The sequence below is a fragment of the Rhincodon typus genome, chromosome 9 (genome assembly GCF_021869965.1).
Source record: "Rhincodon typus isolate 14 chromosome 9, sRhiTyp1.1, whole genome shotgun sequence".
Lineage (NCBI taxonomy): Eukaryota > Metazoa > Chordata > Chondrichthyes > Orectolobiformes > Rhincodontidae > Rhincodon > Rhincodon typus.
Window position 1 is genome coordinate 45,853,187 of NC_063340.1, and position 72,089 is coordinate 45,925,275.

The following is a 72,089-nucleotide window of genomic DNA, read 5'->3' on the forward strand; positions in this document are numbered from 1 at the left end:
GAGAGTGGAGTGGGAGAAATGAGTATCAGTTCACCGTGCACTGGGGAAAGTGGGAGCTCTACTGTTGAGATGTACTTCATTTGAACTATGCTAGCTAGGACCAGCATTCTTGTGAATCTTATAACTAAGTAATTGAGAGGATTTTAAATTAAATTTTGTGAAACAAAGGGGTCATATAAGAGGTGATGTGATAATTCAAAGGAAAACAATGAGGTAATAGAACAGGATAGTAAGTTGGGAAATGGAAACCAGAGTGTGACTGCGAGATGCAGAATGTACAGACTTAAAAGTGCTCCAGCAGATAAGGCTAGAGATTTCAAAAATGGTGAACAGACAGAATTAAAGATTCGATCCCTGAATACATCTAGCATTCAAACTAGATGGATGTTGTCATCAGTATACAGGCTGCAAGGACCTTCAATTTGTTTGAAAATCAAAGAAACTTACAGGACTGAGAAGAATGAGAGAGCCTTACTTGAGAATAAGGATGATAAGACTTGCTTCCCCTAGCAGAGTGGTCAATTACTGGAGAGGTGCAGGTTTGTGATGATTGCTAGAAAGATTAGAGGAAAAACCTTTTTTACTCAGAGAGTGATGGACATCTGGGATTCACTGTCCAGTTTGGAGGTTGAAGCATGAACCCTCAACTCAGTTGAAAGGAACCTGGATCTGAACAACTGTCCTAATTTCATTTTTTACAACAATTTTAAGATGTCAGTTGAATTCATACTTCACTCGAACATTAAAATATGTTACAGTTCTTACATAACATGAATAATTCATTTGTTGTGATCATTCCCTTAGAGCAATCATTTATGGCAGTTCTTCTGATAATAATTGTTCCGAAGTAATGGATATAAAGAAATATATCAATTCATCCAATTGCATGTACTTTTGATAAACACAATAACTTCTTGTTTTTTTATTTGAATTACTATATGGTGTTTCCATTCTCCAAGTAAAGATGTCATGCAAATAAAACAAGGCAGTATGGATAAGAAACGTGATCATTGGTCACCTTTTGGTTCCCTGACTCCATTTTCCATTAGACCCCAGGATGGGCAGTTGGTACTCCAACCTGAAGCAGGAGGGAGCCTTGCTTACATGTTTGTATTGGTGCCCAATTACACAGTGACAAGTATGTTTAAAACTCTGGCAACAGTGAGCTTTTTGAAGCTCAGTGTAGCATGAATACACCTTCAGCCTCTCAAATGTCATTGGGTGGGTGGAGTGATTACTCTATCCATTGGAAACCAATGCTCACCACAGTATAAAATTGACCCACTTATATATATATATTCTTTGTTTAAGATACTTAGCTCTCTGTCATTGAATTTAGAACAATTACCAGGCAATAGCACAATGAAGCATTATGCAGTTGGCGGATGCAGCAAGCATGTTAATTTGAAATAAATGACTGCAGCCTTACCTTAGCATGACATTAATTGAGCGTGTAACTCTTCCTCCACAGTGCTTTGCGAGTAAGATGCATCATGACAAGCAGAGGGGGCAGATAAGCTAAAATATGTTGTCATGCAAATAAATTGGTGCTACAAACCAAGCCTAATAAAAACGTAAGAGTAGAATATCTAAATAATTCTTTTCTTTGGAAAAGCCCATGTGGCTGACTTGTGGGAACAAGTTCCACAGTCAACACTACCATGACAAATATTCCATTAACTGTGTTTAAAGTGGAATAAGACTTTAGTTCTTCTTCCTTTCCTTCTTCTCACTTCTCCTCCTCCTCCACCTCCTCCTGTTACATTTATTTCATAGCTAAAGATTTTTAAAAATTGCTTACGCAGATTGCTGCAGAGATTCTCCCACAATTGCCTGCTACAGTAGATTAAAAGATAATGAAACTTCCAGTTGATTGCAGAGAAAATGACACAATAATTCATGTTTTAACACTTTTACTGTAACAAACAGACAAAAGCACAGTTTACAAAACAAATTTGTTGTAAGTAAACTATACTCTAAACTGCAGAACAGACATTTTCTTTGACTTTTCACTCAACTGATAAACCCATTTCATGGAAATATTTCATATTATCCTTTAAGTACTGTAGTCATTAAAGTTTTCATGGACCCAGTTGAAAGTGATTATTAGCTCTTGGGGGAGTACTTCCATTATTTTCTGCTTCCATTCTCATAGCTTTTAACCTGAGAACTGTCTCTCAATGTGAGCGCTGCCATTTTCTCTATGTGTAAACAACCTACATTGTCTTCCCAGCAAATAATCTGTACCTTCTTTTAATCTTTAATGGCTACAATACCCAGTCCATTTGTTAGGTAGATGCCTTGTACAATTTTTGAAATTTTTTGTCTTATATTGCAAGCACAGCCATCTTGTAAACCTCATATTTGTAATGTTATATTACACAGATCTTCCAGTCAACAATAGAAGTGGAAACAAGCATGGTTGACAATATGCATTCATCTTTTTTGAGCTTCTTGCACTTGGAACATCCCCCCTGTAATATGGTTTAAATTGTTTTCAAATGGTCACAGATGGTCTCATATGTTTTTATTTAAGGCTTAACAGTGCTCACAAGTGTTTGCACTAACCTTTAAGAGTTTTGCAGTGAGATCAAACTGGACAGGAGGTACACCATAAGGGTTAGGTAGGTAGTTAATGAGACACATTTAGTAAGATGTGATGAATAATCCCGCTGGGCCTCATGGCAGGCATCCCCACCCAAAAGCGTTAATGTAACTCACACTTAGCCAAAAATATGTAAGATTCAGCTTCTAGTCTCTGGCAACCTTCATTCATGTGCAACTCCTGATTGGAATGCAAGCTATTAAATGTATCTCATATTCCAAAATAAACGTACTGAAAATTTCAGAAAGACAAAAAAGTCAATTAAAAAAATTGCAATTCTAAAATGTGTCACCTTTTTCTATTATGACAATGCATCACAGCAACGGGATTGAATTCCCTCCAGCATCATGCAACATGTTTGGTTAATTAAACTTTCCTGTGCACCCTTCTACTTAAAAATTGCTTTGCTTACAAAGTTATTGAAACACTGTTCAGAACAATGAGTGCACCAGGATATGCTATTCAGAGCAATGGTCAGCAATGCAGATAGAAAGTCAATAAACTGCTCCATTCTGCCGAGATAAGAACCACACTCTTCTCTGTGGTCCTCCATTCTAACAGCATCTCTGCTATGGTATCCATCTCCCACCAAGACGCATGCACTGCGATGCTCACCACTGAATGTGTGTTATTAACACAGCAGCTTCCTCAATCTTTCAATGTATCTTAATGCTTCCCCCAGTATATGCTAGCACTAACAATTGTGCCACCCACTGGAAACTCATGCAATTCCCCACCTTTTGCTCATTGTAGCAGAACACAGCCGATAACAGGGCAGAGAGAATCCAAATGGATTGAAGAGTTCCCAACGTCTATTTCCTCACCGTCAATAAGAAAGGAATTCTGGTCCCAATGAGAAGACCAGGATCATTCCCATGGGGATGCCGAAGAGTCCATGTCCCACCAAACAACCACATTTTATTCCACTGCAATTCTCTCATTAACTGTGTTGTCACTCTTAATAATTGCACACCATTTCTAACCATTGGCTGTGAGGCTTTTCCTCTTTGGACTTGCGGTTTCCATTAGTCTGCTCTCGGTCTCTGTAGAGAAACACCCAGCTCCAATATCCTCAACCCCGACCTCTGAGTATGGTAGCTTGGAGGCCTCGAAGGAAACATTGACAAGGCTGAAATTCCACACACCTCACCAGCTCAGATGCAGGCACCTCAGTATGTGGGAGGCAATAGTCCTCATTAAGTAGAGGCTGTAGCAGCGCAGCAAATCCTGTGACTGTCTGGCAGTCTCCATGGACAGGTTAGCGGCTGCCATGGAGAGTCAGGTCCAGTGCACTTAGGACCTGTTGGAGACAGGCACACACCTGCACTCCAAGACCCCATCCATTTGACCTCAGGACCAAAGACATGGTGGAAGGAAATCTTGACACCAGTACAGCTGAACCCCTTCACGAGGAGACAGGGCAGTGCCAGGAGCCACCAGTTGGACATAGAATCTCACACAGACTCTTCCACACTTTCCATTCAGGACACTGCTTATGTGGCCACGCCCTCCATCTCCATCCTGCCTGACCCCTCTGGCCCTTGGTAGTTTAAGCTGAGGAGGGTTGGCTTGCCTGTAGCCAGAAGACCCTCAGCATGTCCGGCACATCCTGACACATACACTGCTGGGGTCTCCCTACCAAACGTACAGGGTCAATGAGCTCCACTGTTGAGCTGGCTCCCTCCAACCCAGCTGTGGAACCAGGGAGTACACTAATATGCAGTGGGAGGGAGAGAAAGAGGAAAACATATTGAGCCACTTTGATGATACGGGTGGATAAAGCTTGTATTTGACTATTGTTTTTTGCATAAATGTTGCTGGTGTTAACTGTCGCGAGGTTGTGAACCATGAAGCGGCACTTCATGGCCCTAGACGATGTTCATTGGAGGGAGGTCTGATCTGAGAGCTTATTTCACCTTCTGAAAGCAGGGGAGCAATGTATACACATGTCATTGGGTCATAATGTCAGATTTATCCCTTCTTGTTCAACATCTCTAGTACTTGGATCCCTCTGTGCACAAGGGGGTGGCCGTCAATGAGTTGTCCAGCAGTGGCTTTGCCAAGGAGGTGCCACATACAGAGCGGGTCAACGCTGTCGGATGCCCAGGCAGTCTGAAGCCCATGTGTCAATGTGCTGTACATTGCATGGGCCTGTGGCCAATGTTCTTAACCCTTAAAAGGCCTATGGTCAGCGTGTGCTGCAGTCTACTGTCTCACAACTTGCTCACCCTGCCCACTCTGAATGTAGATGTGACCATAGAAGGTGAAAGTAAGCGCTCCTCTGTCAGTAGCTTCTAGCCTCAGCCTGGACATACCAGTGAACTCCCAGATATCAACATTCTCTTCCTAGTAGCCCATTCTGTCAACCCCTACAAGGTTCCCACTTCCTCAAGTCCCTACCCAATTGGTCTACAAGTGCCGAAACTTGTCCACCTTTCCCACTAAGCCCTTGGCATATGAGGTGGTCATACCTCGTGCGGTCATTTACTAACCTGTCCATGCCCTCCTCCTTTAAAACCAGGTGCTGCTGACCATTGACAAACTCCCCTCCCACGATATCCCCTTCCCAACAGTGTTTAAATGTCTCCCTCCCTTGCAAATTCTACCTTTCCCTTTACAATTATACTGTGCCTTGCCCATAGCCCCCAAGAGTCAAAGACTAACCTGCTGAGAGTTAGTCCCATGGCAGCAGCTGAGATGGTGCAACCTTCCCTATCAGTTTCTGTTGACAGAGCTCACAGATGGACCATGGCTCAACCCGTCAACCAACATGACTGCACAGCCCTATACAAGACATATCCAGACCCCTGACTGGTATATATATTTCCTCAACTACATTAGCCCTACCTCTTGGATTTTGTGTTACAGAGCCAATAGATTTACTATGGTTCACTCCCTGAACAGCAGAAGCATGGACTTCTTGACTGATTAAAACACCAACCAGATGCCTGAACGTGGCCAATTCCCTTGACATACTGTGCTGGGACCCCTGACCAATAGGTGCCTCCATGGACTGCAGTAATGACTACTCCCCTCAAACTTTAAGACTCAGCTTCTTGCTTGCTGAACTCTCAGAGTGCCTGTAACGTAAGCTGCTGGCACGTTGTTCAGATGTGAGATTGATGTACGGCACTGCCATATTGCAAGATTTTCACCCTCTAGTCTGAGGCATGCTGACCAGCGAGGCAAGCTGCCTGTTCCTGTCACTGTACCAACTGGCACTGCATGGCAAAGCATGGCTGCTGCTAGCATACAGGCAAGTACTAAAGTGGTCAAGTACTAAGACAGGAAGCAAGTATCCCTGAGATGCAGCCTGGTTCTGTCTGTGAGCTGGGCGCCTGATCCTGTGTGCAAAGTTCCCTTGCTGCTTTCAGTGCCAGTTGCTGGAGTGCCCTGCAATGCCAGTGAATGCTACACGTGCCAGCATGGTTTGATGAGTTGGCTGATTTCAGATGCTAATGTCCATGGAGATGGTGAGTGTGTGCCCAGTGTCAATTGACCATGTCCTGGACTGCAGAGTTGTTGTGGCTGACATAAATCTTTATTGGAGCAAACAGCATGTAGAATTGGTCTGGTACCCACTTTGGTTTCCTTACTGGGTAACTAGTATGTCCAGAGAATTCGGTGAGATAGGAGGATAAATATTAATGAGACAAGTTGTGGCATTTAATACGTGTTATTCCCTGTCAATTTGCACCTCGCCACCGCCTAACAATAATCATACTATCGCTACTTGCAAACAACATAAAAGTGGAATGAAATGAATTTGATACTGATGTGGATTTCTTGTCCAATTCTGCAAGACATCTCACCATGGCCCACCTTGCTCTTACCCTTATAACATACCAACCTCTTGTGCCAGCTTAAAGACAACATGAGCTTTTGTTATAAAACATGTAACATTTGAGTTATACATTTGTGACGTTAATTTTTGTGAGATTTCTCACAATCCAGTGTTGTGATGTCAGAAGTCAATCATTGATGTTGAATTCTGAATCCGAATAACTCAGAATTTGGCCACACTTATTTTTACAACAGACCCTAGTCGGTCAAAGTCCAAGTTTGAACAGGCTGCCCATTAACAAAGCAAAACTGGCTCAACTCACCGAGTGGGTTTGCTTGAAACATCAGTCACGCACATAGTTGTCCGTTTGAGCTGGGCAGTTTGGGAAAGATGCCTATTCAATGTGAACCACTTCTTCAGAACAGGAAAGAGAAATAAACAACAAGCTGGTCCAATGCTTCTGTACACCACTTCCTGATTGGCTTAAGTCAGCACTGGCAAAGGGTTGGGAGCAGGTTGCTTGCTCTTCCTCTTTGCCAGGAGCTCTGCATGGTACTGCAGAAAGGTGGATGGAAAGTCAAAAATATACAATCTTAAAAGAAAATGTGTATAAGAAAGGGACAATACTGTGCTACATGACAACACTGAAGTATGCTTGGTTCAAGTTCCTGCATTCACTTGGTCAATGTCAATATTAATATGTTAATGTCAAATGGATTGTCACCTCTGATAAAATAGCAACACATGGAATCTGATAAGAACCCATTAAACTGTCTCATATCACTCAATGCAATATTAAATCTCATAACTTGAAAGTGGGTAAGTGTTTGAAACATAGCTCGCCAGTACCGATGAAAGGTCACCGGACCCAAAACATTAAATCTGCTTTCCCTCCACAGATGCTGCCAGATCTGCTGTGAATCTCTAACAATTTCTGTTCTTGTTTTATTCTGTTCACCACCTGTAATGCGTGTTGTAACATTTCTCAATTCCTACCAATGAGGTCCAGTGGGAGATGTTTGAGGATTGTCCATAATTACTTTGCTGGAACAAGCATGCCACACCCACCCATTCATGTCAGGATCACCATGATCTGTGGTGGTAATTCACCAATGATGGGAATTTGTAAGATTGGCTGGCTCTCACACTCAGCTGGGCTCCATGTTGGGCTTGGAGGAACAAGGCAGTTGCAGGATAATGTTGAACTGATCAGTAGCAGTCGTCTATTTTACAATTTCGATGAAGCCACAAAACAAATGGAAAGTGCCTTTTTCTCAACAACGTCCAATAATCACCTTATAGAACTCTGGTTTGACCATGCAGATTCTTGGAGAATTGGGTGAATTGTGTCCACAGCCACTTTGCCCAGTTCGAGTCAAATATTGTGACTTTATTCTACAACCCCTGCTTGATATGGGAGAGCTGCTTGGCCTTTAAAGCCATGTGTGAAAACTGCTCCAGGCATGCAGCATCAATGGTGATTCTAACTAGAATTAGACCATGAGACTATAAGATATAGGAGGAGAATTATCCATTTGACCTAACGACTCTGCTCTGCCTTTCAACCATGGCTAATATATTTCTCAATTCCATCCTCCTGCCTTCTCCCCAAACCTTGATTCCCTTACAGATCAAGAACCTATCTATCTCTTGATGATTCATGTTGCACATCACACAATGTTCAAGCAAGACTCAGGTGGCTGGATTATGCAGTCTTTTATCAGTTGGGTTAAAGGCCGTCACTTATATAGAAATTTTAATATTCAGCATATCTTATCTTTAACAGTAGTTCAGAGAAGTTGAAATAAAACAAGGAACTGCAGGTGTTGGAGATCTGAAAGACACAAAAGCATATTGCTAGAGAAACTCAGCACATCTGGCAGCATCTGTGAAGAGAAAGCAGAGTTAAAGTTTCATGTCCAGTCAGACAGACACTGCCAGACCTTTTGAGTTTCACCAGAAAATTTCAGTTTTCATGTGTTTAAAAGAAGTTGGGAATGTCTTCACCCAGAGACTCTGTACAGAGCTGTTTCCTTCGTTGTTTTCAGTCTTTTCAGCTAAGTGCTTGAGAAACTTAACTAACAATTCAAAATCAGTCAAACTCCCCAAGTTTCAATAAATTCAATGGTTTCCAAAATATGCCCAGTTCTAATTAAATGGGTCACACTGCATGAAACAAAACAATCAATTTTATTAATTTGTATGAGAACCACACAATTAATGAAGGGCTACAGAATTGGAATGATTCTGTTGCAACACTGTGAAGATGTTTCTTTGAATTTTATTGAGTGTTTTCCCGAACTAATGAGGTGAATCTATTAAAACATGCATCTTTATAGATTTCTGGAAATTCACCCTTACTTATTTCCTCAATTCAATTAACTGATACAATTGTTTCATTGGAGTCACATCTTGATATTTCTGGTGCTGACATTTTGAAAGTTGGTAAAACAATGTTAAAAATAACCATTTGAAGGGGAATAGTTTCAGACATTTGAATCATCGTTCTAAGGCCTAAATATGAAATCGACAAGATTGGATTTGGACAAAGCCTGATCTTATAGAGATTGCTGCCAATAAACCTCTCCAGAGCCTTTTCCCTTCCAGCACCTCCTGATTGTGGCCACTGGGCAATGACTTTGCAGGAGTGAGCAAGAAAGCATTTAAGATCAGTAATAGGGGTTCATTATGAGTGACAGGTATAAGGTATAAAATTGTAATCTTTCTTGAAATCTTTGTGTGCAGAGAGTTCCTACAAAAGCTGGTAACTTGCAATTTAAGGTGGCATGAATATCAATGTTGATCTTTGGGCAAACGTACTTAATGATGGATGGAAGGACTGGACGAATGGCTGAACATGACAGTTCGGGGTAAAAGTATCATTCCTGAGGCAGTTTACCACCGCCTTTTCAAGGGCAATTAGGGATGGACAATAAGTACTGGCCCAGCCAGTGACACCCACATCCATGAGTGAACTTTTTAAAAAATAATTAAATTGTCTACAACTGTTACACCTCCCATGTCCCATTGCCATGTGTGCTCTTACCCATATCATGACAAGGATCCTTATCCAATTAGGCTTTACAGTTGTTTCCATTCCAGGGCAAAACTATACAGTAAACAGCAAACCACGATCGTGTTATATTCTTGTTGTGGATTGTATTGTACAAAATCACCAGGCTTGACAAGGTACTTAAGCAAAATGGATATTGGAAATCTGAAATATAAACAGAAAGTGCTAGAAATACTCAGCAGGTCAATCAACACATAAACTGGAAAAAGTTAATGATGTAACAAATTTTAAGCAACTTCAGAGGCAGTGAAAGGGGGAGTAGGTAAGGCATGAAAGGAAGGCATGTGATAGGGAACATGGCAGGGAAAATTGAATGATCAACAGGATAGAGATATGAGGGAAAAGGAGATGGGAATGTGACAAGTAAAGAAACAAACGATAAGTCCAGATGATGTCTAAAAAGGAATCATCACCACCAGTAGCTGACTGATAAAATGGAAACTGAGTTTCTAATCTGAACTGATTGAACTCAGATCCAGATGTATTTGCCGCATTGTAAAGCCTCTGAAAACTGGAATGTATGGTGAAAGTGGCACAAAATCACAAATCCTGCTACTGAACATGACATTGCCCATTTCTGCAAGAGAGGGGGTGGCTTTGGCTTAGGTTATACACTTGTACATATTCCAGAAGCAGATGGCCATGTCAATTTTTTGGAGGGTGTTCAGGAACAGAATAGTGAGGTGACAGATATCTTAAGGGAAGGGATAATCAGGAATTCTGTGGAATTGTTAACTGTGGAGGAGATTGTGCATAAACGATGAATCTTTGAACACACAATCTTCTCTACAGTTAAGTTAATACTGTTAACCCTGCAAAAGACCTATCAATTTCTGTCAGAAAGTGTCAAAACTGTCAAGAACTGTTTGTTTCTAAATCTGACAAGAAGTGCCTAACCTATCAAGACTAATCAAGAAGTCTCAATATCATTAAGATTTGTCAAATTATGCTTTTATGAATTTGTGTTGTTTTTGTCCCCAATTTGATGTACTCTGAAAATACAACCTTTCAGTGATTGAACTTTGTAGTTTCTCCTATATACTGTGGTAGTTGTAAATATTAAGTACGTTGGCATTTTATGAAAAGGGGGAAAGGGTACTCGGTGGAAATGGGCACTAAATTGACATAGGAATCATGGGATACAGGTAGAGGGACATGACAAAGTATGTGGGCCTTGGGGATGGGTCGGATATAGACAGGGTGAAGGGTCAGAGGAATGGGTAGAGAGCATGATATTGTAGGGGCTTAGCATGGATGGGAGGCGGGGAATGTATGATAGTGAGAAGATGTGTGGCTGGTGAGAGTGGTGAGAGCTGTAGGAATGGTTTATATCTTAGTTTTTAATTTTAATGCTGGAAGCCAGAGACAGGCTTTCCACCCAGTCAGCTTCAGGAACAGGCAGCTTCCTCAGCTTTTCCTGGATCAGCTGACCCGATTTCCTATTCGACCTATCCCCGTGACCAAGGATAGGGAGAGCAGGCGAACATTTTCAGAAGTCAGGTTTACGAAGCCAGAAACTCTCCCACCTCAGCATACCCAACCTGTGAATTAAAATAGGGGCCTCAATGTGGGGTCCAGCAGGCTGTGAAGTTCTTCACCAGAAGATCAAGTACCATTTCTCAATTTTAGTTTTGAGTGTCATTGAAATAGAGAGGAGCCTGACGACAAACAAATCAGAGTGGAAATGGTGCATAGAATCAAAATGAGAATTAACCGGAATTGTACGACCATGCTTATTGATTGTTTCACAAAGTGGTCTTGTTGGGGATGTCATGTTAAGGTTGGACAGCATGTTGGTGAGGCCTCTTCTGGAGTACTGTGTCCAATTCTGGTCTCCCTGTTATAGGAAGGATATTATTATGATAAAAAGGGTTCAAAAAGATTTAGCAGGAAGTTGCCGGGAATGGAGGGTTTGCATTATAATGAGAGGCTGGACAGGCCAGGACTTTTTTCACTGGAGCATAGTAGGCTGAAGAGTGACCTTATAGAGGTTTATAAAATAATGAAGGGTATAGATAAGTTGAATGACAGGTGTCTTTTCCCTAGGTTGTGGTGTTTCAAGATTAGGGGGCATATTTTTAAGGTGAGAAGAGAAAGATTTAAAAAAGACGCGAGAGACAATTTTTTTACACAGGCAGTCGGTCATGCGTGGAATGGACATCCAGAAGAAGTGGTTGTTGTGGATAGAGTTATAACATTTAAAAGACATTTGGATAAATACATGAATAAGAAATGTTTGGAGGGATATGGGCCAAGCGCAGGCAGGTAGAACTATTTTAGTTTGGAATTATGGTCAGCATGGATTGGTTAGACCAAAGGGTCTGTTCTGTGCTGAATGACTGTATGGTCCATCAAAAATACAGATAACGTCATCAGACTTCAACTTGTACCTATGCATTGGGACCCTCCGATTTTCAATAGGAGATCTGACCCTTAACTCAAGATTTGGACAGAAATTACAAAGTTGCTGGAAAAGCTCAGCAGGTCTGACAGCATCTGTGAAGGAAAAACAGAGTTAACGTTTCGGGTCCGGTGACCCTTCCTCAGAACTGAGGAGTGGTCACCAGATATGAAATGTTAACTCTGTTTTTTCCTTGACAGATGCTGCCAGACCTGCTGAGCTTTGCCAGCAACTTTGTTTTTGCTTTTGATTTGCAGTATCCACAGTTCTTTCGGTTTTTATTTGGTCAGAAATTACAATGGATTGAAAACAGAATTCAATTTTCACTTCCAATCCTCTTTTTGTTTTGGTCCTGCTTCTCACCTGATTTTGGGCACAGATATTTGTATTTGTTTGTAGCTCAGGAGGTGGTATATTCATGTTCCTTTGTGTATGGTGTTGATCTGATTTCTATGTTGAAAAGACTTGATGAAGCTCAAAAATTTAAATTGCAAATATACCAAGTACAAAACATAAAGAGTTTTAGGTATTGAATTATTTTTGTGATTTTTATACTCCACAAAAAAAAACAGAAACACTGCTTGCTTACTAATGTGTAGTTTCAACAGGTATGGTGGTACAGTTTTGCCAATTCTGAAGGAAGATGCACACTGATAAATAGAACGATTTCAGCAACGACTCAGGCACCTGGACCCAGTCAGGTTGACGTCTGTAATGATCTTTAGCTGTTGCTCCTTCATCCTGCTGATCCAGACATTCATATCACGAGTGGGTAGTTTTACAAATTTATAGAGCGACTGTCAAAAGCATGACTGCACCATCAATTGGGTATTAGTTGAAGTCACCGAAGGTAAATCCAAAACCGGTTTATATGCAGCTTTGGTAGGGGTAAGACTTTTCTGCTGTTATTAAATGAGTATTCAAGACAGCATGAAGATTAAATTGTGTTTTGATCTCTAGTATATTGAAAAGGACCTTAGTAGTAAGTAATTTAATAGCAGAAAAAAATGCCTGCATAAAGAAAAATGTTAGAATGGCTATAGAATAGGGTAAGAAAACATTTGAAAAAGATGCAATCTAAATACATGGCACTCTTTCAATAGCTATCAATAAACACAGGAAAATATAAAGGCATACAAGTAGTGTCTTAGGTCTTCTGAGAAATGATTACCCATGACTGCAAGGAAAAAGTACATTTAGTGATATAACTGGGAGCCTGAAGAATAACTATTCCTGTTAAGCTAACCAAACAGAGGCTGTAAAAGAGAAACTTGCATTGCTGTTACTTTCTGAGTAGCCTTTGAGAGGGAACTGACATTCTCAGGCTGCATTCCAAAAGAAGTGCTTTGGCAGCTAAGCTTTTGTCATCAAGAGAAGGAAAATATTCCTGATGGTGAACAAATCACCTCAAAATCTGACCCCTAATAAACTATACCAAGGAATCTTTTTGGTTAAATATCTTGGAGACTGATATCAATTGCAGAAATATTTTATCTTTAGGCCTAGGGAGAGTGACCGGAACATGAAAAGGTTAAAGAGTCATAAATAAAAATCAAACAATGTGATGTAGAAGTAAGTTTTTTGGTTCATTGTACCTCAGTCAAATTTTTGAACAGATATCCGATGAATCCCGTTTCCTGTACTTTCTCCAGAACTCTGCATTTTTTTTTCCTTTCAAGTATTTGTTCAACTCCTTTTTCAATGTCATAACAGAATCTGTTTCTGCTCTTCTTTTGTTACTGCATTCCAGTGCATCACAACTCATTGCTTAGAAAAATCTTTCCTCATGTCACTTCTGGTGCTTTGTTAATAACCTTTAAATCTATTGCCACTATTCTCCATCACATCTACCAAAGGAAGCATTATTTTCACCACTTTACACTATTTTGAACACTTCTAACAGAAATAATTCTTTTCCTTAAAACTCTTTACATTTTGTACATAGTATATTTACAATTTAGATCTTTAAGCTTCATCAAGTCTGTCCTACATAAAAATCAGAGTCAAAGCAGCCTACAATTAATTGTTTTTTTTTCTGGAAATGTTTTCCTTTCTGAAATGTCTGTTAGACTCATTACATAGTTTTTGCTCCCATTCCCGGACAGAATTCATTGTAATGTATCTTTAAACTAAAGCATGTAATTTTCTTCATGTAATTAATTTGAAAGCTAGTAATTCTCAATCAAGGGTTGCTGTTATACTAATGAATACCTGTCTGTTTTGAAATTTCTCTCGCAGGGTGTTAAGTTAAGCATAGAGAGACAGATCACATAGTTCAGTGAAAATGCAAAATTAGTCGATAGCAGAGCTGAGACTGGCTACAGTCCATTTACTAGCACATAACCAATAAAGCATTAACCAACTGAGACACTGAAGGCTCTCATGAATTTGTTCCACAAGACTCATTGGAACAGATTATGGATGTTGACAGTGTTTAGCTTTCAGAGACAGCTCACTCATTTTAGACCTTCAATTTCAAGCCAGATTAACTGTTGGTGACGTTAAGGTGAATTCTAAGTTTTGGAGAGTAGGGGAATCTGCACACAGGCTCACCATGGTCATCACAAGGGCTATGGAGCTGGGAGATGCACTCCTGCTTCTTCTGGCACCACAAGCCCATTACAAAAAAAAACATCAACCTTGCTAACAGCTCCTGCTTAGGTATACGGGAACATGAATAACCACTTAGCTTATAAAGCAGAGCTCATAACTGGAGAAACAAGGTTTGTTCTCTTCTCTGACCAACGGTCACCCACACTTGACAAACATGTTTGAAAAAGAACGTTAAGCATGTTGAAGTCCCTAATAATTGTGCACAGTCTTTAGTAGATTAAAATCAGTCTTTTATGCTGTTTGTTTCTAATGCTAACTCTGGAAATTTTCAATGTGATGAGAACTCCATTTAATTCTTCATCGTGCATTTACTTTAAAGGTAGTACATTCCTCTACAGTGTTGGAAACATAAGCGTTTTGACATCACATTAGTTTGCAATTAGACTAAGGATCCAAACATCTGAACTGGTGATACGGAGCCATGAGTTCGAATTTCACCACAGCAACTGGGGAATTTGAAATCAGTTAATTGTACAAAAATTTGGAATAAAAGCTCATAACAGTAATACTGACCATGGAATGTATATGATTGTCATAAAAATTCCATCCGCTTCACCAATGTACTTGGGGGAAGGTATCCTTACTTAAATTGATCTTAGTCAAAAATGACATGACACCAATTTATAGCCTAACAGATTTATTTGAAATCACAAGCTTTTGGAGTGCAGCCTCTTCATCAGGTGCAGTGAGAGGAGAGCTCACAGACACAGAGTTTACAGGCAGAGAGATGAAGGGCAGAGAGATCAAAGGATCATATATCTGGTGTGACTGGAGTGAACAAACCTAAAATGGCTGACTGACTGCCTACCTCCTGTTGAATCTTTAATCATTCATACATTTCTGCTTCTAGAAATTGCAGAAACAGGGTATGGAGAATTCTGTTAGAAAGGAATGCAAGTTTCAATTGATTAAGATGCAAATTCCAGAATCTGTTTCAAGTCACTGTGCTGAGATAATTAAAGGTTTCATCAGTGTCTGCCTAACTTTCCAAACTTCAAACAGGCAGAGTGATAGAAGTATACAAAAGGTGACATATCAGGTCAGACACTGAATTTTAGGTGTAAGGCCTTTCCAGTATCTGTCTCAGAGTTTTAATCTGGAATCAGGCTGGTTTTATTCTGAAAGTAGGAATTTATAAAATGTCACACTGACTGACTGTGACTACAAATTGTGTGCTTCTTGAACAAAATAGAATGTATCTGCAAATAAACAAACAACTTGGATGAAATAGTTTATGTGTGCGTGTGTGAGAGAGAGAGAGATGTGTGTGTCTGTGTGTATGTGTGTGTGTGTGTATTTGTGTGAGTGAGTGTGCGTGTGAGAGAGAGAGAGAGAGCATGTGTGTGCATGTGTGTCTGTGTGTCTGTGAGAGAGAAAGTGTGTGTGTGTGTCTGTGTGTGTGTGAGAGAGAGAAAATGCCTATAAACTCTGTGTCTATGAGCTCTCCTCTCACTGCACTTTATGAAGTGGTGGTGTTCTGAAAGCTTGTGATTTCAAATACTCTGTTGGACTAAAACCTGGTGTCGTGTCATTTGTGACTTTGCCCTCCCCAGTCCAACACTGGCACCTTTACATCATGGCTGCCAATTTCACCTTACATTATAAAGGCCAACACCAATGAGATTAACTCTTACCAGTCCTCTGAAATTGTTTAGTAGGATACTCATTTGTATTCACGCAGCTCATTACCACATTTTCAAGGACATTCAGAGTTGAATAGTCACTGCTGGGCTTGCCAGTGACACCATGACACTATGAACGAATAAAAGAATGACCATGTGAGTGCAAGAAGCACCAATGTTTATCCCAAACAGACATTTCCAGCCAATAAAGCATCAGAAGCACTTGACAATTGGGGATTGCACAATGGTACTTGACATATTTATAGTTTTATATTTTTGTCTGAAATAGAGAACACTATCATCCTTACAGCAGCTTAACTGTGAGGAACTGTAGTCTTGCAGAAATCCTGACGAGTCGATTTGAAGGCATTTTATATGGTCTTTGAAGCTTTAAAATAATCAGTGATTTCCAGTTGTTCAGAAATACTCTTTGTATTTCAATAAGAAAACAAAGCATATTCAAATACTTTATAATAGGAATTTCCAACTCCAATGATTGCTAAATGAATTTCAGTCTCTTGTGCATTGATTTCTGGGGCTAACTCTGATCCTTTTCAATATGAAGATAGCGCAATTTCTTCCTTCAAGACTATTTCATGGTTCAGTTATTTTAAAGGTGCTACAGTGCCCATCAATGTTGACAATGATGACCATGCATTGTGTGTTGCTCAGTGTACTGTAACAGATTACTCAAAAATGGATGGATTCTGATGTTGTTTGAAACTACAAACTGTAGGGTTAGGTCTTGCAAATGTGTGTTTGCAATGCAGAACAGTACATTTTTGAATGAATCATCAGAAATTTGAATTTGGTCTATGGCATTATCTGCAAGATGTTATGTACATTAAATTTAATGAAATATTATGATGGTATCGTGCCCCACAGATACTGACTCTGTGCAAACACATCTATAAAACCTGAACTCACATAGTACTAGTCAGCAACAGCTGCAATAGTGGAATAGGACCATGTAGAAATGTAATGCCAATATACGCTGGACATCAAGGAGAGTTTCACAGGCCATTATCTTAAACATTTGCCCTTTACTAGTTATCTAACCCAGGGCATTGAATGTATGGAGCAACGTCCATGAGTAATGGAAGGACAAATTAAATAGTGCATGTAAAATTATTTTGTGTAAGCAAGTGACTTTTTTCTCATTCCTTACTTTCTTCTGTTTCTGATTTCTCATTAGATGGCACTTTGAACACATATTTTCTCACAGTCTTTCTGTCCTTGCACTATTGAGTTTCAAACGAATCGGTTTTATTCTCTTCAATCTGGTTGGCATTTCACAGTAAGAGTGCTGTGTGATGGTACTGTGCCTTTAAGAGAGATGCATTCTGTGCTGTTTCTTTTGCAGACAGTGATTGCCACTATGGTACTGGGTATCTGCTTCAAACACAGGGAGTTTGTAAACAGTTTGGAGGTATCCCAGGGTGTTTTTTTTTTAAATTAGACAAAGGTAGCATGGGTAGGCAGGGTCACAGCTTGCACAGACCCAGGAAGGTTTTGATTTTGTCACAGTTGGTGAGTAAGTTTTTGCTGCTGCTGAGTTAACAGCTTGCGTTCCCTGCTGCACAGTCATAAACAAGAGGCTTTCTCTTTGAAATAAAAAAGAAGCAGTTTGTTTCTTTCAGTATTCCATCCTGCTGGACTGGAGAAAGACAGCACGTGAGAACATTAGAGATAACAAAGTGTAGAGCTGGATGAACACAGCAGGCCAAGCAGCATCAGAGGAGCAGGAAAGCTGACGTTTTGGAAACATTAACTGTTTTACTAAATTGCCTTGCCAAGATCGTGTTTATGGGATGCTGCCTGTATTGGAACAATTGATGGTTAATGGTTAAGTCATATATTATCTTGTTTAGTATTTCAATAGAGTTAAAGCTACACCAATTGTTCTTTTTTCTTTGAATTTTAACTATATTGTAAGAATAAAGTGTGTTTTCATAAATATTATAGTTAGGGTCGAGGCTATCTCCTAAATCTTTTGGGAGTGTTGGGGGCCTGGTCTCATCCATAACAGTTGCTCCTTCTACTTATTTTATCAGTGAAAAGAAATGAGTAGGATCCAAATCAGCTCCGTTCCTCTACGACCTAAGCAATTTAGATAGGCTTACCTATACTTGAGCTGCTGTTATTAGGTTTAGTGTTTTATCTCATTTGATTTATGAAACAAAACATCAACAGGAAATAATTCCTTTACACTACAGGGTAAAATGTTATGCCTCGCACTCTCAGCGCAGAATTTCATGATTTACATTCCCATCATGTGAAACTTTGCATTTCAATCCAGGAAGGGGGAGAAGCTGCCTTGAATCAATTGGTGAAATTTTCCCCTCCCTAGCGTGGAGTCAGCAATGGTGAGAAGGTTGAGAAAATATCGAGTGAATAAAGAAATCAGAGTTTTGACATCAAGAAATTTTTTTTGTGATTTTCTCCTCAAGCCTAAATGGTGATTTCAGAATCTTGTCTTTGTTTGGTGATTTACTTGATTCCATGTATTTGCATCTCATTAAAATATCAACTTTCCTTATTTTACAAATCACAACCAATTTTCCTCTCCTGACCTAATAAGTACAACACCGTAAATTCCCAACATCTAAATCAGAGTAGGCAGGCACCTGTTGGCTGCAACTCATCGAATGCTTGCCACTGCCATCATCTAACTATTTCTTCACAACAACGTCTCCACACGTTCCATGGCTATCATCCTCCTCAATCCTTTGTCCATGCAAGCCAGCTTCAGCAAGCCAGCAACCTCACTACAACATCACAAGTGATCTTAGGCCAACTCACAGGCCACTTTCTCTCCTGAGCACTGTACTTTGGAGCTTAGGGACACCTGGGGGCATACATGTTTCTTCCAGAGTGCTTTGCGTGCAGGGATAGACATGCATGTAGCTGTAAACCTTCACATGCTTCCTCAGAGGATTGAGTGGCTTCCTCCTCTGAGGTGAAAGTAAAGCTAAGGTTCTCTAGCACTGGTGTTTTCTTAGCAGAGGCATATCGGGTGCTGTTTATAGTCTGCATAACAGAGGAGAGGGAGTTAGTTTGGCAAGAAGGATAAACACTTATGTAGATTAAGCATGAGCTTTTGCCGATGGTAATGAGAGAGAACAGAATTGGCATAATGCTTGGTTGATCATTGTCATCCCCTTGTCCCCACATGAACAGTCAAGCCTTTCTCTAGCTATGTCCATTAACATCTCCTCATTTATAGTTAAGAGCTGAATACACCGCTCTACTGACTTCTCAGCCCAGCTGTGGACCAATGTACCCCCTCACTCTCAGCCTGTTTGTGGACCAGTATCCTCCCTCATATCTCAGTGTGGCTGTGGACCACTGTTTGCTTCAATGAGACAGATAGCAGGAAACCACAGTTGGTTCTGTCTTTGGGAAAATGCTAGAGTCCATTTAAAAAAAATAAGAGGACTTGTAGAAAAGCTTAGCATAATCATAGTTAGAGTCAACATAGAGTCATAGAGTCATAGAGACGTGCAGCAAGGAAACAGGCCTTTTGGTCCAACTCATCCATGCTGACCAGATATCTGAAGTTAATGTAGTCCCATTTGCCAGCACTTGGCCCATATCACTCTAAACCCCTGCTATTCATGTACCCATCCAGATGCCTCTTAAATGTTTAATTGTACCAGCCTCCACCACTTCCTCTGGCAGTCCATTCCATACACACATCACCCTCTGCATGAAAAGGTTGCCCCTGAGATCCCTTTTAAATCTCTCCTCTCTCACTTTAAACTCATGTCCTCTAGTTTTGGACTCCCCTACCCCAGGGAAAAGACCTTGAATATTCGCCCTATCGATGCACCTCATGAATTTACAAACCTCTATAAAGTCAGCCCTCAGCCTCCGATGCTCCAGGGAAAATTGGCCCAGCCTATTTAGCCTCTCCCTTTGGTTAAACCTTCCAACCCCGGCAACATCCTTGTAAACATTTTCTGAACCTTTTCAAGTTTAATGACAACTTTCCTATGGCAGGGTGATCAGAATTGCATGCAGTATTCCAAAAGTGGCCTAACTCATGTCCTGCACAGCTGCAACATGAGCTCCCAACTCCTACACTCAATGCATTGATGAATAAAGGCAAGCATACCAAATGCTTCTTTACTATCCTGTCTACCTGCAACACCACTTTCAAGGAACTACGAACCTGCACAGCAAGGTCTCTTTGTTCAGCAACACGCCCCAGGACCTCACCATTAAATGCATTTTGTGAAAGGGAAATTATGTTGGGCAAAATTGCGAGAGTTCTTTAATGACACAACAAGCAGAGATAATGAAAGAGAGCTGCTAGACATAATGTCTTTGGATTTCCAGAAGGCATTCGAAAAACTGCGATATAATAGATTATTGCACAAATTAGGAGTTAATGGAATTGGGGTGTGTATTAGTATAGATTGAGGATTGGTTAAAACACAGAAAACAGAGAGTTGGGGTTAATAACTAATTTTTCAGTTTGGAAAGTCTTAACGAGTGGCCACAAGTTTTAGGAATTAGGTTATCTACTATCTATCATAATGATTTGGAGGAATGGGTAGAATGTAACATATCCAAATTTGCTGGCGGTACAAGATAGGTGGGAGAGCATGTTTTGAGAAGACATCAACAATTTGCACAGAGATATAGATAGGTTCAGTGAGTGGGAACAAAAGCTAGGCAGGTAGAGTTTGATGTATGAAAGTGTGATATCACACACTTTGGTAGGAAGAATCAAAAGGCAACCTATAATTTAAATGGAGAGGGACTCCAAGCAAAATGCCACACACAGCAATCTGAAGTTCTTGCACATGAAACACGAGAAGCACCTACACCAAATGAATTGCAATGGTTGAAAAAGGCAGCTCAGTGCCATCTTCTCAATAGCAACAAGGAAGGGACAATAAATGATGGCCCAGTCAGGGACTTCATAACCCGTGAGTGAATAAAATAAATAAAACTTCTAAAAGGTTATCATGCAGGTTCAGCAAGTAATCAAGAAGACAAATGGATTTGGCTTTTATCACTAAGAGATTGGAGTTTAAAAAGAGCGAAGTCTTCTTACCATGGTATAGGGTCATGGTGAGGCTGAATCTGAAGTACTATGCACAGTTTTTGTTCCTGCATTTAAGAAAAGACTGTGTTGGCATTGCAGGCAGTTCAAATAAGATGCATAGGCTGATTCATGGAATGAATGACTTATCAAGAATGGCTAAACCAGTTACGCCTTCAATCGTTAGTTTAGAGAATGTTGGGTAAACTTATTGAAACATATAATGTTCTGAGGAACCTTGACAGAGTAGATATTTAATGGATGTTTACACTTGTGGAGAAATCTTGAACGAGAGGACATAAATACAGAATACGGGGATATTTATTTAAAACTGAGATGCAAAAGAATTTTTTTCTCCCAGAGAGTACTGAATGTCAAGAATTCACTACCCCAGAGAGTTGCAGAAGTCAAATCACTGACACATTAAAGAGGTAGATACATTGTTGAAATATTGGAGAATTGAGGCTGTGATGACCTGGTATGAAGGAGGAATTGAAACCTGGGACAGTTCATCCACACTCTTATTTAATCGTGGGGCAAACTTGAGGAGCTGAATGCCTACTTCTGCTCCTATTTAGGATCATAGAGTCATAGAGATGTACCGCATGGAAACAGGCTCTTCGATCCAACTCGTCCATGCCAACCAGATACCTTAATTAATCTACTCCTATTTGCCAGCAGTTGGCCCATATCCCTCTAAACCCTTCCTATTCATATACCCATCGAGGTGCCTTTTAAATGTTGCAATTGTACCAGTCTCCACCACTTTCTCTGGCAGTGCATTCCAAGCATGCACCACCCTCTGCATGAAAATGTTGCTCCTTTGGTCCCTTTTATATCTTGTCCTTCTCACCTTAAATGTTTGCCCTCTAGTTTTGGAGTCGCCTATCAGGCTATTCACCCTATCCATGCCCTGCATGATTTTATAAACCCTCTATAAGGTCACCTGTCAATCTCCAATGCTCCAGGGAAAAGAAGGCTCCAGGCTATTTAGCCTCTCCCTATAGCTGAAACCCTCCAACCCCAGCAAAACCTTGTAAATCTTTTCTGCACCCTTTCAAGTTTAACAATATCTTTCCAATAGCAGGAAGACTAGAATTGAACACAGTATTCCAAAAGTGACCTAACCACTGTCCTGTACAGCTGCAACATGACCTCCCAGCTCCTATGCCCAAAGCACTGACCAATAATGGCAAGAGTACCAAACATCTTCTTCACTACACTGTCTACCTGCGACTCCACCTTCCAGGAAATATGAACCTGTACCCCAAGGTCTTTATGTGGCAACGCTCCCCATGACCTTACTTTTAATGTATAAGTCCTGCCCTGATTTGTCTTACCAAAATGCAATTTATCTAAATTAAACTCCATTTGTCATTCTGCAGCCTATCAGCCCCCACCTGATCAATGTCCTGCTGTAGTCTGAGATAACATTCTCTACTGTCAACTATAGCATCAATTTTGGTGTCATCTGCAGACTTACGAAGCATTGCTTGTATATTCACATCCAAATCATTTATATAAATGACAAACTCTTTGGTTTTTAAGTTCTTATATCCTGGCCAAACTTGGCAGGATCAAAACAGCATGGGACCAAACATTCTGCAGATTTATTGATATTGAACATGAACAGAAGATAAAATATGTCATCAGTTTCCATCAGAGGTAGCTCGTTTGCCGCCACAATTTTGTGTTATTGTTCTGTGGGCTTGTGAATTGCTGGTTCGCAACTCATACGGAGTACAAATTGCCAAGGAAAATAGTAATTCTGGCCCCCTGCATGGTTATACCGATAATTTTACAGTGTGCCAGCAGAAGGCAATTTTATTGTGTGCAACTAGAAGAAGTTACAAATCAACCTGCTGCCTCAATCTAATCAGGGATGATGCTCACCAATTTGAGTTGCAAGTCTCAAATAACGAAGACTGAGTCTACAAGATCAACAGAGCACTATCTGATACTGTGGCCCACAGATTCTATGGGGAGTAGGGATGGCAGAGTTCCTGTATATTCTGTCAATGCGGTTGAATAGAATGAGTTACAGTTCAGGTTGCCCTCAGCCTTGCACCTCCCTCCTAGAAACAGATCCTGCAAACGGAACATTTATATCTTCGCATAAGCCTTTAGCCTGTACCCATTATTTCATAAGCGAGCTCATTCTGTGTGCTGAAGCTAACTTATTATGTTGTCAGAGCCACTGACTGAACTTTAATCAATGTCAATGTAAGAGATAACAGTAAGGTCTCTGAATGGTGGTTTGGCCTTGTGATTTATATTTGGTCATTTCTCCTTGCAGTTTGCATTGTTAAACGTTGTTCCTTTGAACTAGCAGGCAATATGTAGTACATTAAGTTATAGGGCAGAATCTTAATGCGGAGGAAAACAGGTAATGAGGTAATCAAATCCAAAGGACCCCAGAATTTAAAACCCAGGCAGGAAAACACAACAGCACTTCATCTGAGGCTGCACTGATAATGTTATCCAGCAGGGTAATGAAACGTCTGCGAACTAACGCACCAGCTTGTCGAGCGAACCAACCACAGCATCCACAACCCAAGCTGCGAATCTACTCAAGAACCTTAGAGACCTACGGGCGAAGTACGCTCAACTTGGCCCGTAAATGGGAAACCTATGCCAAATGATGAAGCGTTACCCGCGAGCAACTTGACTTCCTGCATGGATACCTCAGGAGCCAGATATTACAGTGCAGTGTGAGATACAGACCCCTCATTCACAACCCACATGCACATAGGACAGCAGAACACAATGGCAGCAGGATGGTGAAGGTAATGATCAATGACACACAAAACCAACTCCATAGATATGGCAGAGAAATTGCATGCCAAAAGACTCTATTCCTAGACGCTACCAACCTCGACTGGACAACAGACTTAGAATAAGCCATTAACGTCAGTCAACCGATAACAAGATCCAAGAAAAGACAGATCCTACAAGAAAAACTGGCCAAACTAACCCACCAAAAAGACCCACCATAGGTCAGACACCTGGGTAAGAAACTTTTCAGACAGGAAACTAACAGACACTGAGAAAGCTGCTGTGGACTCAACTACAACCTCAGAGACTTTAACAAGACAGAATTTCTAGCCACAGTAGAATCCACACCGAAGACCAACAGCATCAATGAAGAAACACAACAAGCCATAACTCGGAGAATGGTGCCGACACTGACCAGAAGGAGCCAACTTGACACTTTCAACACATCAGAAAGGAAAGCCCTAGAAGGACTGAAAAAAGACAGAAACATCATAATACGACCAACAGACAAAGAGCGCATGATAGTAATACTAAACAAGTGGGACTACCTCTCCCAAAGCACAGACACTACTAGCAGACACAGATAGACACCGGTAAGTGCATACAGACCCGACACCACAACTGGATAATAAAATAATCAACACACTAAAGGGACTCAAACAGACCGGACAAATCAACAAAACGGACTACCTAAAATGAAACCAGAAGGAACTAACACCCCCCGATTCTACGGCCTCCCAAAAGTACACAAACTGGAAGTACCCCTCAAGCCCAAAGTCTCTCTCCCAGGCACACCAACACATAGATTACCCAAGGAGCTACAACAAAGACTAAAGCACCTCGTCAGCAAGTCACCCCACTCAATCCACTCAGCCTGGGAGTTCCTCAAATCCCTCAAGGACATAAGAATAGACGATGACAAGATCATGGTGTCACTTGACGTTACTGATCTATTCACATCAATCGACATACCACTAGCAAGAGAAACACGAGCAACACTACTAAAACAAGAACAAGACCCCAGTGACACCATCTCCACAGACAACATGTTGAAACAACTGGACCTATGCCTCACAACCCACTTTACCTTTAATGGCCAAATCTACTAACAGATCAACGGGACACCCATGGGATCACCTATCTCTGGACTAATAGCAGAAGCAGTGATACTGAAACTCAAAAACATGGCCCTTCCACTAATTCAACCGAAATCATGGATCCGATACATGGATGACACTTTCGTCATCATCAAACAGACCAAACTAGAGGAGACAGACCAACGTATAAACAACACTCTCACTGGCATCAAATTCACCAGGGAAGAAGAAAAGAACGAACAGCTCCCATTCCTGGACATCATGGTAGAACGCAGGGCTAATGGGGAATTTCTGACAAAGAAAAGAAAAGCCACACACACTGACCAAGCACTGAATTTCAACAGTAACCACCCTGTTGGAGAGGGTTGGAGAGGTTGGAGAGTCAAGATTTTTCAAGGGAGTGAGTTGGAAGCAGAGGCATTTTATAGATTGAAACAAGGATGGAGATGGGGGTACGTCTGAAGTTGCATTGGAGGTAGGTGGAACAGCAGCACAGAGCATAGTTGGCTATAAGAGGGTAGCTTGTTGCCAGCGAGCACCACCATAGCTTCCCCAGAGGAGAGTAGAGGACCAGGATAAGCACCATGAAGATGTAATGTCAACATTCAGGGAGCGGGGATGACACAGTTTGAGGCAAATGCAATGGAATCTATATGGTGGGAATGGATGAAAATGGGCTGTTGGCATAGAGAGAGGTAAAGGGTACAGAAATCATCTGGGTCAGGCGTTTGGGGAGCTGGTAACCAGCAGGAACCCAATGCTGACAATGTCCCCCACAAGCAGCTTCCTCTTCCATCACTTACTGTTGCCTACATCCAAAATGCAACTAGAAAATGAATGTGACAATACCCAGGATGGGCAAAGTCAGTGTCAGCTTGATGGACAAAATCCATGCCTGCTGGGCACTGAGACATTGAAGGGCTAATACATGATACATTTTTTTTGCAAATTCCAGCTACATTTCAGTTGCAATTATTTCTTTGCCCATGTGGAATGCCTGCACAGTGAACATGTTGATTACCGGTCAAAGACAGATTGCTTCATGCCATTGGGATGGCACTGTGGCTCAGTGATTAGCACCACTGCCTCCAGCGGCAGGGTCCCAGGTTCAATTCCAGCTTTGTGGAACTGTCTGTGTCTGCATGAGTTTCCTCTGGGTGCTCTGATTTTTCTCCCACACTCCAAAGCTATGCAGTTTAGGTGGATTGGCATGGGAAATGTATGGTTACAGGGATGAGGGAGGGGCATGGGTCTGGGAGGAGTGCTCTTTGGAGGATCAGTGTAGAAGCGATGGGCCAAATGGCCTGCTTCCACACTGTAGAGATTTTATGATTCTATGAAAAGCGCCTCATCACTTGTGAAACTTCCAACAGTGCTGTGGGAGGGGGATGTAATTGCCTCATCATCTGTCGTGTAAGAATGATGATGGGCTCCACTGAATGAAATGAAAAGTTGAAAGATTGATGTGGATCTGGGATGAGAAGGTGATCGAGCGCAGCATGTCCTCCCTTTTCAATGTATTGCTCACTCAGCTGTCATGGTACCTTCAGCAAGCTGACGCACAGGCTGTGACTGGGACAGTCGTGGATCAGACTGTTGGCCTGCTTCCACTGCTCACACCAATCTGGGAAGTTTTCTCTAGTTTAGTCTAGACAGAAGATGCTTCATCATTCTGGCACTGCACATCATTCTGCTGTACACTGCACAATTAGATCAGGCAAAGTGGCAATGTGTTGGATGCTATAGAACTGGGGAATGAGTGCAGTCTTTGAAGAGGAAGATAAGAACACGGGGAAGAGAGAGTTCTCTTTGCGCTATGTTGGCTGCAACAAATCAGACAGGACCTGACTGACATTGCTTCAAATAGACAAGAGCTGCATGTGGCAAATCATCGTGGAGCATCATCTAATTGTTGCTCATTATGCCCGCATTTGGTTTGTATCGTGGGGCTGAACTGCAGTCTCTATTTTTGAGATAACAAGGTGTAGAGCTGGATGAACACAGCAGGCCAAGCAGCGTCAGAGGAGCAGGAAAGCTGACGTTTAGGGCCTAGACCCTTCTTCAGAAAGCCTAGACCCTTTTCTGAAGAAGGGTCTCAGCCCGAAACGTCAGCCTTCCTGCTCCTCTGATGTTGCTTGGCCTGCTGTGTTCATGCACCTCTACACCTTGTTATCTCAGATTCTCAGCATCTGCAGTTCCTACTATCTCTGAAACAGCCTCGATTTTTGTTTAGGTTTGCTTTTGCTAGCTGTAAATAAAAGTTCATGCTTGGAATTGCCTAGTTGCTTGCCTGTGTGCGTGACTTTTCCCTACTGGACAATGATAAGATGCGGTGCCCAGTAACCTAGAGCAGGCGTGCAGATGGGAAGTTAAGGACAGGGACACTGGTGTTTCAGCAATGACGAGGGTGAGAGAATGGGGTTGTATGTGTGAGGCAGTGTCAGCCATGCTCGGTCTGTGTTGTGAGCAGTGTGGCCTTTTGGTTGCTGTGCCATTACACTGCTGGGCAGGGGAATTGCCAGATTGCAATTACTAATCTGGGTGCACAATGGCCTTTTAAAAATAGCATGAGCACTAAGGATGATTGCTTTTTGAAAGACAGCCACAAAGTGGCACGGTGGCTCTGTGATCAGCACCGCTGCCTCACAGCGCCAGGAAACCCGGGTTCGATTTCACCCTTGGGCGACTATCTGTGTGGAGTTTGCACATTCTCCCCGCCTCTGTGTGGGTTTCCTCCAGGTGCTCCGGTTTCCCCACCGCAGTCCAAAGATGTACAGGCTAGCTGGATTGGCCATGCTAAATTGCCTGTAGTTTTCAGGGATATGTAGATTATGTGGGTTATAGGGGAATGGGTCTGGGTGGGATGTTCTGAGGGTCAGTGTGGATTTGTTGGGCCAAAGGGGCTCTTTCCACACAGTAGGGATTCTATGGGGAAAAAAACAGTGGCCAATTGTGGTACCAACAGTGTGTGGGAAGATGGGGCTAGAACCAGCCATAAGATAAGCCATAAGGGTGGGGTGGTTAGTTAATGAGAAGAGCTTGGTAAGATAGGGTAAGAAATCTCACTGGGCCTTCCCAGTGAAAAAACACCTCCAAGAAATTTAATGCAACTGAAATTGATCCAAATAAAGTGAGATTCAGCCCAAAGGATTTTTCTGTGTTTCAGGTTTTATTCACCTTAATCATTTCACAATTACAAACCTAAATAAATTATCATTTTCTTTCCAGCCAAACATGGGGCATAAAGAATGTTTAAATTAGTTCTCCAGCATCAGTGAAATATTAGTTACACTGTGAACCATCATTTCCAGATGTTTTGATTCCACAGCTTGGTCAAATAACAGAGTATACTGGCAACAGTGTACACTTTATTTGGTTGAATTTTCCCTCGACAGCATGCAACATATTTTAGTTTATCTCAGCTATGGACATTTCAGATTATGTTGAATGTTTTGGGTTAATTAATTTGAGTCCTACATCTTGGTTCATGGATCAATGAAATGCAATGATACAGTTATACATGAGCAAAATGTCGTACAAGTGCACAATTGGGTGAATTTCAGTGGCTGAAAATCAGGAATTTATATTACAAATCAAAGCCCAGAAAAAAGGGTTTAATCACTGTATATTTCACAATGCTAAAATCTACATCAACAATGTCAAGAAGAATTCCAGACAGCATGCCCTGGACACCTCTTAGAAATATATTTTCACTTCAAAAGATGCGAAAGCAACATTGCAAAGATGACATTTAGTATAACTTATCCTTTTTTCAAAAAAAACATCTGATGGAGCATTAGGAACTGTTGCACAATTTCATATGCAGCTGCTCATTTTTGTATTTCCTACTTAATGCCATAATTTTCAACTAAGATGTGCAGTGCAGATGTTTCCTAATCTGTCTCATGGAAAATGTGACGAAACAACATACTGTGGATTTTCAGTTCCTAAGCATTAACTGCACTCTTTACCATTTTCCTCCTGGTTTCCTGAAGAAGGTATGCCAGAAGTTCACACAAACCTCCACCGAAATTTGACCCATTTGCTCAATCTATGCCATTATTTTTGATGCAAGAGAATTAGCGACATCAACTATCCCCAAGGGAAGATAAAGCAATAGTTTTAATGCTAAAAACCTGAAAATCCACAGTAATCTCCTCAATTCTTTATTCAATCGGTCATTCTCATGTCACTGTTCCATAAGAACAGTGAATCTTGAGATACACTTTCATTACCTACCCTGCAATGACATTACACCACTGACAAGCACTTATTGTTTCCTACCCTTCTGTCAGTTTCTAATCCATTCTAAGAGTTTACCTGAATGCCAGGAGCTTTAAGTTTATATTAGCTTTCAATCTGAAACTTTCTCAAAAGCCTTTTGAAAGTTCAAGCACAGCATGTCTATGGTCTCATCAGAGTCCCCCAGGATTGACACTTTGCAAAACATTCAAGGCAATTGGTGCGACAGCTTTCAAAGCCTTCAAATATGAATCTTTGCTGACTGCTGTTGACTAGACTGTTGTCGAATATGAATCAAGCTTACTCCTAATTTTCAAATCTAAAAGACAGGATATTTAGCAGTGAACATGGCGTACTTGTCAGTCATTTCCCTCATAATTTTGGTAGGCTTTTGTGTAGAATGTTACAATTATAGAGAAGCATTTCAACATGGCAGCCTCCATAGGGTATTGTTTAATAGACTGAAGATGGCTTAGAATGCAAGCAGGATCCAAAGTAGAAAATTAACAAATTCCTACATTTAACAAGGGGGACAGCACATGCCCAGGAATGATAGACCAGTCAAGTGTGGAAAGAAAATTAATGCAATCCCTATTGAAGGACTGAATCGAAGAACATCTAGAAAAGAAACAAAAGAAAGGAAAGAACAATCAGTCCGGACTTCAAAAAGGAAAACCTTACTCAGCTAACTGTATTGAATTTTTAGACAATGGAAATGCAGCAAATGCAATTTATGGGATTTTCAAAGGCTTTAATTATATGTCCTATAATAAGCTAATGAATGAGGACAGAGAATGCAGAGCATAGGGTAGGTAGAAACATGGATTGTTCGCCAGCTGAACAACAGAAAGCAGAGCGGCAGATTAAAGAGTAGTTATTCAGAGTGGTGAAAGGTGGGAAGTAGTCTACAAGGATAAATGCTGGAACCACGTGCCTATTCATAACATACATTAACGATTTGCACTTTCGAATCAAAAACTCAGCAGAGAATTTTGCTGAGGTGGCAGGGATTCCAACACTAGTGCCAGTGTGAAGAGGCTACATTTCACTGGTGACAGTCAATTAAATGGCTGCTGCTGCAGTTACTATCCTCCTAAGAATGGTAGCCCATCCCCAGTAGCTGTCAGCCCAATCGGAGATTCAGCAACTCAGCATCACCAACACATTCCCATATGCCAGCAGTGCCACTGCTAAGCATCAGCTACCTCACACACAACTTTCCACACCATTTTGCCAGCCTTCCTGCCTCTTGACACTTGTTCCATACATTTCTAGCCATGATTTCTAAGTTTGTGAATGACACCAAATTGGTCAACTTACTGAGGAGTTCTGCAGCTATGTCAGAAGGACCTTACTGATCTTAGAGAATAGAAAAGTAATTAGGAATATGATGTGAGGCCATATAAGAATATAAAAGAACATAGAACAGTACAGCACAGTGTGGGCCCTTCGGCCCATGATGTTGTGCTGACCTATTATCCTACTCTAAGATCAAACTACCCTGCATACCTTACATTTTACTATCATCCACGTGCCTATCCAAGATTCGCTTAAATGTCCCTAATGTATCTGACTCCACTACCACTGCCGGCAGCGCATTCCACGCACCCATCACTCTCTGTGTAAAGAACCTACCTGTGACATCTCCCCTATATCTTCCTCCAATCACCGTTAAATTATGCCCCCTCGTAATACTCATTTCTGCCCTGGGAAAAAGTCTCTGACTATCCACTCTATCTATGCCTCGCAACCTTCTTTGGTCCAATGAAAAAAGCCCTAGCTCCCTCAATCTTTACTCATAAGACCTGCACTCCAGTCCATGCAGCATCCTGGTAAATCTCCTCTGCACCCTCTCTAAAGTTTCCCATCTTTCCTATAATGAGGTGACCACAACTCAACACAATATTCCAAGCGTGGTCTAACCAGAGTTTTATAGAGCTCACGGCTCTTAAACTCAATTCCCCTGACAATGAAAGCCAACACACCATACACCTTCCTTACAACCCTATCAACTTGGGTAGCAACTTTGAGGGATCTATGGACGTGGACCCCAAGATCCCACTGTTCCTCCATACTGCCGAGAATCCTGCCATTAACCCTATATTCTGCATTCGAATTTGACCTTCCAAAATGAATCACTTCACACTTTTCTGCGTTGAATTCCATCTGCCACTTCTTTGCCCAGCGCTACATCCTGTCAATGTCCCGTTGCAACCTACAACAGCCCTCCACACTATCCACAACTCCACCAACCTTTGTGTCATCAGTAAATTTACTAACCCACCCTTCCACTTCCTCATCCAAGTCATTTATAAACATCACAAACAGCAGAGGTCCCAGAATAGATCCCTGTGGAACACCACTGGTCACCGAGCTCCAGGCTGAATACTTTCCATCTACTACCACCCTCTTTTTTCTAATGGACAGCCAATTCTGTATCCAAACAGCCAAATTTCCCTGATCCCATGCCTCCTTACTATCTGAATGAGCCCTCCATGTGGAATATTATCAAATACCTTGCTAAAATCCATACACACCACATCCACTGCTCGACCTTCATCGATGTGTTTTGTCACATCCCCAAAGAATTCAAAAAGGCTTGTGAGGCATGACCTGTCCCTCACAAAGCCATGCTGACTATTTCTAATCAAACTATGCTTTTCCAAATAATCATATTCTATCTCTCAGAATACACTCCAATAATTTGCCCACCGCAGAAGTAAGACTGACTGGTCTGTAATTCCCAGGATTACCCCTATTCCCTTTCTTGAACAATGGAATAACATTTACCACCTTCCAATCGTCTGATACTACTCCAGTGGACAGTGAGGATCCAAAGATCATTGCTAAAGGCGCAGCAATCTCTTCCCTCGCTTTCCGTATGTTTTGGTGGAAAGAATAAAGTCACATGACTTGATGGATGCGTGCCTGTATGGGGGTCGAGGAAGAAAGGGATCTTGGTGAACAAATACATCAATCACTAAAAGTTGCACCACAAGTTAGCAAAGCCCTAAACATTGCAAACTATATTCTAGATTTCATTTCTAGAACCATTGATCCGAAAAGTAGGGAAATTATGAAAAGCCTGCGTGGCTACATCATGCTTGGATTTCTCTGTGCAGTAGAGTTCGTTATTACATTATAGTTGACCACAGCTGGCATTTTATACATATGATTACATTTATAAAACTCAAAATTGTCTCACAAATATATCAACATGTTGGATTTATTTGAATTGCTTAACCAGTTGACTTAGAAATGTGATTGATTCAAATTAAGGCCAAGAACCAGACTGAATTTTTAGAAGGTTTTCAGAAGAAAATGCACTTATCCAGAAACTCAATATTGTGTTGTCAGTTCCCCATTTTATGCTTGATGGGAGCTTTCTAGTTTCATTGATGTGATAACATGCAGGACTGCAGAGGTTGCTTTGAAACGGGTACATTGCATGAACTTTCTGATAACTGACTGGGATTTTATGCAGATTCAGCACATGGTGATCAGGGTACTTCAGATACCTGGTCCAGTCAATTTGATTTATTGATATATTTATTGTCACACGTGCCTTGCTACAAAATACAGTGAAATGTGTTGCATAGTGCCGCTACTCTCCTGGACCATCTTGAAAAAAGGAAAAATAAACCAAAACATAGAATATTAGGCAGAAAAATGAAGAAATAAAGTTCAAACTGTAATCATTGAGGTACGACATATTAAGATGTCTGTATAATTCCTGGTGAATCTGGAGTGGAAGAGAGGGGAACAGAATCCAGCTTCTGAAATAGGCCTTCTAAGGGTGGGGCATCATCGTGGTGGTGAGCTCTTGGCAGAGGTCACAGAGAAACAATAGCACTAGCTCAACAGGGCAACAAGGAGACCATATCAGCAGAGATAACATCTAAAGGCAACACACAAGAGAAGTCAGGGGTAATGGCCATGAGGCCCAGCCATTCTATAACCCACTTGTGGAGGAGGAGAATCACAGAGAGGGGGATGACCAGGCTCCAGAGACACTGCTGCAGGTGCAGTAGCAGCAAGATTGCCAGCCTCTGGCTACAGAAATGGGAGGGGGATGTATAGAGGTGGCAGCAGATCCCCACACCAGGGAGGGTGAACCATGGTGGAGAATGTAACATTCTCAAATAAATTACCCACAGAGCAAAAGTAACAATAAAGGATGCTGCTATCAAGAGATGCCGTCACTAACCATACTGGAGGATGAGCTGTAAACCATGGGTCTAGGCATTGGCCCTGAAGATAACATTATACCGGATTTATATACTTCTGACTCTTGCAGGGTATCCATATGGGGTCTCCAAGGCAGAAGTTCCTTGTTGTTTCTAGGAGGTGACCAATGCCTGGTTTAAGACAGCTGGCGATTATGCACTACTAGAACAATCATGACAGACAGAGAGGTCCACCAGCCTTGGCACCATTGTAGGATTACCCCAGATTCAATGATTACACGTGTGTCTTCAAGTGACTCCACATGACCAGCCAGTGGACATCATAAACAAGGAGGGAGTCTGTTCCATCAATGTTGAACTGGTTTGTAAGCATCATAAAAGAACCCTGTAAGTACATTTCCGATTCCTTAGTTGCTGACATGATGTCTACATACTTCAACAACCTAAGGCTTCACAGCAGGCCCAATCATTCATACACCTTCATGGACAGATCCTTGTGGTTACAGGTTACCGACTGGAGACACAGCTGTTAATACTGATGAGGAATCCATGCATTTTATTTGAACAAATTGCAATGCCTGTATATATGGCACAACGAGAGACTTTCGACAGGTCTTGACATCCCCAAGGCAAGATTCAGATGCTCGCATCATTCCACCAATATTTTCCATATGCCCCAACAAGTGTTTATTGTATTGTGGCCTATTGTGCTATGCTTAACCCGACTCTAGAGAGGTTGGGGTGTGAGCGTTGGAGGTGGAACATAGCATAAACAGTACATGAATGATTGGCATGCTTCATGTGTTGAGGTTGTGGAGGAGGCTACTGAGCCCCAGAGTCAAGAAGGTATGAATCTCATTTACACCTGTTTCCTGTAGGCAGAGGCCTTTTCAAAATCAGTGCCATAACAATTGACTGCTGCATACCATCATCTCGGACACAGCCTGTCCAAGTGTATTGACATGTCCGAGGTGATGACTGAACTCAGACAATGCCAACACTGGGAGTCCATTGAGGGAGCAAGGGTGTGAGTGAATCTGACAAAGCAGCAATAACTCCAGAAATATTTTACATTCGGAGGAAGAAATAGATTTATTGGGACCACACTAGGATAACCTAACAAGTGAATAGTTTATGCATCAGGTAATCTCTTTGAAGTATTTCCAAATGCTTTTAGCAGTTCCTATTGACAGCTGGAATTGAAGCAGCTTCTGCTTGGAATGATTTGGCAGCTGTTCTCTAGCTGTCTGAGACAGAGAGAGCCTGGCCCCAGATAGGTTAAGGGCACTGATCAATCATTGTGACTACTGGAGCTGCTGGGCACATTAGCAGAGAGGCTGAGGAGCTGCTATCATCACCAACAGTACCCTGAGAAGAACTCCTAGTTACAGAAGGCAGTGGCTTACCCTCCCTTGAAAGGCAAAGTGCAAAATGAATAGCAATGTGCCACACAATGCATTGCACTCGATATTCCCTGCAATATTTTTCAAGTGCAAGATTCCTTGAAAGGTTTTGTGCATCACACAGGTAATTCAAATCACCTGATATGTGCATAACCTGCATTGAAATGCCTGGCACCATGGCCATGAAGCCTAGAATGGACCCAGAAATTGGATATTGGGCAATCAATTGAAATCAGGTCAGATATTTTTCTTTAGAATTAGAAACATACTCAGTTTTGAAATTAGTCTTCAGCAACAAAACTGGTTGACGCTGAGTCAGCATCTCAGTTTATACACTGCCTGTTTAGTTTTCTGTGGAAGGCATTTTAAAGCTACTGCCAATGACTTGCACCATACTTGTACAGTTAACAGTGTCTATAGTACAGACGCAATTCCTATTTTGGCTATTTCGTTCAGCATAGAGTTGAATTATTCGTGCAATCATACTGATATTTGTTATACAGAGAAAATTTCATACATTGTTTTTGCAATTTCACTACTATGTGACAATCTCATTTTGACAAATAGCACAGTTACTACCATCAGCATCTGCAACAGCTGCTGACTTTGCTTCCAATCTGCGCGACACTAATACAGTCAGCAATTTTCAGTAACATTTTTGAAATATCATTAGGTAGAAGAATGAGCAATTAAATCTCTCTTCCCCTCATACCTAATACTTTTGGTTCCTTTCTTGTGAAGAATCGTCACAATTTGCAAACATTTGGATAAGGGAAGTCAAATGAAAATGGAAATACCCTCACAGATTTGTCATTATAAAGGCATTCTGTCCAGCAACAATTTATTACAACTGAAAAACGTTTAGCAATTAGAAAAAAAAGGTTAGTAAGAAACTACTCATTATATTCTCATTACGTTAATTTTGAAAACAACTAACAGCTGTCGTAAATATTGTGTTGATATTAAACTGCTGGATTCAGTACAGCTGAGCTAAATATAGCACCAGTGTTCCAATGACGTGCAATAAATAAGACATTATGCAAAACAGTACAAGGGCTCTCATTGTGCATCGGTGATTTTATTTGGCAAGAGATACCTGAAGGGCAGTTGTGGGGGTGGTGTTGTACTAACTGGTATGTTTAGGCTGGGCGGGGAATTCAATATATTTGTGATGCATCATTAGGGCAAGTTTTTTTTTGGCGTGGAAAATCAAACGACATTTCTGCGACAAGAATATTCCAGGAAAATTCCTTATTTATTTTGACTTTTCCAACAACTGCATTCCATGTATCCTCAGCTATTGATGTTATAATGACGGTCAGTGGCACTGCAGTTTTCAACTTCCAGGAAGGATGTTTTTCCAAGCAAGTTGAAGCTTTATTGAATGATGGCAGAGAGTAACATTCCCATTCTGACACTACCCAATTCTTTTCTCATTTTCCCAGGTACAACATGAAAGGTACATGGGGAACTCATTTGATGTGTGAAGACCTTATTCAACAATCAACGAGCAACTGTTTATTTTTAACACTTATATCTTCATTTCTTCATCAGGAAATTTGATTTTTGACTTGTCATAAACTCACGAGGGTCACAGAGCCATGTACACAATAGCCTCTTCACTGAAACAAACATGCAGGGAGGAGGGCTATGTATGGCCAAAAGAGAAGGGCAAAATTTTTGCAGGGTCCTAAGTGAGGCATGGGAAATAGGAGGAGTGTGATAGTTATTGTTACTGCTCAGAGGGGCCACAGGGGCGTCTGGAAAGAGACAAATGAGTGGAGCTGCAAGATATGTTGCCCTGAGGTGTGCTATGCAGGAACAAGTCAGGATGTTGGATTTGACACCTTAAGAAGTCTTATGTCACTCAGCTGTCAAGCACCATCTCCAAGTTGGAGGCACCATACTGCTATTTCTGACTCAACCATTTGCAATCACATCTGCTGGTTTAGAGAGATTGACTTGTTCCTCTTGACCTTACATCTCACTGCAAGACCTCACATGCTCCGGCGGAATGCACATTTGAAAGGGAAGGAATCCAGGGAGCTACGTAGATGAGAGATAGTGGGAACCGCAGATGCTGGAGAATCTGAGATAACAAGGTGTAGAGCTGGATGAACACAGCAGGTCAAGCAGCATCATAGGAGCAGGGTGATGAAGGGTCTAGGCCTGAAACGTCAGCCTTCCTGCTCCTATAATGCTGCTTGACCTGCTGTGTTCATCCAGCTCTACACCTTGTTATCTCAGCTACATAGATGATTTTGAGTTGGGGACCAAGCCTAGTGTGTCAAAGTTTGCAGACAACTTTAAGACGAGTGATAGAGAAAAGTGTGCAGAGGACACTGAAAGTCTGCAAAGGGATATAGATAGGTTAAGTGAGATAGACAAGGGTCTGGCAGATGGAGTACAATGTGAGTAAATGTGAGGTCATCCATTTTGGTGGGGATAACAGTAAAATTGATTGTTATTTAAATAGTAAAAAAAATTGCAGTATGCTGCTGTGCAGAGGGGCCTGGGTATCCTTGTGCATGAATCACAAGAAGTTGGTCTGTAGGTGCTGCGGATGATTAAGGCGGCAAATGGAATATTGCTGTTCATTATTAGAGCAATGGAGTTTAAAAACAGGGAGGTTATGCTGCAGATGTATAGGGTGCTGGTGTATACAGTTCATGTCTCTTTACTTGAGAAAGGATGTGCTGGCACTGGAGGGGCTGTAAAGGAGGTTCACTTGTTTGATTCCAGAGTTGAAAGGGTTTGCTTATGAGGACAGATTGAAAGACTGGAACCATACTTTTTGGAATTTAGAAGAATTGGTGGGAGAGGGGTTATGGTTTAATACAAGATATAAAATTATGATGGGAATAGATAAGATTGAAGCAAGGAGATTGTTTCCACTGGTGGTGAAACTAGACATAGGGGACATAGCTTCAAAATAAGAGGGAGCAGATTTAAGACTGAGTTGAGGAAGAACCTCTTTACCCAAAGGTTTGTGAATCTGAGGAATTCCTTGCCCAGTGAAGCAGTGGATGTTTTTAAGGCAAAGTTAGATAGATTTTTTAACAATAATGGAATTAAGCGTTATGGTGAGCGGGCAGGTAAGTGGAGCTGAGTCCATGAAAAGATCAGCCATGATCTTATTGAATGGTGAAGCAGGCTCAATGGGCCAGATGCCCTACTCCTGCTCCTATTTCTTATGTTCTTATGGACACAAGATTATAAGCATATGGAATCCAAGGGGAAGTGAGAAGCTTGAACCAAAGTTGGCTCCATGACAGGAAGCAAAGGTTAATGGTCAATGGGTGCTTTTGATATTAGAAGGCCATTCTTGGGCACTGCTGACTAAAATGCACACTCTGTTCAAGTTGCTTTGTCTTGCACTTACTGGAACAATTTGTAATTATACCTAGGTGAAGGGGAATAATATTTTCATGAAAAAAGCATCCCGACTGGTTTACGGGTTGAAATCTGATCATTTAAGTTGTTGTCATAGAAAATGCCACAATTAGATGATGGCTGATAGTTCATGGCCAATCTTTCTTTAGTTTAAACCAGGTAGGTCGACTCCAATTGGTCAAGACATTGTCCCAAGGAATAAAACAGATAATGGTTGTCAACTATTTTGTTCAGTTCAAGCAAACACATTCTGTACATATGTTTGGAGCATACCTGGTTAGTTTAAACTTAAGCAAAGCTTGACAGTTAACTGTCAGTCAACATCTAATCAGTGCATTCTCCTAGATAATGCCTTCACCAATCAGACTCCACTTGACAACCAATCAGCACACTCTTCTCAAGCAGTATTAAACATGTTAGCCTAGATATTGAAATGGCCAAAGAGTTGCTTCCGTAGCACAGACTTAACGTGTGTGTTGGGACAATGATGAAAACCAGATGTAGCTGAGTCTGTATAATTATACAGGAAATTAAAAATTCAATAATTCAAAGTTGAAGATGCAAATACCATGCTTCCGTAACCATCCAAAATAATCCATTGATGTTGGAAATTCAAAATTTATTCTGTTAAGCCAATAGACATCCAGGGAACATTAGAAAGATTAGATCCTGCTCCTGCATAACTTTTATAGCTAGACTCACTATTTATTGCTCCACTGACATGGCTTTCCCTTTACCCATACATTCCATGGACCTCTGATCACCACTCCTCCCAAACAAAACTGCCCACTCAAAATAATTCCACCTTTTCCACCTTCCCAGGACCCGACATCCCATGGGCTGAACACCATCACCACCCAATTCAGGACCAACATCCTCTAGCAACTAGCTTGACTCCCCCAGACCCAATAAACCCTGACTGTTGGCCTGACCCTCCAGACCTGACATCCCCACAGACAGAAAACCCATCTGTCACTTGGACCTAACACCTCAAGGTCCCAACATGCTACCTCACACTCCTCTATCAGCAGATCTGACAACCCCCACATCCAGTATTCCCTCTATACATGACAGAACATTGCACATTGTCTACTGCAAAAGGGAATACAACTTCCAAGCTGATTCCCTTTGTTGCTAGATTCTTGGTTTCCTAGACAGGGAACTGCTATGAACCAAACATTAATATTTTTTGGTGGACCATACTTGGAGTACTCTGCATAATTCTGATTTACATATGAGAAAAAAGGATATAGAAGCATGGAAAATGTATATAAGCATATATAAGAAAATGTAGAAATTATTTTACAAGGATGTTAACATAACTGAGAACATCTAGTTGTTAATAAAGTTGAACACAGTGAAATTCGATTCTCTAGAGATCTGAAAGGTGACTTATTAGAGCTAATTATAAAAAGCTTTAGAAGGGTAGAGGTGAAGGAGGTGTTTCCACTTATAGAATCCCTCCAGCATGGAAGCAGGCCATTCGACCCATAGCGTCCTCACCAATCCTCCAAAGAGCATCCCACCCAGAGCCACCTGCCTACCCTATCGCTGTAACCCTGCATTTCCCACGGCTTACTCACCTGACCTACAGATCTCTGGGCGCCATAGGCAATTTAGCATGGCCAATCCACCTAACCTGCACATCTTAGGACTGTGGGAGGAAATGGGAGCACCCGAAGGAAAGCCACACAGACACAGGGAGAGTATATAAACTCCACAAGGACAGTCATGCAAGGGTGAAATCGAACCTAGGTCCCTGGCACTATGAGGTGCTTTGCTAACCATTGAGCAACCATGTCATTTTTTTGGATCATCATATATTAGCAGCTATTAGTATAAGGTAGTCATAAATAAGTCTAACAAGAAATTCATGAAAAGTTACTTTCCTTAGAGAGTGATGAGCTTTTTTATCTTATGGAGTGTCTGAGGCAAATAGTGTATTTTAGAGGAAGTCAGAGAAATGTATGAGGCAGAAAAAATAATTTATGTTCATACGATGGGAAGAGGTAAGGTGGGAGAGTGCTCGTGCAGCACAGACACTGTTATTCACCTGTACTATAAACATCTGTGGAAATCTATATGATTACTATCACAGGAGACAAGAAGCAAAGTTCAAGATTCTGGGTAAGATTCATGTCCTTTAACCAGGGTGCATTATGACCAACTATGACAAGTGACATTCGAAAAGGTTAAAAGTGTGCTGGTGGGCAGGAAGAACAATTTTAGTGGGTTACCTTGCCTGTCCCAGTGAAATGATTGAACTTTTATGTAATTTCTGGCAATTTCACTACCACAGACACCAGCAATCGATATCTCTTCTTGACATCTCGCTTGCAGGTTAGACTGAACAAAATTGTGCCATGTTCTTCGATGCCAGTGCTCCATGCTCTGCCACCTTGTTTATCTGCCTGTGCCAGTTGCTTCTGTAGTAGTCTTTCTGGAAAATTATTTGAAAAAAGTCATAGATGTGCGTTAAAATTAACCCACAGTTCAGTGAGCCAAGCACCGGCCCTTACTTACCTACTTCATTCCCAGTCTGTTGCGATCATGTTCAACCCGAATTGCTGTTTTAAAAGATGGACTGCCCAGCTATAATTAAATTTATATCAGTCTATAGATATCTGTTAGCATCATGATTCCCATATTCAAGAGATCAACTACGTGTATCAGGCAAGAGCCATGCACATTTGCAAGTCCTATTTGGCAGGTTGGTAGACATCAACACTCAAATTAGCTCACAAAACCCGAGAACTCATATGCAGTAATACCTAATTTCTCATCCTTTTTATAGTCAGTCAAATATGTCCAGGAGACAATTGGCAAATAAAGCACATATCAAACCTTATTTTAGAATTTCAAATAGATTCTCTGGAATTTTTGCCCTGCGGTACTTTAGAAGATTTAACTCCACTCATCTCAATTAACAAAGTACAAAACTCTCCAATTGGTTTTGATTTAGAGGTATGACATGTTACAAGATAAAGTCAAATTAACTGCTATGTTATACAGTATAAATTAAATGGTTTGAGCTACAATTAATCTGTTACAACATAGTTAATTGATGTAAAAGTCCATAATTATCATTTTATTCAGAGAAGCCAGCAAAATCTCAGCATGTTTGCAGTTACTCCCACAAAATTTAGATAATAATGATTTCCACTGTGCAGTGTTTTCCAGTGAGTCTGCATGAATATTTCTCATGGTAACTGTATAAATTGGCTGAACCTTCTGACCAGTGTCAGAAGCCATACATCCGATACTAATTTTAATTAGTCAGAAAATTGCACAATTACTTGGTTATATCTAAAAGGGTTTGACTTCTGATACAGTGTCTAGATGAATTACTCAGAGCAGGAATCCACACAGAGACTTGTGAACAGTATTGATGTATAAAACACACCTTCCTTTTTATGGTACTATGTGCCATATGATAAGTTTAAAATTTTTGAGTGCTAGTAAATGGATACATGAAACAATGTGTGGACAAATGGGTAGATGGATAGAGTGGATGAGGAGGTCAGGTGGCTAGGGCCAGAGCGGGAGGCTAGATGGGTAGGTAGGTAAGTGGGCAAGTTGTTAGGGTGGGCAGATAGTGAGATTGGTAGGTAGGAAAGTGTGGTGGATGGTTGAAATATATAGGTTCAACAGAGAAACATAGGTTCAGGAGCAGTAAACATTAAGTGCTTCAAACCCGCTCTATCATTTATTAAGATAACAGCAAATAGAGTCATTGTCTCAATCCTATTTTCTTGTCTGCCTCCCCTCCTTTGACACATATTTCTATCAAAAATCTATCAAACACAGCCTTGGATAAATTTAATGACCCCCGTATCTATTATTTTCCGTGAAAGGGAATTTCATAGACTAACAATCCTTAGATAAAATATTTCACCTCCACAAAAGTAAACAGAATAAACTTTATTAAAGCAAACTGTTTCCTTGTAATGTTCCATTATTTCTGCCTCATCCTAAATGTGTTGTTTAAGTAGTTAATTGTACATTCATTGTGAATGAATTGAATGCAGGTGGTAAGCATTAGCTGGTCATTCACTTGAGCTTCCAATAAATAAGTACAAATTAAAATTGTAGTTGTTCAGTTTGCAGTTGTAGATATTTTCTAATCAATCTGTTATAAAGATGTTGTTAAACAGCTCTGAAGCAGATGGGACTTGAATCTAGGCCTCTTGGCTCAGCGGTAGGGACATTACTACTGGAGCACAAGAGGCCCCAGTGTGGATGGGCAGTAAGAACTGCTGATGCTGGGGTCTGAGATAACACAGTGTGGAGCTGGAGGAAGACAGCAGGCCAAGTAGCATCAGAGGAGCAGGAAAGCTGACTGTTTGGGCCGAGACCCTTCTTCAGAAATGAGGGAGGGGAAGGGGGCTCTGAAATAAATAGAGACGCGGGGACGGTGATAGCAGGTAGATAGTGGAACGGATAGGGTGGGAGAGAAGACGGACAGGTCAAGGAGGTGGGGATGAAGCTAGTAAAGGTGAGTGTAGGTAGGTGGTGGTGGGGATTGGTCAGTGAGGTGGGAGGAGTAGATAGGTGGGAGAGAAGATAGACAGGTCAATGAGTGGGATTATTGTGGTCTATTGTATCTGCTGTTCCTAATGTGGCCTCCTCTACATCGGTGAGACCAAGCGAAGGCTCGGAGACCACTTTGTAGAGCACCTACATTCGGTTTGTGACAAATGACAACACCTCCCAGTTGTGAACCACTTCAACTCCCCCTCCCACTCTCTGGACAACATATATCTCCTGGGCCTCCTCCAGTGTCACAATGATGCCACCCGGAAACTGGAGGAGCAGCACCTCATATTCCGCCTTGGAAGCCTACAACTCAATGGTCTCAATGAGGACTTTACTAGCTTCAAAATCTCCCCAACCCTGACCTCATCCCAAGACCAGCCCACCCCGCTCTCATCCCTGCCTCATTGACAGAATGTGAATGTAATGTATCAATTATAATTAACCTCCAGTTGATCAATCAACCTGCTTGAACTGTATGACCAGTGAAAGACATTTGGATGGATATATGAATAGGAAAGGGTTGGACAGATATGGGCCAGGAGCAGGCAGGTGGGAGAAGCTTAGTTTGGGATTACTTTCAGCGTAGACTGTTTGGACTGAAGGGTCTGTTTCCGTCCTGTGTGATTCTATGACTTAATGTCTCTATGAACACATGCCACATACTCACCAAAGGAAAAATATAAGGTCTTAGCCTCGACACTGCCCTTTCTTACCAGGGGTGAAATAATCTGGATGTCTGTCACCGGGATAGAGATGAATGTTGATATCTTCAATAGAATTCATGAATGAAATTCTCAAAAGATGATGGCCTGTTCCATGCCTGTAGATATGGTTGGACTTTGACAAATTTAGGTGGCCAATCTATGAAAAGAAATATGTTTGTATACACAACATTGACAAAATTAAATCTGGGGATCTCTGGATCAGTGTGCTATTTAAATTCCTAAGGCACGTCATATGGGCAGATTGCTAATTCTAACTATAGCAAGATCAGATCTACACTCAGATGAGAGAACAGTAACAGGATTTATTGAACATAACTATACAAACAAGATGTTAAGAGAGAATGTCACCAGCTGCTTACACACATTCTTAAAGGATGAGTATAGTTAATCCTTTACTCCACAGTCACTGGTATTTGGTTCATGGAGTTAGATACTTTGTTGGGTCACCTTCTTGGTGCCTTAAAAAAATTCATGGCAATACAGGAATTCCTTCAGCCTTCCTGGAATTATTGGAATGTTCTGTGGTGAAACATTTACAGTAATAGAGGACTCAATGATATCCAGATTTCATAACAGTCCAGATACTGCACACAGGTATCAATATAATGGGAAAGTTAAAGATGAGGAAATAATGGAAATTTAAGCAGAAAATCGGTAATATTTGGAAATGGATGTACTGGGCGTATTGGAGTACCATTTTGAAGTATGCAAGATGAGTCAGAACGGTATATGTCATTTGCAAGTTTATGGTCTTTCTTCTTGGGGCATGCCTTTATCTGATTTGGCTATTGCAGTAAACGACTGCATTAGAATAGCAATAATAGGCGAATTCAACCAGGAATTGACAAGAACATTCAATAGGTGCATTAAGTGTGACCCAAAATATCATTATTCAATGAACAGTCAAATCAGAATGAAGCAGGGTCCTTCAAATAACATCTAACAGAGTGAACTCTGAAAAAGAAGCCCAAGGTAATGATGAATTCAAATAAGTTATTTGATTTGATTTGAATCTGATTTGATTTATTTATTGTCATATGTATTTTGTTACAAATACAGTGAAAAGGGTTGTATAGTGTTGCCACTCTTTGGCACCATCTCAAAGCACAGAAAAATAAGCCAAAACAGAATATAAACGCACAAAAAGGAGGAAATAAAGAAAAAGTGTTCAACTTTACAGTCCTTATTAAGTGCTCGGTCATGGGCCATGGGCCTGGTGGTCAGACAGGACAGTTTCATTGTACCACCACCCTGGAACAAAAGTTGCCACTCTTATATGCCATCTTACCTCCACTGATATCCTTGCCATTATGAGTCCTCAATGGATCTCGTCAATGCAGGCGGGTGCTGAACCGGCCCAAACGCAACCCCATTACCGCCATTAGTCCACTTCGGGCCCACCCCACCGATGCAGCCGCTGTTAACACCATCGGGTCTCATACTAACCCCAAACTTTCCTCTGCTGTTGCCTCCACCATGAATCTGCGCCAGACACAGACTCTGCTGGGATCCTAAACTCAATTCCGCCACAGCAGACATAAGTCAGTGCTAGGACTGCCTCGAAGGTGCAGAAGCTGCTTGGATCCCAAACTCATCTCCCATTCTGCTGCCACGAATCCGTGCTGCTGGGCCTACACACTGCTACCGCTGATGCCATTGCTGAGACTGAGCTCTTCAACGAGAGATAAATTTAAAAAGAAAACAGGAAAAAGAGAGAAAAAGAAAGAAACAAAAAGAAAAATGGACGGAACAGATGAGCCCTCGGCTTAGAAACCCGATGCAATCTTACTAGGAACATCTAGAAATTATAGTGGTCACAAACATTTTAATGAAGTGATGAAGTGCAGGCTTGTTCATCAGTCTAATACTAAATAGTCCTTATACTGTACAAAATGTAGAATAGATTGATTAAAATGTTATCATAATTCACAATATACTGAAGATGGAAGAACGGTTAAGGTATTTAAAAACGCTACTTGCTTCAGATTTGCAAATGACAAATCATCAAGGTCTCTAAAGAGAAGTACAATTCCATGTAAAATAGATGGAGTAAGCCAATTTATAAGTAATGATATAGTCTCTTGTGAGACATCTACATTGTTGGGAAAATGCATAAAAAAGGTAGAAATGAAACTTGACAGGGAGTGTGATAAAGCAATTACTTTTGGAAATTCAATAAATCTGCAGTTTTCTTGGTTAGGACAGCACTGTATCGTCTAAACAAAGCCCAATATGTTAGACAAATATTAATTGTATCAAGCGATATGAATCAGAAAAAATAAGAAATTCACTTAAAATTATAATCTGCTCACCCAACTTGTCAATTCTGGAATGTTTTTATTTATTTCTTTGTGGATCGGATTCTTGAGGCATTAAAAGAGAGTCTATAACTTTTCAATGATTATCTAATGATAATTTATGACAAGAAACATTTCTGGGCTGTAAAATAGTAATGGCTACAATATTATACAATTTAGGATAATTAAAATAGTCAACTTGCCTTAAGATACCTTTTAGAGGGATGACTCCACTTGTAGATCATGAAAATTATTGACAAACACTTGCAAAGAAACATAATGTAAGAATTTTTACTTATAAAAGCATAGTTATGAAATTTATGTACACAGTTATGTAAAAATATATCCAGAATAGTCAAATTTACTGAGAAACAAGTATGAATTATTCAAATCCACCTATAAACAAGTAGAATTTACAAATATTTTACAAAAAAAAACCTTAAAATCTGAGTATATATTCAGAGGGCTAAGTATTATGTTTTTTTGGCTAAGTGACAGTTTTGTTGAGCTTCACAGAGTTTCAGTCCATGAAGCCTAATGAGTTAGCTTGCTGAACCTTAGCAAACTCAGCTCATTTAGCTAACTGCTCAGAATCCAAAGTGCTACATTTACTCGATTCTACCTTCGTTCTATCACCTGCCATTCTTGGAAGAAATTCTTGGTAGATCTATCTGCCGGATATCTGTCGGATATCCATCGGAAAGCCAGCATCTCCGTGCCCACACCACGTTTAGAAAGCTGCTCCGCATCTGGAAAACCACTGGCATTGCAAAGTTGCCCTGCTTATCAAAGCACTGCCATTCTGAATAAGTCTGAGAAGGGGAAAATTGCATTGCAATTCTCCAACAGGGGCCTGGAGATCCTGGTGAATGGGGTGGTGCACAGGAAAGACACGACCAATACTCACTCATCTCAATCCACATGGACAAGGAGAACCACCAATTCAACTGGGACAACACCAAAATCCTGGGACAAGCTAAGCAGAGACAGGCACGGGAATTCCTAGAAGCCTGGCACTCCACAAAGAAAGCCATTAATAAATACATAGAACTCGACCCCATATACACACCACTACAAAGGAAAACCGGAAGTGAGGCAATCCAGCTCAACGGACCCCAGAGTATAAAAACCAGGCGGGAAAACACACCGACACTTCATCAGAGGCTGCACTGATGATGTTACCCAGCATGGTAACGAAACATCTGCGAAATAACAAACCAGCTCGGTGAGCCAACCAACCTCAACACCCACAACCCGAGCTACAAATCTACTCCAAAACCTTAGAAGCTGTCTGCTACTTAGAGAACCAACAGAGGAGACCATGCCACCAGACGCTAACAATGTGCTCAGAGCTTGTCACCAGTGTGGTCCCTATATGTGGAAGAATGCACAGCAATGCTGTGAGAAGGTCAATGACCTTTGCTGCTCCACCTGGATAAGTGCCAGGCACCTCTTTGCTACCTCATAATCGCACTGTCCCTGCCACCGCACCCACATCCATCCAACGCTCATTCTCTATGACTCTCACAATTGCATGCAGCATTGTCTTTCCCTTCCAATCCTCTGCACAATTAATTCTTCACGCCCTCTGCACTCCTAATCATTTATCTGGGGCACTAATAGAGTCACAGGGTCATACAGCACGGAAACATCCACTTGCCTTTTAAATGTTGTAATTGTATCCACCTCCTCTACTTCGTCTGGCAGCTAATTCCATACACGCACCACTCTCTATCACCATATTTTCCCCACCTGCACCAGTGCTAACACCTATGTCACCCACTTTCATCTCACTGAGTTCCTCCTTTTCTCCCATTGCAGGAGGAATAACAGGGTGGAAAAGTCCAGGACTGGTGTACAACATCAGGCTCGTCATTCACTATGAGGAGAGAATCCTGTCCCTCACACAGGAAGACCAGGACTGCTTCTGCAGGGATGTCAAGACATACAAGTCCTGCCAACTGAGTAAATATCATCGTTCATTTTACCCAGCTCTCACAGTGACCCACGCTGTCAGTATTACTCATTGCAAACCAATCTGAGCGTGACCCGATCTCTGAACTGTGTGTTGCAGGATGCAGCAGGATGGCCATGGTTTCTCTAGAGAAATGGGCTGCCTGGCCAGAAGGCACTTCCTTAACCTCTGAAGAGGCCTCTGAGGAAACACCAGCAAGGCTGGGCTACCTCCTGTGCTGGCCACCAGCTCAGATACTGACACCTCACTGGCAGATGTCTGTTTAAGGCTTTACGTAGCCCCAAATGGAACTGTGCCTGCATGATGCCCAATGACTTGTCCATATAGGATATGTAATAGATTGGTGTCTATGTTGAGAGCCTGCTACAGCATGAAGAAGCAAGAGAAAGAGGTTTATATAGGTCTATGAGTTGCACCCCTCCCCATGGTAGAACATCTAAATCTTTCCATGGCCTCTTTGTTAGTGGTGAATGAAGTGGTCATTGCTCATTCCTGGTCTCATTGCAGCCATTTTCTTTCCAACTGTGTCGTACTGATTTCCAGCAAGATGGAAGGCAAAAGTAAGTTCACTTTTGGCAGTGGTTTCTGGCCTCCAGCTCAATGTGTCCGTAACCCAGACCCCATTCCCAGTAGCCCTTTCAGTAAACCCATAAGTTTTGCACGTGCCCAGGTTCCCTGCTAACGCATCTACATGAACTTGCATCAGCCCACTAACCCACCACGGTCCTGGGATGTGGGGTGGCTATGCCAGTTGTGGTCATACACTGCCCCTTTACCCTCACTGAAGCCACATTGCTCCTGACTGTGAACCACCCCCACTACTGCATTACTCTGTTCCTATCTACGTTTAATCGTATTAGCCCCTTAAAAATATAATTGTTCCCCTTCACAATTGTCATCATTCCTTTCCCAAGCTTGCAGTGTCCAATCCCATGAATAGGTCCCCTTTCCATGGCAGTTCACCCCCTGCCCCAAACCCCTGAGTCTTCTTTTGTCTGGACAGACCGAATGGAGTAACTGGGGTCCATCCGGTTGAGCGATTTTTAAAAAAATTATTGTTTTATTATTGTTACATGTACCTAAGTACAGTGATTTTTTTTTGTTTTGCAAGCAGTACAGGCAGATCATATTGTACAAGGACATACAGATCAGTGGGTGTTTGGACAGAGCAAGGCATAAGAAGTTATGGCTGCACAGGAGGTGCAAAAAAAAACAAGATCAAGATTTGATTTGAAATTAGAGAAGCAGGGAAGAAGCTGTTCTTGAACCTGTTGGTATGTGTTTTGAAGCTTCTGTATCTTTTGCCTGACAGAAGAGGTTGGAAGAGGGCATTACCGGGTTGGGAGGGGTCTTTCATGATGTTGGCTGCCTTTCCGTGGCAACAAGAAGAATGGATGGAGTCCATGGAAGTCGGGGGGGAGTGGGTGGTAGTGGTTGGCTTGCATGATGGTCTGGGCTGTGTATACAACTTTCTGTAGTTTCTTGAGGTCCTGGGCAGAGTAGTTGCCGTACCAAGCCATTATGAGCCCAGTTAAAATGCTTTCTATTCATCTGTAGAAGTTGATGAGGGTCCTTATGGACACGCTGAATTTTCTAAGCCTCTTGAGGAAGAAGAGGTATTGTTGTGCCTTCTTGACCATCCCATCTACATGGGGAAGTCCAGGACAGATTGTCGGTTATTGTCACTCTTAGGAACCTGACGCTTTCGACCCTCTTCACCTCAGCTCCATTGATGTAGATAGGCGCATGTCCTCCTTCTTTCTTCCTGAAGTCAATGATCAGTTCTTTTGTTTTGCCGACATTGAGAGAGAAGTTTTATCATTGCACCATGACACCAAGCATCCCCATCTCTTCCTGTATTCTGTCTCATCATTGTTTGGTATCCAACCAACAACGGTGGTGCTGTCAGCAACCTTGTAAATAGCATTCGTACGAAATTTGGCCACACAGTTGTGGGTGTACGGGGGCTGAGTATGCATCCTTGCAGGGTGCTAGCATTGAGAATTATCGCAGTCTGTGGGTCAGGAAGCTGAGGATCCAGTTGCAGAGGGCAGAGCAGAGACTTAGGAGTTTGGAGACTAGTTTGGTTGGGATTATGATGTTGAAGGTGGAGCTGTAGTTGACAAGTAGGAGCCTGATGTAGATGTCCTTGTTATCCAGATGTCCCAGGGATGAGTGTAGGGCTGGGGAAATGGCATCCACTGTGGATCTGTTTCACCGGTTGTTAAATTGCAGGAGATCGGGGCAGGCTGGGAGGCTAGAGTTGATGTGGACCATCACTAACCTCTTGAAACATTTCACAATTATGGAGGACAGAACTGCTGGGCGGTATTCATTAAGGCAGGTTGCATGTGTTTTCTGTGGTACTGGGATGATGGTGGTCTTCATGAAGTGATTGGGGACTTCAGATTGTAGCAAGGAGAGGTTAAAAATGTCAGCGAACACTCTCGACAGCTGGTCTGCACAGGATCTGAGAGCACGGCCAGGGACTCCACCTGGGCCAATCGCTTTCATGGGTTCACTCTCGGGAAGGCCGATCTGTAGTCTGCAGCGGTGACTGAGGGAACATGGGCATTCAGTGCTGTCAGGTCAGGTGACACCATGTCACTGGCATTCAGCTCGAACCGAGCGTCAAACGCATTAAGTGCATTGGGGAGGGATGTGTTTTTGTCTGCTATTTTGTTCTGCTTCATTTAGTATGCTGTTATATCATGTAGGCCTTGCCACAGACGGTGGGTGTCCATGTGGTTAGTTTGGACCCCTAACCTAGTCTGGTACTTTCTCATGGCATCTCTAATGGCCTTGCGGAGGTCGTATCTGGATTTCCTGTAAAGGTCAGGGTCATCTAACTTGAATGCCACACACCTGGTCTTCAGTAGGCAATGGATTTCCCAGTTCATCCAAGGTTTCTGTCAGGGGAACATACGGATTGACGTCTTTGGCATGCAGTCATCTATGCACTTGCTAATGAAGTCTGTGAGGGTGGTGGCATACTCGTCTGGGTTATCCTAGCCTAAGTTGTCCTAACCAAAATGGTATCAGTGGCTGCTATTGACCAACTGTCCTGGGACATCTTGACCGACTGGTGCTTCCATGGACTTTGGTGAGGACTACTCTCCTAAGACTTAGAGACATAGTGCCTTATTTAAGCACATGGCATGTGTTCACCACATAACCTACCTGCATGTGGCAAGGATGTGAGACTGATGTGGAAAATTGCTGTGCAGCAAGGTGTAGTTGCCGTTGAATAGACTTGCTAACCAGTAAGGCAAGATGTCTGGTCGTGAGACTGAGCAAATTGGCATGGCAAAGGAGGGTACTGTGGGCATCCAGGTCAGTGCTAAGTCAGTGAGCACCAAGAGAACAGGCTTGGTGTGCCTGCTCTGGCACAATGTAGCGTTGCATTGTTAGTTGCCAGTCTGCAGTCTGTACTTCCTAAAAGTCCTACAAGTGGATTGGAGAGGTGGCATAAGGATCCTGAGGGACTGGCAAGTATTGGCTGCCAATTTCTGTGTAGAAGTGGTGCATGTGACAGAGGTGATGTTACATGGTGAGCAATGTGGAGGCTGTTTGCAATCAGTGGTGAGCTGATGTTGCCAGCTCTGACTTCAATGTTGCGAATTTTCGATGTCTATGATGCATGTGGGAGGGTAGCAGGATAAGACGCTGCATACTAATGAGGTGAGATGTGCTGTTAATAAGATTGTTAACAATGAGTTACATCCCACTAATAGGAAACTCACAGCTGTCTAAGAGAATCTCACCTTGATGCCAGAAATCAGTTGAGGCGTACAGTAAATTATCCCCAATGTCAAAACTGGCCTCGATGAACTTCTCACATGATTCTGCCACATTTATCACCAAAGCCCATGTTGTTCAAGAACCTGTAAGATTCTGACAACAGTTTCTGTTGTCTTGTCTCATCCTTCAGAGGAGTTCTTCAATGAAACTCAACCCTATGTATAACAAAAACAGGTCTTAGAATCATAGAATCCCAACAGTACAGAAAGAGGCCTTTCAGCCCATTGAATCTGCACTGATGCATCAAAAAGCATCCCACCCAGACCTACCATATCCCCGTAACCCTGCTTGGGTTTACTTTTCACTATTACTAACCCACCTAACCTACACATTCCTGGACACTATAAGGCAATGTATAGTATGGCAAATCCACCTAATCTGCACATCTGTGGACAGTGGGAGGAAACTGGAGCACTCGGCGGAAGCCTATGCAGACACAGGGATAAAACGCAAGCACCCAAGGCTGGAATCAAACCCAGGCCGCACCCCCATTTCCTACCTACTAACCTCATCCCACCCCCTTGACCTGTCCGTCCTCCCTGGACTGACCTATCTCCTCCCTACCTCCCCACCTACACTCACCTTTACTGGCTCCATCCCCACCTCTTTCACCTGTCTGTTTCCTCTCCACCTATCTTTTCCTCTATCCATCTTCTATCCGCCTCCCCCTCTCTCCCTATTTATTTCAGAACCCCCTTCCCCTCCCCCATTTCTGATGAAGGGTCTAGGCCCGAAACGTCAGCTTTCCTGCTCCTCTGATGCTGCTTGGCCTGCTGTGTTCATCCAGCTCTACACCTTGTTATCTCAGATTTTCCAGCGTCTGCAGCTCTTACTATCCCAGGTCCCTGATGGTGTGACACTGCAGTGCTAATTACTGTACCACCTTGTCATCCTAACTTCTTGACTAACTAGCTCGTAAAGGATAATTCTTCAGGTCTTTCACTGCTACCTGTGGTTTTGTAAAAAGGGTTTTTGTTATTAATTGTTTAGCATTTCAAGAACAAATTTGATAGTTTACTGTGTGTATTTGTGCTGTATATTTATTACAAGTTTATATCTTGCAGGTGCTGAATATAGTGTCCAGGTCTTTTCTTTTTGTTTTTCACACTTACATGATTATCACTCTTCGTCTTGGTAAAGATTAAGATTATGTGTTATGGTTTTTGAGATTGCATCATTTTTGCACTAATTTTCTTCCATTTTAACACTTTAATTGCTGCATTCAAATGGTGATTGTCTTCACACTGACAGACACACAAGTGCAGGCAGAGACTGCAGTTTGAAGATTACATAAGGAAATCGAGATCACATACACAGTGTTAGAACAGAACTAGAAGAATTCATGTTCTTCTCGAAGAACTGGAACTCTTGTTTGAGAAGTTTGGCGATTGTAAATTTTCTTGCGGGTAAGGTAAAGAAAGGCATATCAAAGGAAATTAGATCGTAACATCATTGTAGCTCTGGTCAACTTGTGCAGTTTTGCATCGTGATAGCACCACAGACAGGTTTAACTCCTAAAAATGGGGTCAAGTATGATGTTCAAATTTAATGGAATGGGACTGGCTCAATCCTGAAGGAAGGCGAGGACAGGTTTGGAAAAGAAGCAAAAATTTTAAATCAACTTGTTCAAATATTTTATCTCACCTCTGGAGCAGGTGAAACTTGAATCTAGGTTTCTGGTCCACAGGTAGGGACAGTACCACACAGAGCGCCAAGAGCCATATAGAGACAGTAGCCTTTCCAATTCTAATGGTGGGTGGCTGGGGCAGCGGGGATATGTCCCACTGATCCTTGCAAGTCTCCCTTGTCTCGAATATTCCCCACAAACCTATCCCCAATTTTGCCTAAGGACAAACGACTGGTCTCTTCTGGAGTTGGAAACTTCCCTGAGGTTGGACATATGCCCTACCTGGGATTAGGAATCAAACCTCCCTGGTGTTAAAGATCTACAGACCCAGGTTTGGGAATTGCAGCTTCCTCTACACTCTGAGTAGCAGCTCCAGGCTCTCCAGGTGTCTGTCTTGGAGCACTCCTCGACAACCTGTCAATAGGGCTGAGTTGGGAGCACAAGACTTGTGAAAGAGAAGAAAAGGAATTGCACTGTTGAGTTAAAAGAGCATAACATGCAGACATATCTGGATATCCTGATTTCATATTGAAGGTCTGCCCTCAACCCATCTCCCATCTATCGAACTGGTTCTTATCAATCTTCGGGCACAGATGTCAGGTTTTATTTGTTTCATGCTCCGGCAAATAAAAAAATCCAGCCTAGAAATTCCAGGAATTATCTTCCAAACATCTATGCAGCTGAATAGAGTCGGTGTCCAAATCCCCCATCAGTCCCTTCAACCCATCTTACATAAGCTATCTTATAACTAAAATAACTGCCCCTTACTTAAATGTACCTATCTGCTGGGGTTTGGTCGAATTCCCTTCTTGAACATCACCTTTAGCGCAGCCCACTCTCATCCCTCTCGTTCCAATTACCACTTAGAGTACTGATACCAAACTTACACTCACTGGGTGCCACTGATAAAATCAAACTATAAATTCATATTGTAAATGAATCCCTGCCCTGTAAACAACACTCCAAGGCTAGTCGAATCACCTGGCAAACCTATTTAGTAAACAGAGCGGCAGCTGTGATGTGTTTTTTGCTGTGGCTCCAGCTCAGTTGTTGGTTCCAACTGTACCTGCGCCTCTGCAGGAAATATAGTCAGTGACATTCTGTGTGTGTGCAAATTGGGATGACAGATGATCTGACCTCAATGCTGTATGCCTGTGGAGTCTTCAAAATGACTCCAACAGCTTAGAAAGGAGCACAGAAACAGGAGAAAGATATTCATGCCTTTTATCCCATTTTAAATTTGTGATCAAATTATGTTTGACTCATCTAATATTATGCATTGGATAAAATCATATATGTGTTTACTCTTTATATATTCTTACAGGCACTTTCCTTTTGTGTGGGACTTCTGGCTCTGTTTGGAATAGAAATGCAATGCTATGTGCCTCCTGGTTTGCCAGAGTCATGAGCCATTCACCGTGAGGCAATGACTGAAGCAGACATTACCTTCTGGCTTGCCCACTCTTGCCCATTGGCTTGTCACATACAGTCCCCAACAATATATTTGTTTTCACTGGCAGTGCCAGTTTCTGATTTTGCAGCTGTGATTGGCAGATGAAGTGCAAGGGTCTCTTCCTCGTGTTTATTGTTGTTCTCCCTTCTTCTTCTGGAGCTGCGAGGGTTGGGCATGTATCAGTTGTAAAATGGTGGTGTAAAATGAGAAGGGGAAGGTTGGTGCGAGGACAGCTTGGTCATCATGTCAGAGAGCAGGAGGAAATTGAGTTAGGAGTTGAGAAGGTGTAGAGTGCAGGAACATGGTGTTCTCCTCAATTTTCTCAGTGACACTAGATGCCAACGGCCCCATCCCACTTGGCTCCATAATGCAGAAAGCCATCTCCTCTATAATGTTCGGAAGATGAGGCAATCCTCACCTCTTATCTAGTCTGCTTTTCTCCCAACAGTTATGTGCCCCATCCTCCCGTAACAGAGTGAGCAGAAAATCAATGATTATATTGTTCTGTGTTTCTCTGATATGCCTGCCTTAGCTGAAAAGGTGGAGGTGTGACAAGGCAGTGAGATATGGTACGAAGATGATTGTTTTGGTAGATGCTTGAGGGTAAAGTGGAATCATTGGATGTTAGAAGTGAGCCCTGAGTGACAAGGAGTTGCTGTTCAGTGAGTGATGTGGTGCTTTAAGCAATGTGACAAAATTGTGGCAGTGTGGGTATGATGTGTCATGCAAAGATAGTTCCACTGTCCCTAACCGCCCACAACAAGTAGACTTTTGGCACAGCATTTTTTTGGCTTGGCTGCCAGATTTTCAGAGACTGATTGTTGCAATTGATTTTGTTGATCACTTGCACCTACTCCCTTTCAGGTTTCCTGCCACCCTCCCCTTCAGAACCACTGTACTCCCCTCCTGTCTACCTCCATCATTTATCTACCATAACCACATTGATGAGTGTGGGATCCTCTCTCTGCACTGGAGTTCAATTTTCCTGGTTAAGAGTGCAGTAATAGCATTCCGCAGCAGTATCCTGTAATTCACATTCTACAGGGATAAACTACCTTTAAAAACAGTAGGCTGTATCAGCACAGCAAGATTCCACAAAGCCCTTCTCAGCTACCCTGCATCATTCTGCCAGAATCTACAGGAAACCAGAAGCATAGAAACTGTTACGATCTGCATGGAATTGGAGTGGCAATGCCAAATTTGCACAACTCCAATGGTACCAGTGAAAAAGGTGATATATTGTTTCTAAGGCTTATGTTGAGATTGAGATGTATTGACGACATTTTCTCCCTTTGGACTCATGACGAGGAATCACTGCAACAACTACATAGCGATATCAACAAGTTTCATCCCACCACCAGACTTACAATGAATCAATCTCATCCTTGGACACAGCCATTTCCATCAAGAACGGACACCTTAGTACCTCACTCTACCACAAGCCTATGGATAACCTCACGATGCTGCACTTCTGTAGCTACCACCCTAAACATATTGAAGAAGCCATCCCCTTCGGACAAGCCCTACACATACACAGGATCTGCTCAGATGAAGATGAATGCGATGGACACCTGAAGGTGCTGAAGGACACCCTCATAGGAACAGGATACAATGCTCAACTCATCGATCGCAAGTTCCAAAGTGCCACAGCGAAACACCGTAATGACCTCCTCAGAAGACAGACATGGGATACTTCCAATAGGGTTCCGTTCGTCGTCCAGTACTTCCCGGGAGCGAAGAAACTACGCCATTTTCTTCGGAGCCTTCAACGTGTCATCGATGATGGTGAGCACCTCGTCAAGCTTTACCCCAAGCCTCCACTTCTCACCTTCAAACAGCCACCAAACCTTAAATAGGCCATAATTCGCAGCAAACTACCCAGCCTTCAGGACAGCATCAACCACAACACCACACAACCCTGTCATGGTAACCTCTGCAAGACATGTCAGATCTTCAACATGGACACTACCATCACACGTGGGAACACTATCCACCACATGCACGGCAGATACTCATGTGATTCGGCCAGCGTTGTCTACCTCATACCTGCAGGCAGGGATACCCGGTGGCATGGTAAATTGGTGAAACCATGCAGACGCTACAACAATGGATGAATGGACACCGCACAACAATCATCAGTCGGGAATGTTCCCTCCCAGTGGGGGGAACACTTCAGCAGGCAAGGACATTTGGCCTCAGATCTTTGGGTAAACGTCCTCAAGGCGGACTTCAGGATACACAACAACGCAGATTCGCTGAGCAGAGGCTGATTGTCAAGTTTGGTACTCATGAGAACGGCCTCAACTGGGATCTTGGGTTCATGTCGCTCTACAGATGACATCACCACACTATACTCGCGCGCGCGCGCCGCACACACACACACACACAAACACGTGAATCTATGGAGTGAACTTATATTTGCGGATACATTTTATTTTGTTCAAAAAGCACAAATTTTATAATCAGTCACTTAATATGGTGTTTTATTAATTCCTACTTTAAAAATAAAACCAGTCTGACTTCAAGCTAAAACACAAACAGATTTTAACCAATATTTCACACCTAGCATGCATTGTCTGACATAAAATGTCACCTCTTCTCTACACTGATGAAACCTTTAGTTCTCTCAGGACTGTGACTTGAAAGGAATTCAGGGATTTACATATACATATTAATCAATTAAAACCTTCTAACTGATTTAACAGCATTCTAGGTTTGTTTAGTATATCCTCCTCAATGATGTGAATCTTTGATCTTTTACTTATAAATTCTGTGTGAGTTACTACCTCTCTCACTAACACCTGAAGAAGGACTGTGGCTCTAAAAGCTTGTGTTTTCAAATAAACCCGTTGGACTATAACCTGGTCTTGTGTGAATTTTGACCTTATCCATCCCAGTCCAACACCGGCACCTCCACATCTTCACTCAAACAGTACAGCAAGCCAAGGACAGATATGTCAGCATGAGAGCTTGGTGGAGAATTAAATGACAGATCATTGAAGTTCAGGGTTATGTTTGTGAACTGCACAGCTGTATTCTGGAATGCATTCACCTATTATTTGTTTGGCCTCCTCAATGTAGGGTCACCACTTTGTGGGCATCAAACACTGTACGTTAAATTAAAGAACCTGAAAATAAGCCACTGTTTTGCCTGGAATAAATGTTTGGAACCTTGAACAGTGAGGAAAAAGGATGTTTAAAGGGCAAGTATTACATCTGTTGCATTTGCATGGAAAGGTGCTGCAGGAAGAGCTATGGCGTTGGGAATAATTGAGGTGTGGACCAGGAGATCCCAAAGAAAAAAACCCCGTCAGAATATTGAAAGGGAAGGGGAAGGCAAGATAAGTTTGGCAGGGCCATCATTTTGGGAGTGGTGGAAAATGAGAAAACAAAATATAGCAAGTTCTGAGGCTAACAGATTAGAAATTCTGAGATGGCTTTGCATGATAGAAACTGAGAGATCATTTTCCTTGGCTGGGGAAATACAGGGATAACATCTCAGGTCAACCATATAGGACTGAGATGAAGAGAAAGTCCTACCTTAAATTGTGAATCTTCAAAGTGGTCTACCCATGAGGATTGTGCATTTGGTATCATTGAGCATATTTTAAGGCCAATGAAAATTTAAGTGACCATTAATTGGTTACTTAATGGCTCCAACAGGTGTAGTGCATGTTGGCTCCTTACCATTTGCACTGCCTTGACAGGCCGTGGGATGATGGTTGAATGATGGCAATGTGGTACGTTGAACATCAGGAGAGGTTGGTAATTTGATGGGATACCCTTTGAAGACAGATTCCCTGACTTTGACCACCTGCTTGAGATCATTAATTTTCTTGTAACAATGTTGCCAGGTCATTGAAACAAACTCTGTGTGCTCTTCTCCTTGATCATTTGCTCTAATTTCCTTTGGAAAATTCCTGGTGGGTTCCTGATACCTGGTGTTCAAGATACATAAGCACCCCTTCTTCTGATGATGACGATAAGCCCTCCAGCGCCAAACACAGCCCTCTCTCTGACCTAGCGTTCCACATTCCTTCTCACAAGTTACCCTCCCTTGATTCAGTGCATGTTCCCTTTAACAGGAACAGGCTGCTTCTAAGATCTTAAAGTTCACTGCACCATGTCCTAGCCTTGTGTGCTGTTGGGTCCCCTGTTGAGCATGCAGCCAGCATGTGGTAATGCTGAAATCATTCACATGAGGAGACAGCTTGAACTTTCCATGCTGCCAGCCTAATTGCGAACAGGCAAGAGCAGATCACAAATCATGATCCCTCGGCCTGAAAACAGGTGCTAACGAACTTTCCAGCTGTAATTTCTGCAATCAGATAGTACAATCGTAAAGTAGAAAAGTATTCATTGTGTTCATTCCGCTAAAAGGTATTTGAACAAAAAGCAGCATTTGTTAAACTTCATGAAAGTTTAACTATCACATCAAAGAAATCTGTCGAATTCTTGCTCCCCTCTGAAAGCAGAGAAAGCAATTGACCTATTTTGTATTTTACCACTGATCCATTAAGTGCTTTCTTATATGTATAATTGCAGCATTTGGTCTTAATTGTTAATTAAGTGCTGTATCTGATTTCACTAATACCTTATCTTTCCTTGTTTTACTTTTCTGACTCATTTTTCACTTGAGGAATAAATACTCAACAATTTTGAATGAGGACTCTCTCGTAACTCATTAACTGCTGGAGCAAATTCATAAAATTCTCGAGAAAATCTGTTTCAACGTTAAATACCTGCATATCGTGACCACCCTTTTCTCGTGAGCTAAATATTATGCTGAATCAAGATTGGTGGAAAATTGACTCCTTTTCTCTTCACGCCACAATTATTGAAAACGCTGTCAGTAACTCCTGGGGTCAACCTTTTTTGTTGTAATTTCAGCCACTTTGAAGAATGAGTGTGAAATTTAGATCTAGTGTCATTAGAGAGGCCAGTCTGGAAGCTCAACATGCTGCTTGCAGGGCCTATACTTCCAGCCACCTTCAATGAGGCCCAGACAGTGCCACACGGAGGCATTTGCACAGGGAGTTATTTTTAAATACAACCATTCAGACATGTTATCAACACACTTTCAGGACAATCAGGACTTGAACCTGAAATTTCTGGCCAAGAAGTGGGGACGCTAACATTGCACTGCAGAGCCTTTGCTCTTACATATGAATTAGTGCTGTTGTAAATTCACTGATGCCCAACTTCCAATTTTAAACCAAATAAGTCGTTGGATGAATTCAGCTGCATTGACTGGATGGCACGGTGGCCTGGTGGTTAGTGCTGCTGCCTCACAGTGCCAGGGAATCAGGTTCGATTCTAGCATCAGGCGACTGTCTGTGTGGAGTTTGCATGTTCTACCCGTGTCTGTGTGGGTTTCTCCCCACAGTCCAAAGATGTGCAGGCTAGGTGGACTCGTCATGGTAAATGCAGGGTTACAGGATAGGGTAGGTGGGTGCGTCTGGGTGGGATGCTCTTCAGAGGATCGGTGTGGACTCAATGAGCTGAATGGCCCGCTTCCACACTGTAGGGTTTCAATGACATCCTCGTCAAAAAAGTAGTACAGAGTTCAAATGATAGAATTAGAGGAGGAAAAGTGGGAGGGGTGCTCAAACGGAACAGAACCATCAGGATGAATTGCTTGGACTGAATGGTTTGTTTCTGTGCCATCATATTCTATGTCATTCCATGTAGTCCCCTGGAGTTGGCCTTGCCTTTGACCATCCCTTGGTGAAGCTGGTAAATGAACCATCCTCTCCCTGAAGTGGCATCAGTTCATTCATGTCCATGACATAGAGAAGGGGAAAGTCAGAATGCAAAGTCTAGGGTATTGGGAAGGGAACAAGAGGTTAAAGGTCAACCCATCAGTTGCTTGGTCGTCACACCATATAACAAGATGAATGGTCTCCAATTTGAGAAGGGAAATAAGACTGGAACATATAGTTAGTGACAATGATCTTGGTGATTCTAAATATCAGGGATTTTGTTGTAAGTGGTACATAAAGCATAGGAGCATGTCCTCCATAGGGTGTAGCCAGGGCCCAGTTGTCCATGACCCCATCAGTTTTACCTTGCCTCCTTGTATCATGGGCCACCATGACTGATAGGAAGGAGAGAAGAATGTCAGTGATTAAGTAGCACTGTGTCAGCCATTGTGACTGGGAAATCTGCACAAGTTGAGAATATGGCTGGTGGAGTGGAGTATCTGAATTTTCTGTGTGAATCTTGAATGGCAGGAAGTGCTCTGTTGATTGATACAGTGGTGGATAACCTGGTATATTTACCAAGTAGACAATTGCTTTGTTCTTTCTATCATTGATAACGGAAACTTACTCTATAGTAGAATATGAAGGTAGTTATTATAAAGCAAAGTGTAACCACATAACTTATGAGATTCTTACCACTCTTCGCATAATTAAACATTGTTATGCTGTTGGGACAGTGACATCAAAACTGTATGTGTCAAACTGAATTGCAGAATTTTACCTAAGCCTAATCTTGATTCACTCATTTTCCTTTTGTTCTATATCCACTTCTGAGTTTGAAGATGGATTGCTGTCATTTTTGTATAGGGATTAAATTTGGATTTAACATCATTCTGAATGATTTAGGTTCAAAAAACATGTAAATCTTTACTTAATACGTTCACAGCCAATAGCAGAAATTGTTTGCGAAAACGCATCCTCAAATGCACATAGCTTGCAAATACAAAAAATATTATTGTGCAATAAGCAATTTAAAATATTCAAGCTGCCTTTAGCATCAATACTTTTCTTTTTAATGATTTGTGAAACCCCATTTTAAAGAATAATTCTTATTCATGTTTTAAAATTCACTGAATAAAGATTCCCAGAGAGTTGCTCTGTAAGTTTTCTAGTTTTTTTTTGAAACAACAGCAAAGGACTCATCAAATTAGTCAACCATAAACTTGGCAACAGGCAGTTTGGATTAATCCCTTATTGAGAACTAGTGAATGGGCAGACTATAATTCATTCTGGATTCTTTGTTAAAGCCTTTAACATCCCTTTTTTCTATTCAACTACATCAATTAGATGAGTAATTTGGTGTTTTACTGTCGTGTAACACATAGGCTGTGGACAGATCTGTCATGAGTCTTTCATTTATCTTTCTGTCTCCACCAATTGGAAACATCTCTATAGGAGCATCAACATTTTTCATAAAACTGTACATTTTTTGTTTGCCAATGAAGTGCAAATCAATTGGCTACTTTTTTTTTCTCCATTTTCGCCAGTAATTGTGCAGAGTTGCCCATTTGTAAAATGCAATAATGTGCTGCTAATTGGGAATTAAGTTGGATAAAAGCACATTTGTAAGTTCGATGATGGATGAGAGTCAACAAGGATTGCCAGTAATGGAATGAGATCCATGTTGCACAATAATATTTTTTGTATTTGGAAGCTTCCCCTCATTGAATGGAAATAAAGTCTACCTGTTTTTGTATTACACTTTTTTATACTGTGAAGGAAATTAGTTACAGTTTAACAGTATTGTAACCAGACCCTGGGAAAAGTCACCCAATTAGTTTCAGACAAAACATTCCCAACTGTTAAGTGCCCGGGTGAGGATGGATGAACTTTATTCAACCACCCATTTGGTAAATTGAAACAGGGTTAATTTAAAAATTCTTCTCTTGCTGAACCTTTGAAATAAGCTTACCTTTCAAATTTATCCAGGCTTTCTCAAGTTAACAAAGAATGAGTTAATTAATTGCTAACACAAGAAGAATTTATAGGGCAACACACTTGCACACATAGATAAGAAATAAGAGGTCAGTCCAAAAAGCTGAAAGATTAAAAAAAGGAACAGATATATTGATCAGTCTCTGAATTTCTCACAAATTGCAGGTGGTTGAACATTGTGGCTGTTGCAGTGTGGGTTACCAATAGCATTGACATTGATAGTTAAAAGTTGCTTTTTGCAATTCTTCAGGTTGGAGGTTGATTGAAATTTCGTTGTCCTGATTTTGTTTTTAAACTGGCTTAGAACACTTGAATAAAAACAGAGTCTTTACCTGCAACACATGGGTAACTAAGGACAGTTCTTTGACAATGTCTTTCACAGCATGCAACCTCTCAAACATGAGAAAGCAGTCTGGCACAGATAAGAATGTCTAGTTCCCCTAGTTCACTTCAGTAGAGTTGAAACTGCAGCTTTGGATATGGTCTACAAAGGGTAGCCTGTTGTTGAGTGAGTGAGTAGGACCCCTCAGTACCTTTGTGGTCACAAGACATCACAGTGTAGGCTATTTGATATTTCTTTGACATATTCAGGTATTACATCCCATTGGTCCCACACCAAACATTTTTCACATCTGCAGTCTTTTTTGTCTTTAGTAGTTCTCTATTAAAAAATACATTTTGGACTTACGGGCCAAAAATGCCGTCGTATTTTGGGGTTCTGACCCATTGCTGTAACACTTCTAACAATGTATAAATGTGTTCTAGCATGATGTAGCAGATTGTTAGAGAAAGTATTCCATTTTCTGTGATCTGCCAAAAATAGGCTTCCTGCTGCAAAGAATCCAACAAAGTCATATGCAAACTCAAACTCCTTTATGGAAATGGGCTACATTCAGGATAACTGTATTGGAGAAGTTCGAGGGACTAGATGGCTTCTATTTATTATTATGTTTTCCTGTAGCTAAAATGGAAACTACTCATAAAGAAGTGACATGCAGAAATTGTTGTGTGTGATGGATTTCATTTCAATGAATAAGTGCAGGGTGAATTTCAATACACAATTATATGATGTCACCTACTTTTTTAACTGAATTCTGATATGATCAAGATGCATTTTGGTGTCATAGATTGCAATGTATGAGATTGTATTAATTGGTTGGAAGAACAAACTGAAAACATTAGCTATATGGCTAAGACAAATAATCCATCATGGTATGTTATTGATAACACAGAAAATTTTTTGTGAAGACACAGAAGAAAATTAATCAAAAAACAAAAAATTTTTCTGAAGAAGGGTCCTGACCCAAAATGTCGGCTTTCCTGCTCCTCTGATGCTGCTTGGCCTGCTGTGTTCCTCAAGCTCCACTCTGTGTTATCTCTGACTCCTGCATCGGCAGTTCTTACCATTTCTGATGGTATATTACTGATATAGTTAAATATTTTCTGAAATTGATTCAAGTAAAAGAAATACATATTGGGTATGCTTCATCATCAAACAGGTGCAATTTGATATGCTATAAGTTAAAATGCTAAAACTTTGAGACGGAAATCCAACCTGCTTCATAGCTGCCCATTCTGTCTCTTTTTGAAACCCCTTCAAGAGAATCTCAAATGTGTGCCTTCATTTTAACTGTGTTTCTGTTTGTACTGTATATGAGCCACGTTGTCTGGGCCTCCAGAATCATGCTCTGACATCTCATCGTCTCCTACCCCTGAGCTCCAACCAATCTATGGCTTTCTAATCCACCTCCAGTCTATTCTCCACTCCCCTGACCTTGTAATCACACAAAAACCCCAACTTTCCCAACTACATCAATGTCACTCCAATTGTTGATCTTGACCCCTAACAAACATGAAACACAACTGATCCAGCCTTGCAATCTTTTCTGGAGTGTTCTCCATTTGCTCAGCTGTAAAATTTGTCAGTCAAATTGACTGCCTGGCAGAGATTATGTTTAATAGTAAAATATGCGTAGTGTGGAGACACAGAAGAAAATTAATCGAAAAACATTTTCTACACCTTGCATTAAAAACAACATGTATTAATACAGCAACACATGCTGCTTTTAATACTCAAAATACTCAATAGCCAATGAAATATTTTTTGAAGTCTGTTTGCTGTTATTGTGGAGGGAACATGACAGTCAATTTGCACAAAACAAGTCCTACAAATAAATAATGTCTAAATAATCTGTTTTAGTAAAGCTGATTGAGATAAATATTGGCCCGAAAAATGGAGAGAAGTCCCTGGTCTTCTTTGAAATACTGCCATAGGTTTTTTAGACCCACCTGTGAGACTGATTCAGCCTTGATTTAATACTTTGTACTCTGTCAGCATAGTACATCTGGAATACTGCATTATGTGCCAGCCAAGATTATTCTTCAAATTTTTGAAGTGAGGCTTGAATCCATAACCTTCTGCCTCACAGGCTAAAACACCATTGGAAAAAAAGCTGAATGCCATCCTATTTAGCATGAAAAAACTCTTCAAGATAATCTTTTTACCTCTATCCAAGCATTTTAATTCATGCAGCTAAAACTGTGCATAGTTTTGGCCCACTTTCCAGCAAATGTTTTAAGTGACGTTCTCAACAGATGGCTCCATAGTATCAAGCTCTCAGTTATCATAGAAGCTTTAGAGCTTTAATATGCATCCAAAAGAATTTCTCTGCCAATCTTAGCTGGATAAATTGCAGAAGCATTGGGGCCCACAATGAATTAAATCGTTCCCATAACAGATGGCTCTGTAATTCTTGAGTCTCATTTGAGTTAGGAAGTTTGGTGCTTATATTCTTTCAGTTTCTAGTTATTTTGGAATATAGAATTCCTGAGACTCACCAAAATATTTGATTTGAAAGTATAGAAATTGCAACAGGATTGTAACTTGCAATGACAGCCTGATGATATACTGGATATAAAACATTCAAAGAATCAGCAGTTGGGGCTGCATCCGGATTCGATCGAATGAGATTAGATTCATTTGATTGCATTAAGATATGAACCAAATCATAAGTTTAGACTTGGTCCATAAAATATAGACGGTATATTTGCATTCATGAAGACTTAAAGAATAGAAACTGCTTTATTATTAGTCTCCAAACAAATAAAAACAACAATGCATTTGTGTAGTGTGCTTCTTAGCATCGTTGAATAAGGAGTATAGGAACAAGAATACAACAGTACTCAATATTTTGAAACATTCTGTTTTGCTATTCAATTATATCATTGCTGATTTGTATCTTAATTCTATTACCTGCTTTGATTTCATAACTTTTAATACTATTAATTACCAAAAATCCATTATTCCTCTGTTTTAAGATTTTCGATGGGTTTTCATACGTGGCATTCTGGGGAGACAGTTCCAGATTTCCATTCATCTGCGTGTAAATAAATGCTGTGTAACACTTGAATAGTCCAATTCCAATTTTAAGATTATGTTCCATTATTCTGGTCTTTCCCACCCGAGGAAACAGTCTTTCCCTATTTCTAATTTCAAAGATCACCCTTAAATTTGTTATATTAGGAAATTACTTACTTTCTGTCCTGCTGAGGAGGTCACTGAAAGAGATTGTCTTCCTGATGGCTTATTGCACTTATGTGTAAACTTTTCATGTTTCATGTGCAAGAACACACTCTGAACATTAACTTTTAACAATTTCTTACCATTTAAAAAAATACCCTGTTTCCTATTTTCCCTAACAAAGTGGTTAACTTTACATTCTGCCATATTATTCTCCATCTGCACTTTTTGCCCACTCACATAACCTTCCTGAATCTATTATCTTTTGCTCCCTTTAGGAAGAAATACAAGTCCCAATTCAGATAAATGTGAGCTGGTATACTACTGGTAGCAAGAATGGGAGGTGAGCGGGGTGGTCACTTATTATTTGGAAGGTCCAAGACCAAGTGGGTTAAAGGAACAGAAGGGTCAATGATTACAAATCATCAATGATGAAACATTGTGCTACAGGCTGGGAAAGTCATAAGAAGAGCAAACTAAATGCACAAGGCTGTAGTTTGAGAAGAATAGAATTGAGAAGTGGCAAAGTTGTACTAAGCCTGTTTCAAACATTGTTATTCATCTTTAAAAATATGAAAGGCTTTGATCAAGTGGATACTGAGGGAATATTTCCTTTTCTGGGGAAGAACATAACCAGACATCATCAATGTACAATAGTCACCATGAAATCCAATAGAGAATTCAGAATGAATTCTGAAGAGTGGTAAGAACTCTCACTTCTATAGGGAGTTGTTGAAGAATACAGTGTATGTGTACTTGAGGGAAAATTAGAAGTACATATGAGGGGAACTGGAATAGGGGGTTATATGACAAAAGATTGATGGACGCTTAATTAGGGCATAAACACTGGCCTGGACTGGATGGTCACATTGGCTGGTTTCTCTGCTTTACATCTTAGCAATCCTATTTGATGATGGTTATTATCCTACTCGTGCTGATATCTTCTTCAAGACAGTCAATTGAGAAGCCACCTTTGGGAGTCCTGCCCAACTAAGGCAGTTAGACCAGAGAAGCAGGAGGTCCAATGGAATTGTCTGCTGTGATGTCCTGCTGACAGCCTTACCATTGGAGATGGGCACTGTGAAAGAAGTCAGAAGGGAGAGAGGGCAGATTAGAATAGAATAGCTGCACAATTATATTATTTCAAAAGATCAATGTGGCTGTAGCTGCTTGGTCATCAGCAAGGAGCAACATTGGCAGAATAGCCCATGGCTGTGACTGTGACTCAATGGTTGAAATACCTCTGGGAGGCACCAACTGCCAGATGACAAGCTCAAACTCATTCAATTCCAACTTCTATTAAAAAAAGATCTTGATGGCTCCATATCCGTTCAGAAAAAAAAAAGATTGGCTTTTTACTAGACCTGATTGTCTAGTTCCTGGGGAACAGCCTGCCAACCTGCAAATTACTCTTTAGTTTCTCCTCTCTGTTTTCAGTTCCTGAAATAATTCCTCATTCATAGTAGCATATTACTCCAATTCCAAAAGCCCTTACACAAGATCAGAAGAGTACAGATGCTGGAAATACATAGTATCACAGGCACTGTCAGGGGAGAAAAATAATATAGAGCTACCATTTCAGGACTGTAACCTTCCATTCAAACTTATTGCTGGCCTCTTTTCCAAATGATTTTGAAAATCTGAATATATTATCGCTACTGGTTTCCTGATAGGTACATCCTCAAAAATCTGTAATGGATTTTTCAATTTCCCTTTCATAAATCCTTATTGACTCTGTCTAACCATATTACAATTTCCTAAGTGATCTGTTACCAATTTCTAAGTGGAATCCAGCAATTTCCTAACGAGCGATGTCAGAATAATTGACCTTTGGATCTATTTTCTCTTTTTCTCCTCTCTTCAATAAGAATGTTACACTTCCTACCTTCCAATCCACCCAGATCATTCTAGAGTTAGGAATTTTTGAAGATCATGAACAGTGCATATGCTCTCCCTGCATTTATTGGTCAGGACATTGAGTATAGGAGTTGGGATGTCATGTTCCAGCTGTACAGGATATTCATGAGTGGGGCTAGTTTTAGAATACTGCATACAACTCTGGTTCTCCTTCCATAAGAAGGATGTTGTTAAACTTGAGAAGGTACAGAAGAGATTTACAAGGATTTTGTCAGGACCGAAGGGTTTGAGCTATATGGAGAGGCTGAATAAACTGGAGCCTTTTTCCATGGAGTACAGAGGCTGAGGGGTGACCTTATAGAGGTCTATAAAATTATGAGGGGCATGGATAGGATGAATAGCCAAGGACATAGGTTTAAGGTGAGAGGGGAATGATTTAAAAGGGACCTGAGTGGTAACTTTCTCATGCAAGAGATGGTGCGTGTATGGAACAAGCTGCCAGAGTTAGTGGTGGAGGCTGGTACAATTACAACATTGAGAAGGTCTCTAGATGGGTAAATGAATAGGAAAGGTTTAGAGGGATGCGGGCCAAATGCTGGCAAATGGGACCAGGTCAGATTTGGTTATCTGGTCGTCGTGGATGATTTGGACTGAAGGGTCTGTTTCTGTGCTGTATGACTCTAAGTCATCCTCAATTCTGGGGGACTGCTGAAGCTGAAAAGGGATTAGAATATTACCTACACATCTTAAATAGTTGATTGTGTTGCAATGTCCTGTGGTCATGCAGGATACTTCCCACCAATAAATGGGAATGAAGATAAATGGATCATGACACCAGTTATCTCAAAATCCAAACTACATTAATTTCTCTTTGCTCCACCCCTTTTCAAGAACATCTGCTACTCAGAAATGAGGAACAGGCAATGAATTGTGTGGACTTTTCTCCCATCTGTCCATGTTACTAATTCTCAGGGTTACCTTAACAGCAATAGTATTGAGGCATCCTCAAGGATGGAACGGAAAGCATTAGACGACCACTGTCACTTAGCTAATGCTGTAATGCTGGCTCTGACATTGTGCCACCAGAACTTTAGACCCTGGCACGAATGACCCTCTCTTGATGGATGGAGCCCTGTATGCACTATGCCAAGGATATCTAACACATCAATTCTCGGGAAAATGTAGTGAGCCTCCAGTCATGTGTGAAGAAAGCACTCGTTGCAGTTAGCTAGCCATCACCACTGACAGTCGAATCCCAGATCATGTGATCTATCTACAGTTGAGCCTCTTGTCTTGTAAAATTAAACACCTTTGGATCAGAAATCCTTCAGTTTCTTCATGCTATCTCATATATCAATGTGTTTTTACTTCTTGAACGGAAGACCTACTGGACTGAAGCCTTCAATAACATTTTGTTTGCCATTAAGGCGGGAAAGGAGGTATCTTAAGACTTTCTCCATCCAACCAATTAAGTAAGAGATTTTTCATCCAGGGATTCACGTCAGTTTTCACCTTCCTTGGGACTCTTTGGTTCATTGCCAGCAAAAACAAAAATCAGGTGGTTTACTGGGTCCCTCTCCCATTGACAAATGACAAATGAGGAAAGGTTATCAGTTACCTTAGCAGGGCTGAGGTGAGAAAAGATTAGGGCGAGAACAAACCGTAATGCTCACTGCCTACATTTCTATACATTATATATTGTTATATTGTCTGATTTGTGACAGGAATAATGGAAGAAATTTCAAGACTTTTAGTTCTTGAACATAAATTTGACCAGCCCACAGGACTACTTTTATTTTACTGGAAAGAATTTTACTCTTATCTGTCAATGTTTGGTTCCATGCATCAATCGCCCAATGTGGGACCAAACACAAAGTGAACCATCTCTGTTTGAACCTAATGGATTAACTGTGACATTACAGTTCATTCTCTGTTTAAGTCTTCGTATTCTCAAATCTGCTAGGATCAATTTCATGGGACAGCTGTTAAGATAGTCATCTCCAGCTGCAGTCTATTGCTTTGTCAACTATAATTAATGGCTAAAGCATTTATTCTTGGCAGGCTTGGATTCCCCTCCAAACACAAAGTCGAGTAACTGGAAACAAACTTTCCCACATATAATTTGCATCTGTTGCGTTTGGTTTGCTCTAGGTTCTCATGCTGTCGACCAGTTCATCAAAATAATCTGCTTAAAAGCTGAACAAAAACAATCTTCACACTTGTGAGTGTAATGCCTCCCTCACAAAATTCCACCTATGCTATGCAGTGTAGGATTAATAATCTTAAATGCTCCTGGTGTATAAGAACTTAAAAAAAGTCTCTCAATAGAGAAAACTGGATGAAGCACCTGCTTGATTTATTTTGTAATTCTTTTATCCTTGTGCATTGTAATATATTATAAATACATAATGAATGAGACAAAGACCAATAATTAAGCTTGTGGACAAACAAATTAAAAATTAAAATCAGATAAAGATCCAAACACATAACTGGATACAGTTTTCAACAATGAAATGAAATTATAAAAGAAAGCTAAGGATTAAAAATTTGAAGATAGTACTGAAGCTACACAGCAGGGTTGCTATAAAGAAACAGATGGCTAAATATTTGGGTGAAATCCTTTGTTTCTGATGATATCTACCCAAAACCTGAACCTGATTTCTCTCTTTACAGGAGCTAATGGAGATTCTGTAGCTCTGCCATTTTCTGCTTGTATCCAAAACTAAGTCCTGAACAGAAAGATGGAATCACTGTCAGCAGATGGTGCTCTGCATATGAAAACATGACAATAGTAATTTATAAAGTGCCTTTAACATAGGGAAACCACAGGCAGGCAGGGAATACAGAGAGCTGGCAGGCAGTGTGAAGAGACAAAGTTGAGCTGATCAGAGGCAAAGATAAAGAGGCGGGTTTTGAGGAGATTTTTGAACCGTAGATTAACGCAGCACAGAAGGAGGCCATTTGGCCCATTGTGCTGGTGTCAGGTCTCCACAAGAGCTGTCCAATTAGTACTTCCTCCCAGCTATTTTCCGATAGCTGTTCAAGTTTTTCTCCTACAAGTTTGTATCATATTCCTTTTGGAAGTTATTATTGAATCTGCTTCTAACGATATTCAGGGGAATGCATTCTAGATCATAAAACACTTGCTGCATATTCTTTGGGCTGAACCTTATGTATTTTTGGCTAAGAGTCAGCTGCCTGAAGTTTTTTGGAAGGATTTTCACTGCAAGGCCAAATGAATTTTCTCACTGTATCTTACCAAACTCACTCCATTAACTACACTCCTTTGGCACCCCTTTTGTCTGAAACTAGCTCATCTTACCATGCTGAGCTTCTAGGACAGTGTACCACCTAACAGATAGCAACCAAAAGACTGTATTCCCTGGTGCTTGCACCAGTTTTAAAAGGCTGCTGAGCACCTGGTTGATGCACTGGCATTTCTAAACTGCCCTACTTGGTGACTTACGTTCAATGTGAACATGTTGGAGAAGAGGAAGATGGTCAACTTCTGACACTGTCCTAGTGGTTGGGGTGGTGCAGAGGAGAGGCACTCTCTTTCCTGAGGACCGACAGCCTGGTCCACGGATGCCACCCAGGTCTGTCTCAAACTCAGAGGTGATGTAGTAGGCTGTTTCTCCACCAACGTATTGCTCCACCAGAAGTTGCCTCCTCAACCTCTGAATTTGAGGGCTCAGAGGAAGTATGGGCAAGGCTGCCTTCTCCTGCACCTACAACCAGATCAGACACTTGCACCTCGGTGGGAAAATCCACCTTACAAAGCTTGGCAACACAAACTGGTAAACTTCACTGCAATAGCTTTACAGCTGGCACTCAGAGGAGACCAGGCACCTGTTCAGACTCTGTTCCAAGGCAAGATGTTTGTGGTGTTCCCATGTGCCTGCTGCCTTTAGTTGGTAGAGGCTGTGGATTTGGAAGGTGTTGATAAAGAAGATTTGATGATTTACTCCAGTGTATCTTGTATATACATCTTGTATATACATACAGCCATAGAGTTATAGAGTTATATAACATGGAAACAGACCCTTTGGTCCAACCAGTCCATGTTGACAATAATCTCAAACTAAACTGATCTCACCTGCCTGCGCTTGGCCCATATCCCTTCAAAGATTCCTCATTCATGTACTTACCTAAATGTCTTTAAAATGTTGTAACTGTACCTGCATCCATCAATTCCTCTGGAAGTTTATTCCACACATAAACCACTCTCCGTATTAAATAAAATTGCCCCTCGTGTCTTTTTTAAATCTTTTTCCTCTTGCCCCCTAGCCTTGAAATCACGCACAGTAGGGAAAAGACACTTGTCATTCACCTTATCTATACGTCTCATGATCT